The following is a 72,089-nucleotide window of genomic DNA, read 5'->3' as shown; positions in this document are numbered from 1 at the left end:
AAATTAGGACTGAACTGCTCTTGGTTTCTGTCCGTGCACAATGTGAATAGAAACTATGCAAATCATGGTTGGGCAACCTGTAGCCCTTGGCTATTGTTTAACAGAGGAGAAGATGAGAAAAACATGTTGAACCAAAGCAAATGGCTGACGAAGTTTCAACAGGAAATGTGTAAGCAACTCAAGTAACACAATGCTGACATATGTCTGTGGTTCTTTGTGGCATGCTATTCCTTAAAAAAATAACCCTTACAGACTAAATAGAAAACAAGCATGAAGTCATTCTTCTCTCAAAACAAACCTGGACACAAGCTTAACATTCACTCAGCAAGTTATAGTTTAACTGGTTTATAGATTTAAAGCACTTGTTCACAGAGATTCTGGTTTTGCTTTTGATCACGTTATTCTTCTCTGGATTGAACTTTGTCCCCTGAGCTTTCATCCTCTAGCTTAGTGACTGAGTCCTCCAGCAAATGGCAAAAGCGGAAAGGTTTCCTCTAACCGAGACACTTTGTGTTTTAAGACGAGGAAAAGTGAAGACATTTCGAGCAGCAGCCTGGTCCCACTTTAATCTATAATTAAAGAGAATTTAAAGTAGTGTAGCCATAAATGGAGTATGTTTTTTCCAGCCAAGTGCACATACTCTCTGTACTCGGTTTTAGCGTGCGCGTGTGTGTGTGTGTGTGTGTGTGTGTGTGTGTGTGTGTGTGTGTGTGTGTGTGTGTGTGTGTGTGTGTGTGTGTGTGTGTGTGTGCGCGTGTGTGCGCCAGATTCAGCTACTCAGATGAAGTTTCTTGATCCAGATGCTATTTTCTATGTATTGTATGGGTCGTAACTTAACTAAACTGCACACACTTCAATGGCTTTAAACCCCTGGCAGAGAGCCATGCAATAACAACAGAAAGGCATTAACAGTACATCTTAATGCTGACAAGCTTTAAAAAAAAAAAAAAAAAAGAAATCTGCATCTCAGCGTCAGCCCTACTGATGACATTATCTTTAATAATGTACCAAGCTACACTGGCTGTAATTGCTTTTCAATTAATTATCCAAAGACACTGCATAGGAGGCTAACGAGACTAATGACGAAAATCAATGTGGCTCTTTCCATCTTTTGCTCACAGAGGCTTGGTTGATTTGGGTTTCCTCACCAAGCGTTTCCTCCCACTGAACTGTGACCACTTTTAAGAGACTCATTTTTCTCCCCGTGACTGAGCAATGCCGCCTGCCTGGCTGAGATTTCACCGTGGAGATAATAATTGTAGGCTGATGCTTATCTGAGGTGTTCATAAGAGCATGTGTGGGAGAGGGCATGTTCGCTTGCCTTCAAGCACTCGTTAAATCCTCTCGGGGACTCTGCGGTTCCCCTCTCGATGTCAGCGAGTGCACTACCATCACTTCAGGTGACTATGGAAAAATGGGATGATGAAACGTCACAGATGCTACCATTCCTCTTTCTCCCTGCGTGCTCAGACACAGAGAGTGAGACATAGACACAGACCAAAATAAAAAAGAGAAAACACACACACACACACACACACACACACACACACACACACACACACACACACACACACACACACACACACACACACACACACACACACACACACACACACACACACACACACACACACACACACACACACACACACACACACACACACACACACACACACACACACACCTCAGCATTCCCTCCACATCTCACTGCGATGCTCTCTGAGCAATGCTAGAGCTGTAGCATAGCACAGAAAATCTCTGGATGAGCCTTTATACATATATGGATGATGAAGGATGCATTTTGAGTGCCGCTACACTGGCAAGGATACGTTGGGTCAGGAAAAGGGAGGAGCGATGTGAGGAGAATTCAAAATAAATGAAGCAACCTGAATTATTCAGAGATACAAACTGAGAATTCAACCTGGCTTTTAAAGGGAAGTGGAAAATTGCCACAAAAAGCCATCCGTGGTCCCCTTGTATCCAAGCAAACCTGCCCACTTCAATGTTAACCACTGCAGGAAACCCAAAAGAGCCTCATCCATTAGGTGGAGAAGGAGATGGAGAGGTGCAAAGAGGCTACAGGTCCACCTTCCCCCTCAGCTTCACTCCAGTTTCTCAGGTTTGAGTCACGCAGGGCTTTCCGTACTCCCCCACAATATTTCATCAGCCTGCTAACCCCACAGCCAGCCACTTATTCCTTCACACCACCTCCTTCCCTCCTCACACTAAATATATTTATTATCCTGCTGTGTGTTGCAGATGAGCTCCTTTGGCTGGGTTTCCATTACTGGGCAGAATGCATGAGACCAGACGGACAGAGAGGAAGGAAGAGAAAGAAAATCAGAGTAAGCAATTCTGTTGGCCAGCCTGTTCGCGATACAAGACTAATGGCGGCAAAACTGAGTACAGCCCTAATCAATACGCATCTCTCCTAATCAAAAAGGCCTGATAAATCACTGCCCTGCATGCTTATTGTGTGGTCTGTGGCCTTCAGATGTACTCTTACCCTAATTACTCACCCAAAAAGTGACAACTCTGTTCAAAGACTCTTGTATCTCGTCAGTTAATAAAAGCCCCTAATATTTTCCAACAGGTTCTACTTGCTGCTCACAGACATGATGAGTACATAGAAGAAAGACTGACCAAAATGCAAAACAGAAAACATATTCTAAGAAACACAGATGATGTAGTAAAACGGAAATACAGTACTGAAATAAGAATAATGTACATTTGAGTGTTTCAATGTGGGAAATTTGACTAATTAACCAGATAGATTACTGAACAAAACATTAGCTTCCCCTAGGGGAAATTATACCGGTTGGTTTCTCAGAAAGGGAACTATTATCTTGCGTGTGTAATAAAAAGATGTTTGGACAAAATCACCTTCAAGTGCTGCTGTGTGTGAATGTCAACATCTTTGAGTGTGCCCCAGAGCTGAGGGTGCTGCAGGCTGAGCGGAGAAATTACGGTTGTTTACAGAACCCTGGTGCTGACATGCAATCCTTCACACATAACTACATCTCCTGCCAGGGGAGGGTTTGCTTAGGTGCCCGGGTCACAGTCAAGTAGGGACACATCTGACAGTGGCAGACCTCAGTGCGTCCTTCACCCTGCAGTAGGGTAGAGAGTCCGAAGAGAGATGGAGAGGAGGGCAGAAAGGTGAGGGGGAAGCCCGACTGAGATAGAGGAGCACCAGAGAAGTGCTGCACCCTGAGCAGAGTCAGAACATATTTCATAATGCAGGCCTTAGAACATAACAGGATTAGCATTATAGAAAGGAACATGGAGAACCCCCTTAGACTTAGAATAAAATCCTCCTCCTCAAAAGATGCACTTCAAAGCTGTATCAAGCCACAAGAAAAAAGCACATAGCATCAAAGGTAGATGTTCTATGTTATGGAAATGACTTGTGCAATGCCATGACATCTCTGTAGTGCCTATGAATTGAAATCTAAACCAAAGGAAAAACCTGTTTGCTGGAATGTCTTTAGTGTTTGAAAATGCTTCTGAGACAGAACACATTGCAGCCTGCAAGCGGTCCAAAGTAACCCCAAGAGAGGCGGATATTAAAATGCAACCTAAGTCTTGGCACATGATGCCAAATTAAACCAACCTTGACAACTTCTACTCTACACAGGAAAGATAAATTACAACCATGAAACGGTTCATCTAGCATTATGTTTTACAATTAAATGTTTAAGTAGATTTAAGGGAGCTACCACCAACTGACATTATTTTAATGAGCAATTAATCTGCCAATTATTTACTTGATTAATCGTTCTGGAAATAAGATGTGTAAAAAAATAAAATAAAACCAAAAGATATTGAGTTGAATTTCATGTTCTACAAAAAAAATCACAAGAACATCCTCACAGTTGGGAAGCTAATTGGGACCAGAGAATGTTTGGCATTTTTGTTGGCCTAACAGAGAACTTTAAAGATTAGCTGATTATCAAAGAACTGAATAATTGTTGCATCACTGCGTTATTACAGAACCCAAACACAAAGCCCTTCTGTTGGTGTCAGTGTGGCTATATCCTGCCATTGTGTGCAGGATAAGAACACCTGTGGAGTTTCTAAGTGTGCGCAAGGCTGCTCAACTTTACTGCACGACTTCAATGCAGAGTAGGAAGAATAATACTACAACAGTCACATAACGCAGAAGCTTCACACGTGTCATTTCATCGAGTAGGAGGAGGCCTAAAAAAAAAAGACACTGCGAGATGCTGCTTGGCTGATGGTGTTTTCATGGGTCGGTGCTGTTCGCCATTCAGTCAAGGCAGGGGCTCCCACCATGAATACTATCACATTTCTGCCAGGCTCCACCTCTCACAGATCACACTGGTGCCTTCAAGGGCTTGAACGAACATCAAAAGGAAGAGTGTGATTTTGCATTCCTGTCAGAGTATTACAACCTCTGGAGCATCACCCCCCCCCCCCCCCCAATGAAAAAACCTGGTCTTGATCGTTCCCACAGCCATCTTTAATGGTTTCCAAAAGACACACTCAGGGTTTAGTGGCACAGTGCACCATAGTGAGAGAGTCAAGTGAGACACGTGGAGCTTCCTCTGTGCCTTCTGGCATGAGCAGGCAATCCCACATTTTCTCTTTGTCGTTCTCCCTCTTCATGATGCGCATGTACCTCCCGTGGGCAAGGGGAGGATGGTGTGAATCAGGAGGCAGGGAGCCAGAGCCCGAGATAACGGCACTGTGTGTGCATCCTGACAGTGTGGCTGGCTGCTCCGCACAAAATATTATTTACAGCTCACACTGAAGAGAAATTACAGCAGCAATCCTCTCCAGAAGCAGGAAAACCAGCTGACCTGGCAACACTTAGAGGGAGGCCAGGAGGAGGGTCAGGCACTATAATTATTATATTGCTTCCCTTTATTCACTGTCAGTATCTATACTGCTCACAGAGCCTTTGGGGGATTCAACCAAGCGGTGACAACAGGTTAGTGGTGCATAAGGCTGATAAAGCAGCACTAAAGGTGGTTCAGCATTTATAAACCTTCCATCGCAGAGACTTCCTCCACTCTTAACTAGCCAGCCCGTGATTGATTAACATGTGAGGAAGGCAATGAAACCAATGGAGGAAACTTTAAAAAGGGTAAGCATTAAATTGGCCAATCATGAAATAGGAGGTCAAAGCAGTTCAACCTGGCAGAATACTCACGTCTTATTTATACTTAGCTAATGCATAGAAGTAACACAAGAGCACGTGAAGATTGTTAGTGACAACTCCTGTGCATCTTCAGGAGGGCTATGATTAATATTGATTATTATTCTCCATAAAGTGATCAATGGTTAAGTCCACGAGTCTAAGTCAGACAAAAGAAACATTGTAATGACCTTCAATGCTTTTGTGTCAAGTGTTTGAAAAAAAATATTTAGACATGGACTGTAAATTTAAAAGTAGGCTATATGAATTAAACGAAAGCCAACAAATATTCAGCTTTAACAAGGTGCACAAACAAGAACAAGTGATCGCCTGTAGACTTTCAGATGGTTAAAAGGCTACAACAAATCTACTGACGAAATGTGTTGCTGATTTGATTTCCTGCGATTAATCGACACATGTAAACCATTAAAGTTGCACAGGGGGAAGGACATGTGGTTGGATGCGTGTCATTGTGCATTTAAAACGAGGGTATATTTTTAGCCTTTTGGGACCTTAGAGAAAAGCAGCCCAGGTCCCTGGAGAAAGGGTTGACGCGCTCTTAATATAGCTTCAGTTTCAAAGGCTGTTTTATATAATATACAAGTGAGAGGCTTTTTTTTTCTCTTTTTCTTATCACTTTACATTTGATGACAGGAGTTGTTAAGAAGGTGAGTTTCCATGGTGAAAAGCTAGCTCTCATATGTGTCCTGGACGAGTGTTTTAAGGGCTCTTCCTGTCAGCTTTACATCTGTCGTGACTTCCTGGCTCTTTCGGGAACTTAACCAGCAGTTATCTAAACAGGCTCACTAACGAAGTGAGACACCAGCTGCTTCGTGTTAGCAGGCAGTGTGAAGTAACAGTTTGTTTTATGCCCTGTAGTTTCTCATGAATTTCACAAGGAAGACAAGGGGAGGAGGAGGAGGAGGAGGGGGGGGGGGGGAATGAATGAAATTAACCAGGCTCACATTCTTCCACGGAAAAACCCCCCAGCAGTTAACACAACGCTAGCAGTGAGCAGCAGCAGGATGTAATAAGCTAACAATGTTTATTATATATGGGTGTGTGTGTTGTAGTGTTAAGACAAGGCAACACATACCAAACGGGTGAGTCCTCTCCGTAGCATCTTCTTGTTTTGTCTTCTTTTTTGGGGGGGGAAGATACTGATGAACTCTTGTGACTCAACAGACGCCTCCGGGCTCTGTTTCTCCGGGGAATAACTTTACATGTATGTTAGTTAACCTGCTAGCTCCTTAGCTATCTATCCTCTACTCTAACGTTAGTTCTATCTATATGAAATGCCGCAGCGACGCTACATCGTTTCCATTTTGTTTGATTTCGGTATCTTCGCACCATTCGCATTCTCACCCCCCTGAATATTTTTTTTTTCCGCGTTGCGGTGTACTAGTCGCGCTTCCCTTTGCTCGAGGCTGAAACAGTCCCTGACATTTCGCTCCGTGCCCTGTTGCTTACACTCGTACAAATCATTTGTCGCGCCCCCTAAGTCTGCCTCCAAGTTGACTGGGAAACTGTCACACACACACACACGCGCGCTAAAACTTCCCTTCTCTTGTGTAATCCCTTCTCGCAGGTCGCCTCACCTCCCTGTCAAACAATTTTTTTTTTTTTTTTTTTTTTTTTTTTTTACTCCAGCAGCAGCAGCAGCAGCAGCAACCCACAGAAACGTTCCCACGTTCACAAGCTCCACCCGGCGAAGGTGCGGCGACTTTCGCTCCCACACGGCATTCTGGGTAATGTGGTCTGACTGCAAACTACAAAATAAAAACTACAAACTCCTACTTTTCTTGCATGTTCTGAAAAGGAGATTGGCGTGCGAGGTAGCAGTAGGTGATTGCGCTCCAAGCGTCACACAGTAAGTGAGTCGAAGCCTCATCATGATGTGAATAAATTATGTGAATAAAGACGATGGTGCAGAGGAGACTTTCTGCAGTGACAGCTCATCTCGTATAACAGAATGACTAATAAGAAGCTTTATGTGGATATTATACAGATATCTGAGCACAACTCGAAGATGTAGCCGTGATTGGAAAACCACAGACAGCAGGTTACATCATTTTTTTTTCTGTAAATTACAAACAATGAAGTTATAAACCTACTGTACCTGATAAAAACACTTATTTATGTATTCCCCCTTACATTGATTTCCCATAGAAATAATTAAAAAAAAACAGACAGCTTTGAAACATCATTTTTTTTCAGGTCTTCAAGGGGGTGCTGTTAAAATATAGGTAAGATACAGACCAACAGGTAAACATTTAGAAATACAAATACTGAAAATATACATGGTTTCACAGTGGAAGTATTTTGTATTCAGTATTTTAAAGCTTGACAGCTGCAACGGTGTCATCTAAGTCTAACAGAAAATGGCAAAAAAAAGGAAGAAGAGTAGATCCATAAACCTGAGGCAGAAAGCAAGAAGGAAGTAAAACATTAGAGAGGCAATCTATAAATTATGTATTTTTTCATTCACATTTCATTTTAAGACTTTATGTAATCTTTATGAGCTGTAACAGTGATTGTTTCCACCTCTTGTATTGTTTAACCAGGAGACCCGCGACTGGCGAAGAAATCTAAGGTCAAACAGCTCAGTGCAAAAAGTGACAAAAGTCTAAAACAATGCAGTATAATCCTTTTGTTTGTGATAAAGTCTGAGCCTCTACTTAACCAGTGGGAGAAAGGCTGTTTAACAGGTGAAATTATTATTGTTACTTCACTGAAGATTAAAACCACATTTTTGATATTTTAGTCTGAATAGTTTGCATTTTTAATCTAATTGGGTTTGTAGAAAAACACTTCTCTATTAGTGTCTTGACTAATAGTGCCATATGTGCATGTGTAATGGAAATGTGTGCAAATGTGGCACAAGCTGAAGCAAAGACATGTAAGCTAAAAAGCCTTAAGAATAAGGAACAGAAAATACCTATATCCCCTTAACCTAAGAATGAAAAAGAACAATGTCTTCATTCTTGGTAAGCGTGTTTGAAGAGCATAATGAGATTACGTTCACTCTCACAAGATTTTGTTGTAAATTAGACAAAAAGGTCTAATAGAGATGTTTGGTCTCTTTAATGATGTGGTTGTGTTCTGTGACACCTTGAAAAACATTAAAAGTGTAATTTTAGTTATTCAAAACCACAATGACTAAATGTTTGCATAGAGATCATGTTTTAGCTTTTAAACCTTGAATTCAAAGGTTTACATTTAAAACTCCATGCACTGCAATTTCGATGACATTCACAACATGTAGGCTACAAAGAGAAATCTGACTGTCTTTTATTTGTACTGTTGTGTGTCGTAGCGCGACTGACCTTAGTTGCTATTTGCATGTGGCCCGAGGTTTGCATTTTTTGCTTCAGTGACTTCCTGGTTCAATGTGAAATGTGGTTCATTTGAAAAAGAAGAGTCAGAGACGAACTGTAGTCAAAGTTCATACGATATTAAAAACACAGATATGTGTACATAACTTTTAGATAGCATCCATGCTGTCAAGGATACCAGCTGACTTTTGTAGGTCTTTCTGTAAGAATGTGTATCGGCACTCTGAACCACGAAACCCTGGACGATTAGGTAGACATGTTGTTTCTGTGTTTTATGACCAGTGGAAACTATGACGAGTCAACCTGGACGGAAAACAAGCACACATTTTTTTGATTAGCAACTGAAATAGATATACCTTAAATTGTATGAGAATGAAAAGCAGCAGACCCCCGCCTACTCCAACCAAGCTGCCATGACATCAACTCCATTGTCGTCATTTAATAAGATTTTTCTGTTTTTATACAAACATACAACAATTGAAATACACAAATCCTACGAGTGATTAATGATTAACTTTTCTCAAGGCAAATAATTGAACCTTTTGTTTAAGATTTATTTTTGGACTTTTATACCTTTATTTCAGAGATAGGACAGTGGCTAGAGATATCCCAGCGGGTATGTCGGGCGCCCCATGTGCAGAGGCTATAGTCTTTGTCGCAGCAGCAGGGGGTTCGAATCTGATCTTGGCCCTTTGCTGCATGTCATCCCCCCACTCTCTCTCCTCAGCACATCTCCTATGTCTCTTCAGCTGTCCTATCTAATGAAGGCAAAAATGCCCCAAAAATATATTTCAAAAAGAGAGACAGGGGATGATGACATGTTGGAAAGAAGTCACAGGTCGGTTTTGAACCCAGGCCGCCTTTTTTTTTAGGACTATAGCGTCTATACATTGGGCGCAGCGCAGGCACTAACCACTAGGCAACTGGCACCGCCTTTATTCAACTTTTTAACCTTAAAGCTACAACATCTTATTTTAAAACTGTAACCTCCACCATAATTCATTATTTTTTAAAACTGCAATATAATAATAATGAATAATCTGTCCATGAACACAAAGTACAATATTGAAACAAACAGTGCAATAATCTTGAAAATATGTGTATATATTCCATATGGTCCTCACTCTGCGCTTTTGTACAGCACAAACTAATATTAAGATGCGCTTGGTACTTAGTTGTAGTCTTGCCTTTGTGTAAATATTTCTTGTACTTATTTCTTGATATCGTACTTACATTCCTATTCTATTTGATTAATATTTTCTTGTATATAACTATATTTCTACTGCTATATTGTGGTTTTAGAGCAACTGTAACAAACAAGTTTCCCTCAGGGATTAATAAAGTATTTCTGATTCTGTTTCTGATTCTGATTCTGAAGACCAATTAAGAGAGTTCAGCGTCAAAACATTTCAAGAAACATCATGTTCTCAAAATGTGTTAACAAACTAGGTTTCCTAAAAATGAGGAAGTAACAAGCTTGAAGAACACAGTATTTACCAGCAGATACAGCACACATTATATTAACATGATCAAAGTATTCAAATTATGATTCTACCATGACAGTATTTCTCTAGTTTGACAACACACTGGCCAAAAACCTGTGTAAATGCTTACATTTTGACTGGTATCTTAAATAACCAAGATAATTAGGCCTATATGCAAAATAAGTCACAACATTACTCAAACACACTGAACACAATGTCACCTTGTATACTGTACTGTGCTGCTGAAGTCTTTATGCAAATGAATGACTATAAAGTGTGTGCTAACTGCTCAGAATCTGTTCTTACCACCTGCTGATTAATCAGGCTTGTTGTAAATCGTGCAGCAGTTTTGCAGTCAAAATGCAAACCTGTTTCCTGACTGTTTTAGAGAATTTTGAGATTGCGTAATAAGGAAGTAGAAGTCACATCAAGCCATTGCCAATGAAACGCTACGTTTCTGTAAGTTGGACTCTAACTCCACCATGTGGCCAGATGGAGAATTTCTTCATTTTATTTGTACTTTTTGTTGATTATTGAGGATAACACTTGTCTCTGATGCTTTACAGCAAGGTCAAAGCGCTTGTTCAGAGCTAAGACGACAAGCTTCACACAAGATAGGAGAATTTTTAGTGTTCTTGAGCATAAATACATATAAACTGTGGGCTCATTAATACGTTACAGGTTTTAAAAAACACTACACGCTACATTTCTGTTGCTGCTCTGGACACATGATCTTCCATTGAATCCTCATCTACTATCTGATACAAGTGAAAACTCCAGAGCACCTACTGTATAGAGATTGTGATTATTTTAAGAAAACTGAAGAAAATGTGAGAGTGTCATGGATCCTGAGATAAAAGATAAAATAATCATAATCCTGGATTTAATTCCTTGGAAATTATAATTGGTAGGACCACTGATGAATATGAGGCTGCTCAAATGTCCTAAATTAAAGGGGAGGGAATGTAAAGGTAACTTTATTTGTACCTGTAGGTAGATTTGGATTACAATGAGTAAGTCAGCCCCCTTTACCATAAAATCAACAGAAAAGGACAAAACATGATCAAGTGACAACAGTACTCGACACTAAAGTGAATAGCCCTTAGAAAACAAGATAAAGTAACCCATCAGTAGGAAAAGTGAAAACAAGGTAAACAACATACTTTACCATCAATCAAGTATTAATCAATCAAATTAAAGGAAAGATATCTGAGCCATCAGTAAAAACAAGATAAAGGAAATTAAGATAAAATATACAGATATGCAGAGAAAGTATAGACAGAAGTTCTTGATAAATAAATGGGCATATTTCAACAGAAATCACTTACTGTCATTCAGTCCTATATGCGTATTTCGGGTGTAAACACGTTCTCATCAACTGGTTGCTGTAATTTAACTTGTGCCCACATGGTGGCAGCACAGTAACATTGATAAGAAGTAACTAACTTGTTGCACTGAGGAAAGAAGTTCAGAAAAGCTGCAGATCTCAGAACAGTTTGTTACCAAGAGAATTGTATTAGATAACTTTCAGTCAAAGATCTTGGATTATTTTTATTAATAATTTGTTAGGTATGTAAGTGTTGCTGAAGACTGACATTGAGGTCACACATCTGCACGATGTCAGAGCATCTCTGAAAGCTGTTTTTTCCAAATGTTGAGTTTGATGTTGTGTTTGAATTTTAAAAATTTTAAAAGTATTAAAATTTTACCTTTGAATACTAAAGTTAATGCAGAATAAATGTAGAGATGTGAGACAAGATAGCACATACACAGCAAAATTATAATTTAACTGAATATGTATATGCAATAAATGTATTGAAATGTTTCACTATTATGAGCTGTGTGCAAATAATAATAACAATTCAAATAAAAAATTGTGTGTGAAAATTCAGAAGCTATTTCAAATTGAAGGTAAAGCTTGAAGGAGAAGGAAATCAATAATTATCTGTTTATGGATATTTTTGCACTGAAATTTTTAAAACAGCAAATTAGTATTTTAAACATATCAAATGTATTTAATGATGTCATATAAGGTAGCTGTTTTAACATTTTAAAGGGTTGAAACATAATTTCAGAGAAAAATCAATTCTGAGTGTTCAAAATCATATCAGACAGCTGTTTCAAAGATGCAGAGGAGGCTGCTGGTTCTGTGTTCTGGGCCTTATTTAAATGTACAGTAGCTGCAGAATTTAGTGGGCATTCCTTCACTGGTTCTTCCTCCGTGTGTCTCATTCGTAGTCCTGAATCTAAACTGACAGCCCCTGTGGAGGAGTTGGTAGACTTCCCCAGCCATCTGTCTTAGAGCAGCCTCCCCCCACGACACCCCCTTCCCTCCCTCCACGCATCCCTCATTCCCACACTGGGCCTTTGTCAGCAGTTCCTGTCCCTGGACTAGGCGTGGCGTGCGCAGAGGCTGGGGCAACCGTGGGTGCTTTCAGAGGCACCTGCAGATGGGACAAAGGGCCAAGGGTGCTGGGGCTGAAGACAGATTGATGCTTTGTGCACTGGGGCTGGAGAGAGTGAGAGAGTGAGAGAGCAAGAGAGAGAGAGAGGGGGTGGTGGGGGATAGTTAGCTGGGAAGTTTTCAGGGAGAGGATTTTTTGGGGGAACACGGGTGGGTTGTTTGGAGGGGGGGGGGGGGGGGGGGGGGGGGGTTCTGTCACTCCAGTCTGTGTGAGTCCAAGCTTTGGAGGACCCAGAGAGATTGACAGCTTTTGTGGACTGCATCTCTTGCACAATGGTCGTGCTTTAATGGGCGGTGAAGCTAGAGGAGAGCTTTGGGGAAGGTTTTTTTTTGGAGGGGAGGTGATGCTTGGTGGTGGTTGCGATGGTGGCGGTGGGATGGGAGGGGGGCCAAAGGCTTTACTGCTTTGCTTGGTGGGGACCAATTCATGGGTATTCAGTCCAAGGCTCGTTATTCACTGAATGCATCCAGTGGAGGAATGCAGCAGCATCAATTAGAATGCGTTAGCAGATAGCAACGCAGGGAAGAAAAACCTTTCTCTCCCTTTTGCTCGCGGGACAACACAGTCCCACTATAGGAGGTGTCAGAGCCACAAAGCCTTTTTTGTGGTTCTCTCTCCATTACATTACCAGTGCAATATGTAAGGTGGGGACTCTTTTGATTTAAATTAAGTGGAAAAAACACTAAATCCTATTTTTATTCAGCAGGGATAATGGTGTTATACTCTATAAAGGTCTTTAACTACTTATGTGTGGCTTAAAATCTTCCCGGCTCCCTTTTCACTCCACCTCAGTGTCTTTACTCTCATTGGGGGCATTATATTTATTCAATGGTGGAGGGTCAAAGACAGACGGTTAAACAGAGTTGCTTGTAGCCTTAACTGCCGCATCACTTCTAATTGTGTATCAGTGGGTCAGTAGTGTGTTGTGTTGTCCCTCAGGAAGAAAGGACGAGCGGATATGAATTTAAACAGTATCTTGTAAGGCATTGTTTGGAGTGTGGCTCAGGCCACCACTTCACGCTCAGAGGGCCTTTTAGAAACTGAGCTTTTTTCTATAACTTTCCAGACAGTGATATAAAAGAAGAGGAAGGAGTGAAAAACACTTTGATGGTGATCACAAGACAGGGTTGACACACCATTCAGTTTTTTTGAAAGTAGAGAGACCAGCCGTGCATGCCCTTCGAACTAATTAGGATGCACTTAATTGAAAGCTTTTTCAGCAAACAAATTCTGTATTTGACAACAATGAAACCAGCTTTAAATTCAATCGGACATGTCTCTTATCTTCTCTCTCAACTTTTCCCACTGAATTTCCAGTTCATGAGAAATTTAGAAAACAGAATTCCGGCGTTTGGAAAAAAGGTTATTCTGCAATGACTTACGTGAACAAACTGACTGGAGGTTTCCATGCACTCAGCATCCATTTTGAGTCCAATTTCCTTGCTTTTAACACAAGATGATACAGATGGCATATGTGCTGAAATGGAATTGGGAATTTTTGTTCTCCGTAGGTTTAATGAGAACTAACTGGCAGGAACCTCTTGTAGAAAGGTGTAGATTTCAATATGAGCAATTATGCTTCATTTGAAGCCAAATGAGCCAAATTTGCATCCCCTGAAAAGGGAACCAGAGTTAAACTGTATGAAAAGTGCAGCAAATTGGGGCAAACATCGCAACGTGCAGAAATGCATCTCCGCTGTAATTGTGTAATTGTAGAAGAGCTCTAAATGCACGGCCCAATTAAACTTGCTTCTTCTGCAAGGGCAAAGAATTGGCAGGTTATTATGCAGGAAAGTATCGGCACATTGAAACAGTTGCCTCCCTCAGGGTGGGGATGGAGGGTGGGATCATTTGCAGCAAAATGGAATATCTGATCAAATATGGACAGATGTCTTCATACATGTGGAGCGGCTGTGAATTGGATGGGAAGAGGCAAGATGGATGGATGGCCTCCTTTAAGAGATGGAGCTTCCTGCCCTGAGTACCGAGGGGGCACAAGAGGAAGAGGGTGAGAGAGGGGGGAAGGTTAGGCTCTCAGTAGGGGGAAACATTTCCCTGAAACACCAGTTGATGGGTTTCTCCCACAAAGGGTGGAGTGACGCAGTCTGCACTGCTGCAGAACAGCCTGGTCTCTGTCTGGATTAGGCCCTGCAGCACACAAAGGGGAGCTCAAGTAAACGGTTCATGAATGTTGATTAATTGATGCCATTTTTTGCAGTGTGCCATGGAGATGTAGAGGCTAGGGGAAGCAGGGAGAACAGCGATCTGAGGCTGGTAATGTGTTTTTGTGATGCATTTTTAAGATATGCAAGTCTTAAATAGCTTCTATGGATGACAAAATAAGACAACTTTGATTCATAGCTCCTGCAGAGATCCTTTTATCTCTCTGACTTCAATAAGAGCGACAGTTTGCCAGTATAAAAGTTCTAAGAGATCATCAATCTGGCACTCTGTGACTATCTTAGTTAGACTCCCTGTGGGTAATGTCAGATGTGCCCAGCTGGCACAGTGATCCACTCAGGTGGCAGAGGCAGCGAGTAGGTTCCCACGATGGGGTTTAAGGGGTACAGGTGTGCCGGGAGAATGAGGGTGGCCCAGGGTGAGGAGGGGCGAAGCACTGGCCCATAGCCCACCTCAATGGAGGGATCCCAGGGGCCAACTCAATAGCCCGGGTTCCACTTGATGGCGAGAGAAAGGAACGTTTCAGCCGCTGCCCAGCAGGAAAGATCTGGTTGGGGGAGACCTCTTTCAGGACTCACTGTTTGTCTGAAGGCTGTCACAGCAGATGAGTACTCAGCAAACAGCGTGAACAAGGATTTGAACCAGAAAACCAACAGAGCCTTGACAATATTGTGATTGGGCCTTGTCTCTTTAGAGGGGGCTGAAAGCCGAATTGAGAGCAGTAACAAGTGCACATTCAGAGCGGGACAGGGATGCCTTTGGGTAGTGTTTTATGGTTTTGAGGCTTGCATGTGCTGGATAAAGCAAAATCATGGTAATCTCCCTTTTCTCTAGACTAAAAGCAGATTGTGAGTGAACCTGAGGCACTTTAATGCTATAACCAAAGTCTTACAAAGTCATTGTTCAGTCTTGTTAAGTCAAATGTGAATGAGACCTCAGCAGTGTCTGGGTCCAAAAACAGGAGAAGACTTTAAAGTGTCCTTTGAAAGCGTAAATATAGCCGCTGCAAAAGACAGTTAAATTAAGTGATTTTCTTCTCCTCTTGGGTGCATTGCCTGAAACCAAAGGACCCTATCAATGAGCCTCTATTTGTCTAATATATTTGTCTACTTGCAGCTTTCAGGCCTCCCACGTGTAATGATAGATCCTTAGTGCCTGAAGTGTCTTCAAACTTTGAAGTTCCAATAATAACTTTGCATTTGCTTTATCACAAACATACACATGCAGGCATGCATGTAATAACACAAGCCATGCGCACAGACATGCGTGCTTGCTTTCTCACTTAATGTGACTCATATAGACTTTGCTTTGCCACCTGGTTTCTGCAGAAAAAAAGGATCAGAAAGAAAGCCTCAGCTAATTCCAGTGAAAGGAGTCAGGAACCGTTTGCTATCACACCTGCTGCTGACAACAGATTCTTTTGCAAAACAGATCTTTATATTCACAAGGAAAAATACATCTTTAAATTATACGCAAAACAAATAAGGCTTGTTACTTTCTTATTTATGACATTGTCCTAAAATCCACTTTAATTTAGCTAACTTAACTTAATTTAGTTAAGTCTGATAATAACTTTCTATCAGCTTCCGACAAAAGACCGAATGATGAGTGGGAATCAGTGAAATCGGATCACACATAAAACGATCTGATTTTATGCTTCAGTTTAGTTTCCACTCTAACTCTGTATACATTTATGGAGCTATTTATCCATTTGATGGTGAGTGAGAGGGCACACAAAGAGCGATGTTGTCTTTTGGAGGAGTTGGGCTAACTTCGAAGGCTTCTGAAGAGAGAGGCTTGTGATGGAATGGGCCGGGAAGGACTGTGACTTCTCCATTGAGAGTGGAGGGGCACGCTGGATTAGCTTGATTTGCCTGTGAATGGGCGCATTCCATTATTCTTGTTAGGGAGCTGTCACATCAAATTGAGAAAGTGAAAACCTCCTTTTATCAACCTTTTCCAAGTGAAACTGAACGGGCAATCAATAACTGAATTCAGGCCCAGGGGAAAGTCAAGCAGAATGATATGGGGCTGTTATAAAGGGGGAGGGGGGTGTCAAATTTGCTAATGGGAAAAGGAGGATAACTGATGTAATTGTGGCTCCAAATGCTGGTAAGTAAAACAAAAGACAGAAAATAAAGAAATAAAGTCGTAGCGACACAAATCAGATTTCTTTCCCAGTGCTACATTTAATTTTGATAAAAACAGTTTAAAGGTAATTGTACGGTTATTACATTTCCTGGGTTCAATAAAGTATCTATCTATCCATCTATCTATCTATCTATCTATCCATCTATCTATCTATCTATCATCTATCTATCTATCTATCTATCCATCTATCTATCTATCTATCAAGGTAAGGCAAACTACTAAGCAACTATTAATGCTGCTATCTCTTATATTACAATGATTTTTATATTAAGTGGCAAAATTGTAGGAAATAAAAATAAATTATGTCAGCAAAAAAAGTTCAATAAAATATATAGCCATGTTTATTATACAAAACCTACTTAAAAAGTGTTTCAATGTTTAAAAAAAAAAAAAATTACAGCAACAAAAATGTAATTAACAATTCATTTTTAGAGTTTCAGAGTTTAATTTTTTGAAGTATAAAGACAATAAACCATCATGTTTGCACGACTATTGCTATTGTTAAGAAAACAGCATCCCACCATTTATGTCTCACATTAAGGTTGTGATGATTTTCTAATGACCTGAATAAAACACGGCCACTATAACAGCAACAAACAGACCGGGAGTGGCTCACTTTTTATTATACGAATGTCACCATATTGTTTTGGAGTTTCATTATATTGACCTTATTGTGCCATTGTGCCTGTTCTGACACCATGATAATGCCTGAATACAGAGGGAATTATGCTCTGTATAAATAGATCCCATAGTCAAGGATCGCTTCAATTATCCCTCTACACATTGACAACAAGCAAAGAATAAAAAGTAAAGCCTGAGTCCAAGCTGGTCTCAAGGCGCTCTTCAAACATTGTTCTCGCTATTGTTTGAGGGGCTGAGGAACATCATCAGCATCAATGGCAGGGGAGAAAAGAAATACAATCATCTGATACATTAACCTTTTTTATACAAATCAGAGAATTATGAGAGAAAAGGCTGAAGAAAAGTAAATAAAGCCTTATCTTTTGAAACTCTGAAACAAGCTATTTTAGTTGCTTTATAACCACAAATATAGAGTGTATTTTTACATGGCTCTGTAATACATCATCTTAATGTTTCAATCTCAGTGTTTTCTGCTCAAAATATCTTTTTTTAAAGTGTTTATAGCGGTTTCTGGTATACTAAATGGCATATAATATTATGGCCAAGGGCTTCCTGCACTTTCAAAATCATTAATCAACAAATTCTCTCTTATTGCTGCTCCCAGTTTTTTACGCCCAATGGAGAAAATGAATCGGATCATTTGGCCTCATCAATCAATTTGGTAATTGATGTCTTCATCATTATACAGTTAATTGAGCACCTTGATTGTTGCCTGTCATTGTTTAAAGTACTCAGATACATTACCCAGGACCATAATGTGCTGCAGTTTGGGAACATTAAAACAAAAGATATGAAGGTAGTTTCTTTAAAGTTTTTTTTTTTTTAATGACCACTTTTATAAATATTTAAAGAACACCTTGAAGGAAACAATGGTTGTGGGAAAAAAAATTATACACACAGCTATTTAGCTAAACTTACAGAATGCTATAATTATTTTTAGTTGAGTGCTATATTACAGTATGTGAGGATTGTATCTGTGTAATTGTCATCCATCCATCTTCAGTGCACAGTGAGTTGATAACAGTGGATGAAAAATGACTGCTGGCTGTAATGAGTGTCTCACCTCTTGAGCACTAACCACGTAAGCAGCCCCTCTGTGGAACAGCAATTCCCCATTTATTCCACTTCACTGTCTTTTCTCCACCTCATGTTCACTTTTACCTTCAAATGTTCATGTAACAAATCCCCCTTTTCTCAATGCAACCTGTCCTGACATAAGTTAAACAGTGAAGGCCCCAGGCCAGGCAGAGGCCACAGACTGGGATCTCCTCTTGCAGGGTAAAGGTGTAGGATAGCATTTTGTACTCAGGGGGGGGGGGGGGGGGGGGGGGGTGGAGGCTCCTTAATTGAGTTACGGAATACTTTAATTACGACTGTTTCCCACATTCCTGCTCTTAATGCTCCACACACACATACACACACACAATATGAGCCTGCACTAAAGGGGAAAAACACCAGTACAAGCCTGGGAGTGCAGCTGCAAGGCAATTATCATCAAGCTGCTCTGCATCTGTGTACAAACAATCCCACAGCTGCTGGCATTGATACTGTATGTGCAGAGAGGAGCAGAGAAAGCTCTGGTTGACCTCAGGGCTCCAGTATCGCCTCCAAGACTGTGACCTATTCATCCAGGAGGTGTTTGTGACACCTATGAACACTCGACCTGTTTACAATTACAAACGAGCTGTCACACACTGTTTACCACAGCGCGCACTCTTTGTTGACATAAAAGGTTTTAGTAATGTTGAAACAGAAATCATTAGGTGCCCACTGTAGAGCATGGCTCAAGTGTATTAATTCACACTCGGCCAAAATATTCCGTTCACACAGGTGTAGTTAGGAACATTTTAACGAAATGTGGTACAAGAGAAGGACATAAAGCCATCGTATAGACACAAAAGTTTCTAATTTCCATGTTTCTACTTCTTTAATTTAACCACTTAATGAATGGTTTCCTCTTCAGTAGATTCAAGGTTGCAAATAGTTTTACATCATTTTCCAGTATTGCATGTGTTTTATTTCTACTTTTTCTTTTTGAAGTTATGGTATTTCATTCACATATTGAAATAAGGTACATGAGAAAGATATATAGCCTACAGCTTAAGCATGAAACCCTCCCACCCTCACCCCCTTCTTCTTTAACCCCTTATTTTCTGGTTTTCCTCTCATAGCTTAAAGATTGATTGATAGATTCATAAATGTAATCTTATTTAAAATAATTTGACAGTCTCAGGTGTGTTCTGTTGCTGCTTCCTCTTTTGAAAGTCTGTTTTTTGTTGTTGATGGTTTTTTTTACACATTTTGTTATTTGTTACAAGAGGAGGTTATATAGCTATAGCTGAAAAAGCCCTCTTCCTCGTATCTCTTCTTTGGCTTTAAGGTTTGAACCATTTTTTCTTTTACATTTTCTTCCACATCTTTTTATATACTTGCTCTTTATTGAAACTCTGAGTTGTTTAATCATGGTGAAAATTCAAATGTGCTTTTTGTGGCTGTATCTTTGTAATTTGTTTGTTTTGTGCATCATTTTTTTTAACACATTTACAAGAATCTCTGCTTGACATTTTGTGAAAGTATAAAACTCTAAGAATTTGCCTTTGAATGAAAAGAAATGTTATTTTTTAAACATTTGCATTAAATAATGAAGTTTGCAGAGGCTGAACCACCTGCATGAAAAATGTTAGCATAATAAGTGTATAAACGCACCCACACATGCAGAGACATGCTGCAGTATCATTTAGTTTTTAACTACAATAAATTATTGCTTAAGGAATACATCTGTGTTTCGCAATCAGTGTTGGCACATATGTGTGGAAGAGAGCTTAATTGGGTGTGACAAAAAATGTGAGTGGGCTAGTGAGAGTGAGTGGGCCAGTGAGAGTGAGTGGGCCCAGTTTGAGAGAGTGGCATGACGGAGAGGGTCACTGTGGGATGGAGGGGGAGACAGAGGATGACTTTATGACACTGAAGGGACAGGATCAGGGGCACAAACAGAGAGGGGGCCCAGCGGAGATGGTGCTGGTGTAAGGGAGAGGGGGCAGCCCGAGCTGTCAGCTCTGAGGGGCTGCTGGAAGACTCAGCAGGAGCCCGGCTTGGCCCCCGGGTTGCCTTGTCACCACGGCGAGGCCCTGGAATGCAACGGCACACAAAGAGCTCCCGGGGCTCAGAGGGCACTCCGATTTGATAACCACATTAAAGTCCTAGCAACATCTGTTGGGGTGCGAGAGAAAGGGCCTACTGGCAGGCTTTAACCCCCCGAAACTGGGATCATTAACCCTCAGCCCTGTGAGAGAAGGGGGACAACAGCCCTCTATTTGTCAGCCGCCCGGCACAGGGCTGCGGGGGCTAATATTTTACCAAAAACAGCGTGAGAAGAGAAGCGGCCCTGGGCGCCATGGAGAGGGCTCCTTCACACTTAACTCACAGATTAACTGGGCAGTAAAGTCTGTTTTACTTTGAAGAACTTTAAAAATAACATTTGCATAGTCCTCAAAGTAGGTGTCATTGCTGTTTTACACAATATTAAAAAAAAAGAAGTGTTTTTATCACTTGCTTTGGTTTATATTTGTGCACAATCAGTAATTAAAGCTTATTCTTTTTGTTTCAATTGACAAACACCTTCGCAAAATGTATTCAAAAGACAGATGGACATCATCTGAGTGTCATATGTAATCCATTAATGTACACAAATAAATGGTGGTATTATTTTCACCTCAGATTTGTTAATGTGTAGTTAGAGGATGGAGAAATAACAGGTGTCCTGTCACAAAGACACGTCTCAGGCTCCAGGATGCTCGGCTGCTTCGTGGGTCAGCGCCAAGCCTCATCCACCTCCACAGGTTTCAAAGCGAAGGCCACCTCTCTGTAATGAATAATTAAGGAAACAAAAGAGCCCGAGGGGGTGAGAGGAGGGTGGGGTGGGGCTGTGGATGGAGGGCCTAATGCAACGAGGCCAGATGCAGCGAGGAGAGCTGAGGTTTTTGCCCCTGCGCTTCATAGAAAACATCATCCTAAATGTATTCCCTAAAGAGATGAGGGCCTGCAGGAGGTGCCCCCCAATGCACAAGGTCCTCAAGTGCCTCCACACAAGTAATCCCATTCACTGCAGCTCATTACATGGGCAATTAAGTGCTGGGGTGGAGGAGCGGGGAAGAAGTGTGTATGTGCGTATGGGTGTATGTGTGTATGGAGAGGAAACCGAGGCCCATCATTGAGTTTTTAAGGATCGAAAACCCCCACCAATCCAATTCCCCCTAACCCTCTGCAAGCCCACCCCCCTCCCGCTCCTTCACCTGGGCTGGGTCTCTGTGGACACCTGCCTCTCCCTAATGAAGATCCATGGCTTCATTTCCATTTCTGGAGTCATATCAGAGACTGCCAAGCACAAAACAGGCCTGTTTCCTCCGCGGCCCTGGAGAGCCGGATAGAATGACACGGCTAAGTGCTCTGGCAGAGCCCGGCAGCTGCGGAGCCTGAAAATGGGATTTGGTCGGGGGGCTTCTGAAGTGGAGGGGCTCGGGGATGGAGAGGTCCTGATGTTTGGATTGGCCACAATGGCAGCCGTGTGCTACCTCAGCAGCTCCTCAGCACTAATGAGGCTTTCTGCAGAGATGGAGGAGGAGAGGAGAGGGCATGAGGAGGTGGAGAAGAGAACAGAGGAGGAGTGAAGCACAGCGCAACTACCTCACACACCACTCTCACCTCCTTGGCTGATAGCAGCGATGCTAACTCTTGAAGGTACACACCAAAGATCTTGTACTGCAAGCTGAGTACTTATTCGTGTCTCCTTTTGAATGCACAAGCACAGGTGTCCAGATCTTTATGTTTTCATGACAATTAAAAGAAAACGTGTTTTAAAGCACAATGCTTCTGCTGTGCATTAAAGCTGGTTAAGCTGTTTTACTGGGTAGCTGCCAGGCTCTAAATGAATGTGATAAAGATGTAAATGCTTCCGGCCTCTATATTATTAAACCCTACAATGAACAGCTATGGTAGACATCTGTAGGGATTTAAAATTTGACCATCAGCCAACAAAAAAGCACCGCCTTTTGAAAACAGGCAGGTGTGAATGAAACTCTTTCAAGCTCAGCAAATCCCATGACATCACCAGCATTACCAAAAAATTCAGCTTGATATCCATTAGCAACAAGCTATGGCCTTATATAGCCCCGGTTTCCCCCCCCTACAACTATGCTGTCAGATGAAACCTACAAACAACAACAGAGGAAGATACATTAAGAGTCGATATGCTAGTTACCGTGTGGCTTACTTGTGCTAAAGTCAGTAAGCTAAAATGCTACAGATATCCAGCTACTATAGCCTACACTGACCATTGGTGTTTCACACATGCACAAAACAGGGGGAGCCGCATTTGTGAATGCAAACCGACGAATTTCCCCCACAGGCTTTATGTGGAATTGTTCCTGCCAGCCCCCTTGTAAAGTTTCCTCAAGAAGTTGGGATGAGCTGACCTGTAAACATGGTGGGTAATGTTCAGGATGATTCACAGCAGGAGAGCAGGAGGAGGGGGTGAAAATTGAGCGACTGATCGTCTAAATGAAGCAGCTCCATACTCTTTGGTACTAGTTGTGGATAAATCCAATAATATGTAGCATTGATTTTTGATGAAAAACTGTGATCACAGTGTGGGACTCTGACACTTTGTGTGCTATCTTAGATTTCCGCAGTATCTTTTTTTGTCATGTCCTGCTTCCGCCACATGTTTTTTAAATGAAGTTTACACTTATTTTATCCAACCCCTTAAGTTTCGATAACTGTGTATTATTTTATCTAATTTTAGTGTGTCAGCAATCATAAGAAAAAAAGTAATGGCAACACTCTATGATTTATTTCATTTTCAGTACTGAGAATAAGACATTTTGTTTCCCCATATTTGTGTTCATATTTACAGCATACTACAAGAAATTAAAATGCCAAACACATACAGTAATAGTGTATACTCTGCTTATATCATTAGAAATGTTAATAATCTGTTATATCTATTTATTTCTTGTTTGGAAGCAAAAGTTTAATTTTAGAAGAGTGTATATAGTTTTTAATGTAGTGCTTGGTCATTCAGGAACCGTGTTTATGCAATGGTGAAAAACTGTCCAGTCGGGTAGATTTTCTTATTTTTTATTGAAGTCTTAAACCATTGTAAAACTTTGCATAACCCATAATTTACTTAAATCAGGCTTAATAAAATAAAATTCAGCAATACCAGCCCTTAGCTCTCCCCGACCTGCCCTGTTACACTCCTGTGCAGCAAGCGTGTGTGTCTTTCAATACAGTGGTCGAGGCTGTGCTTGTTAACATGTTCTAGCTCACTGACTCCTCTCAGGGCCCAGGGGCCGGGAGGGCAGGGCATCAGAGCCGAGGCCAGGTGAGGAAGAGGAAGAGAGAAGAGAGAACGTAAACAAACAAGGTGACACCACAGCCGTATCACAGCTGCCTGACACAGAGACACACCTGAAAGAAAGAAGTCCCGCCCACTTACTGCGGCTCACTTTACTCAGTCAACAAACAAACTTGGAAGAAAAAAGAAAGTCTATGTTAATTCATACTTTGACAAAAGCTACAATGAATTTTATGTGTTTAGTATCAACAATAAATCCACTAGAGGCAGGTGAATGCACAAAATACATCTTTAAAAGCCCTCTAAATAAGAGCGTGTTAGTAGTAGCATGTTAAGAAAATAGGTCAAAGTGTGACACTTAAAGTAAGCCTGTCTTCTGTATGTGTTTGGGGAGGAGCCTGAAGGGGAAGGATGAGGGGGAGTTAAGGTTAAGATTGTATATGGTGTCATTTTGCGGGCCCCTCTGCACTCACCTGGAACAGAGCACTTCCCCTCCCTGAGTCTTATCAGTTCCCAGAGGAAATACCTGCTGCAGGTAAACACGACCCCCGACCCCTCGGCCATCCACATTCAGCAGACCCCGTCCCAGTCCCTGCAGCTTGTCTCGGTCTAAATCCACAGATTAGCTCCATCACGAGCCTTAACACCTATAGCTCCAAGTCTCACCTTTGTGCACACCTCACAGTCTGCATCAGACGAGGTCTTCAGACAACCTCATGGCTCCTGCCCCGACCACCTTAGATGTTGTTCTTCATGCACCAGTGAGGAAACCTTTATCCCCTCCTCCACCCTCCTCCTACCTCACCTCATCCCTCTGTCTCCAATTTAATCTTATCAATAATCGCCAGGTGTAACCAAATCTCTCTCTTATCAACCAAAGTGTCTTCTGTGCTGTTTTGCATTGTCACAGGGGTGATTTATCCTGGGGGTTGGGGGGGTTGAATATAAATAATGTCACATGTCAAACAGATTGCCTAATATTACCAATTGGAAACTGACTTCATTTGAGTTTGAGAAAAATGATGAATTTTCAAAATGATCATATTAAAGAATGGTTGTAATTAAAACCAGAGTCTACTTTTAATGACTTTGGAGTGTCATTAATTCCTCCTCAGTATCTATAACAGAGTTTCTAATAAATGTGGGGGTGGTGATTTATTTTTAATTACTTCCGTAACAATTTTGAAATAAGAGTTTTTCTATGAAATATGACACAGTCAGTGATCATAGAGTGAGAGCCACACCCTGCTCGTTTTACAGATGACATATGTGCATGCCCAATTGCCCAATTGTTAAGCACCTATGTAAATATGGATGACACAGTCACTGTCATGGAAATGTTATACAGCTTCTGGTTTATGAAGAATATAAAAAAGAAAGAATTCCTGAAAATGTTTCTCTTCATTTTACCCTTACAAAATAGAAATGCAGCTAGTACAATGTGTTATATTTACTCCACAAGAGAGAGGAAGTCTTACTTGTGTGTGTGTGTGTGTGTGTGTGTGTGTGTGTGTGTGTGTGTGTGTGTGAACTTGTTCTCCCAGTCCTGGTGGAGGGTGGGGAGAGGCACCACTGATACATGCGGAAAGGGGACTGTCTACCAAGGGACAGGTGGCCTGGTTAGAGAGAGGCAAAGTTCCCACAATTGCCTGTCTGGCTCCAGGACAGAGGGCGCTGCCGGGCCTGACCCATCCGAGCAGCCCCTCCCTCCCTCCCTCCCTGACAACCCCTCCCACCTTCTCACCCCTACCTCCACAGGGTCAGGGTTACTCTCTCACCCCTGGCCCACCGACAACCCCCCACCCCTCCTCCACTGTCACCTGAGCCACACAGGTAAATGCTTGACTTTATTTGATGGATGCGGTTTCCCACGGCGACAGTGATGTACGCAGGGCCAGAACCTTCCCCCACCCCCTCTTATACTGGTTGAGACTGGACCTGGAGTGGTGGTGATTTTTTGCTGATAACCTCCTCGGTGCACCCCATCTTGGCCAGGGCGAGGGAAACTGGAGAGGACAAGACATCCTGTGTGACGCTCCTGAGTGTATGCCTCATCAGGCTAAAACAAAGAGGGATCCATTCAGAAAGCTCCAATTAAGGCACATCAAAATAACAGACTTAGTGCTCTAATATCATAAGACTGCATAATGACTCGGTTTTTATTTGAAGGCATGTGTAAAAGTGTTTCTGTGCGAAATCAGTTAAAACTTTAGCATAGATAAACTAAATTAAATGAACTGTTAACTAACAACCCTATTATACATTATAGGTCGGCTCTCCAAATCACACGTTAATAAACAACATAAAGGATGTTCTGTTCTTTATCAATGACAACCCCTCCCTCCATCTCCTCCTCTCTCCTCCCAGTATTAGCAGATAGTGATACATTACAGATAAGCAGAACAATGGCCGGGATGAAGGCCTGGATCACAGTTGTTTCTTATCTCTCACCTCATCTGCAGCCTGTGGATTCTCTGTCAGAGGATGTTGTTAAACCAAGTCAAACACTCAAACATCCTGTGGCATCACCCTGCCTATAGCCCACAGCCTGTCACCCCTGCCACACACACACACACACACACACACACACACACACACACAAACTCACACACACAACGACACACACACACACACACACACACACACACACACACCTCCTTTATGGCAGTTCACACTTGGATGGGGCCTAGTAACTGTGGATAATTCACTGGCCTGAGGACCCTGGATTAAAAATATTCTTTTCAATAGGCCACTATAGCATATTAGACAAATGTTTTGCGAACCATATCACAGTAAGCAGTTAGCTTACACATGTAAGTTAGCTGAGATGCCCCTGATTTGTTTCCAAGCTATTGCACTAATGTAAAGGTACATGTAGCATTCATGAAGCTAAACTTCCCCTCTCCATGCCAAACAACCCCACTGTTTAAAATGAGACTACACGTTAATTTAAGAAAACTTTAGTTTTCAGCAACAACCTGTTGGTTTATGCCATTGAATAGTAACATCTTTGCCATTAAACATTTGGAACCATCAAGAAAGAAGTCTTCCTCAGAAAAATATAAGCACCAAACATTTATTTCCCCTAAATCTGAAAAAAACACCAAATTTATATATATATTATAAAGATCTTGTCTTGTTTTCTATTTTGTGTCTTTTTTCGGTTTTAATCTATTGTGGTGTTATATAGGCACATTTTCACATGAATGAAAAATACATACATTTCTTTACATTTAATGTTGACTTCAATAGTTTTGCACAGGAGCTGTACTAGGCTGTATGAATGCATTCTATGTATTCTATATTTTTTTTGGAACAAGTTCTTGGATTTACTTCAGTTATGCATTTGTCTTTGGATCAAGCTTTGAATTTAGCCTGACCTGGGTGACTGAGAACCTACACATTTGATTTTTGTGTATATACAAATTTCAATATATTCCACAGTGTGATTTATGTGACACATGGTCAGCGTTCACTGTTTCTCTACACAGTGTGCATTCACGGAGCCGTACATATGTGAATTGTCAGACAGAGACACCAATATTATGTCGTTGCGGAATCAGTATGAAAAGGGCTATACGACCTTACTCAGGCCTGTGTGAGCACTGATTCAGAGGAGAGACGGAAAGCCGTTGACTGGGATCACTCTGAGCAGCAGGCATGGTAATCAATGACACCGTCCTGGTTATACTGTAAAAAAAGAACAACATTTTTTAAAATCAAAACAGGGTGGGGGGGGGGGCAACACCTCATTGACATCATTGCCTCCCTCTGTTTCCCTTTGCCTTTGAATATCTTTATCTGCAGTATGTTTTATAAAGTTGCCCAAACAACACAACTCCTGTTTAAAGAAATGTCACTCTCCATTCCATTATAATTACTGGTGACATAGCAGCAAGACTAAGATAATGCAGACTCACATCGGCTAAACCAGCTGCACAAAGCGTTTAGAGAACAGCATAAGAAGGCATTTTCAGAGCCCTCAGACCCTACTTGTGTATATGAGAGTATAAGAGGAGTACAGAGCGACAGGAGATTGTCCACTAGTTTATTGAAACTAGGTTAACAGATTTAAAAAAGAGACAGAAAAAAAAGAAAAAAAAGAAAAATGGTGGGCAAATTCTTAGGTGGCTGTAAATATACGTGGGCAGCCTGCCCAGGTGGCTGTTCATAGTTACCTACGGCTACCTGTACCTGGCTAGCTAACGGATGATGCTAGCTAAATAGTTGTAAGTGTGATATTTTCTCGTATTGGATCACATAATTTATTAATATATAAATATCATGGTATAACTGCCCAATTCAACTCAAATTCAAGACAATTTCAGAAACTTAGATTACAATACCTCCATTTTCGGTTTTATTTGCTTCCTCTTACTAACAAAACAACCAAAGTACAAAGTTAGAAGGCTTTTGTGGATTTTGGTTTCCATTGGCTTATTAAAGTTATCTAACCTCAGAGTAAACTTCTGAGGGTGTTTCTTTTGCCAAACTTTAATCAGCTGTAGCCCTCAAAATGCTTACACGATAGCAACCCACACACACACACACACACACTCAAACATATACACACACACACACACACACTCAAACATACACACACACACACATATCTCCTCTGTAAAGAGAGGTGGCCCTGGTGCAGGCAGGTTAATATTAGGAGCACTTGACAACAATGGTGTGTTATGAGGTGCTGCAGCGGTAATAAGGTCTTTGTTGGGACTTTAGAGCACAACCACATCACATCATTACTCATCCTGGGAGACCAGTTGCCAGTCGGCATGGCAACCGGGACTTGGCTGAAGCCAGATGCAAGACCAGAATCTCAATGTGCCGAGGGTGAACTAACACACAAAGACTGCTCCAGAGGAAGGAAAAAGTTTACAAGTGGCCAGGTCAACCCCCGACCACTGCCTCCAAGACAGGGTAGAGCTTATAAAATACCCCCAAAAATTCTAAATGTTATTTGAAGAGGAAAATCAAACTTGATATGAGAAGATAGGAATAAATTGCAAATGAAGTGCACACCACAATAGCATTATTTCATTTAAATCTGCTTCCATCAATATTCAACAATACTATTTTCCAACATTTTATCATGCACAAAAAACTTCCTATCCGATAATGTAAAAGTCTCAATGGATTATCCAATCAAACAGGAAATGGATTCCTCTTTCATATCCCTCTTCACAAACTGTGTGAATGGATAGATTAGGGCTGGACAGAGCAGTCAGTGGAGGTATGCAGCAGGGTGACAGTCTCATCCTGCAGGTTGTTGGGTGTGTTGGGTCAGTGTGGAGCGGTCAGCAGCTGCTGCCTGGCCTAGGTCCCACAGTTCCCAGGCTGGGGGGATTGACAGGCCAGTAATAAAATCAGGTGCCCTGGTTGGGCTGTGTGCAGCCCATTGTTCCCCCAGCAAGGCCCGCGGCTGCTGTTTACTTTCTCCCATATGCATTATTCAACGGCACAGGAGCTCCCGGAGAAAGGGGCCCCATTCAGGGATCCTCTTGCCCTTGTTTTGTTTTGCTAATTTTCAATTAAAATAAACCATCTCTTGCCAGTGCCATGGCTGAGTGGGGAAAGAGAGAGGGACACTGTCCCTGCCATTCAGGCCGTCTGAGGAGATTAGACCACATGTATAAATGAGAATAAAGTGGGATGTATCATTTTTACAGTCAGTGATATGTTTTTCTATAGTGGGATTTAAATTCAGACAATGAATGGGGTTGGTGTTTCAGTAAAGAGCATACGCTGGCCTCTTATTTATGTCATTGTTGTTGAACATGTCCCCCAGCATGACCTCATTTCTTTTTCAAATAAGAGGATTAGAAATGTAAACAAAATCAAATATCTTCAGATTTATTCTCAACAAGTGCGTTTCTGTTCTGCCAATGCACATTACGATTCGCACCCTTGAGGTTGCAACTGGAGGATTCCCATATGGCAAAGGAAAGTGTAAAACTAATCACAAAGACAATGACTCTTCAATAATGACTCCCAGAGGTCATTAAACGAAGTCAGACAGGACAGCCTGGACTAATCAATAAGTGCAGTGATAGCTCTCTTTTTAAGTCGCCTCTTTCACACAGGAGGGGGCCGAGCCAACCTTGTGGAGCGCAGGGACAGATGCGGCGACAGTGGGGAACTAGCAGAGCTAAAGATTCACCACACATCTGTCACTCCAGCAGGGGCGGCAGCTCTTAGGCTGCCCCCACTGACAGCCTGCCTGCCTGCCTGACGCCATGCCTACCTGTGGCTGTGGTTGGGGTCTTTGGTAGGCTTTACCATCTGCTTCTTCTTTGGGGTCTGTTTGACTGATGTCCGAAATGTCTCTCTATTTCCTTCTCTTAAACTTTCCCAAAAATGTCCTTTTATGTAAACCCAACTCTCAGCCCGACAACATAATACAGATTTCCTAAACGATATATTTTCCTCTGGAATACCATATACAATATATCCAAGGATGATTAAAAAAAATGAGCATCTAATCCTGTATGGCAACACATCTTGAAACTGATCCCTTGAATACTTTACAGATGGCTGTTGGAATTTATCCAAGTTAAAATACTGAAAAAATGCTTCCTTTTGGCCAACACTGAGTTGTGCGCTGCTGCTGCTGCCCTCTTGGCCAGGCCACTCTTGTGAAAGAGATCTTGATCTCAATGGGTTGATTACATGGTTAGATGAATAAAAATTTGAAAAAAGTATTACATCCCCTGCTAGCACCAAGCTGTTGTTGTTTGCTGTCATGTGATAAATGACCTGAAATCAGTTTTTCTTTGACCCTCAAAATGGTTATTGCTGTATGCAGCAAGAAGAAAATACATGGTGGTAAAAAGTACTGGAAGAAAAAAAAAGATTTTTGGTGAAGTAAGTTTTTTCCCAAGGGTAATGAATTAGATTATTGGCTTGGGGTTTGACTTGTCAGCATGTCCGTTGCTGGTTTTGGAACAACTTTAAACGCACACACAAACACCTGATATCTTACATCCTACTCTAAAATGACCTTTGTGAAAAATACTGGCAGGCAGTCTTATTTGGCTCATGTCCAAACTCTCTCTACCTGTCAAACTCTGATAATTACAGAGTTTAGTGGCAGCCTGTCGAAGCCTGTTATGGGTCTCACAACAGCCAACATTCATTCAACAAATAATTTATTATACAACATATATGTCATCATTTACACTGTCAAATTCAGATCTGATTCTGTCTTTGAAGAGAAATTGTTTCTCTCGGTGGCAGCGCACCCACGCTTGCCTGTTAGAGGGTGGTGAGTGGGGCTGTGAATGTGGAGGGCCTCTTGGCTCGGCTGGACACAGTCTGTTCCCCTGCTGGGTGCAGGTGAGCTCTCATTGAGCCCCCAGCACCTGCCCTCTTTGTTCCCTTGTTGATGGCTTTATGGCGTGAAGGGGATCCGTCTGTCTGGCTCTCGTAAAGCCAGCGGCGCGAGGCCTAGTAAAAAGCCACACTGCTGCCAGGGCATTGTGTGGGGGCCCCGTGGCTCCCAGAGTGACCCCACCAGCCAGCGAGAGGGACCAATGTTTAGCACCCAACATAACTGATGCATATAATTACAGTGCACATGCACACGGGAATTTACATCAGCGTGAAAAAATAACCCCAAAAACATGTATGCACATAATGTCATACATGAAGTTATACAGTCCCCAGAACTTTATAGTGAGCACTGTAAGTGCTACTTTAAAAAAAAAAACTCTTTACTGATGTTGGCAATTTTTTATTTTATTTCTTTTTTAATTCCCTCAAAATAAAACTTCAGTTTGAACTGATGTGGATAAAATAGATACTTTCTAGACCAGAGATAAAAAAGACTACACAACAACAAAGTGATAGAGGGTGTAAAGAGACAAAGTACATTTACAAAAGCACTCAACTTGAGTACAAATTAGACATCCTAGTTTATTTTATGCCACATTTATACTCCATAAATTGGATTGAACCTATTAATACTTACTACATTGCTTTAAGAACATACGCTATTATATTTGCAAGTTACTCCACAGATTAAAACATTACATATCCAATCTAAGGTCTACAAACCTCCTATAAAATACAGCATGACACAATGTAACATAAGAAACTACTAAAAAGCATTTAAAGTGAATGGAATTTTCTTCACCTTGGTCAGTTGCAGCATTCAAATCCTAACAAAAGCGTTCAAGATTTTGACTACAATAAAGTGAACTTTCAACAGCAGAAGAGGAGCAGCTTTACAATTGTGACGACTTCAATCTTTGATACCTACATATATTTAGATGAAAAGAAAACATTTATTTAATTTTACTTGACTTAAAAAGTTTCATATTCTGGACTTTATGCAGTATTTCTTCTACATTGTGAAATCGAGAGTCTAAAGGACAAGTACTTCTGCCCTCTCTTATAATTTAAGAACATTTGAACAACTTCCACTTCTCTTTTTTTATTTTTTCATCAACTACTTGGGTGCAAGAAGACCCATTTAAGAGCACAACAGAGTCTTAGAGTCACGTTGGCCCTGACTCAGGAACTTCTCAGCTCATCCTTTCTTCTTCAGAATAAAAACATTTTCTTTAAATTGATAAACTCTCTATACAAAAAAAAACACACAAGGAAAACTTGCTTTACAAGTCTTTTAAAACAAAATATATCCAAAGACACATCAGAACTTTTTACGTGTAAGGCTACAGTCTGTGTCTAAGAGGGTTTGTTGAAACCGTCACATCAGTTTGAGGGGATCTCAAGCCTGATAGAACAGCTCAATGGCTGTGGGAGGTCAATGATGGCAGAGAAATAAGCGCTACATTAATGTTTAATTTATATGATTTTCCTGGATATGAAATCTTACAGATAAGCTCAAGCAAATTAAGTGTTTGAAAAGAGGGCCATAAGCTGTTCGGTATTTGAGATCAGGGTCTTTGAGTAGGAGCATCTTAGAAACCAATTACCAGACAAGAAATAGATCATTATTTTTTCTTAGAGGATTGGGTTGCGGGGATGTGGGGTTGGGGGGGGGGGGCAAAGGTGGTTGCTAAAAGGAAGGGAGGGTTTTTGAGATTGAGGAGGGAGGGCACAATAAAGACATAATCATCTACCCTCAACTTTTCCTATCCAACTTTTAGATTTTAATTTGCCGTCTGTGAAGTGGTACCTAATTTACTTTCGCCTCATCCCTTCAATGCACCATTGTTGCCTCGGCTGCGATTCAGAGCTTCCTCTCTTAGCTCACCTCGGCGTGAAATTGGTTTAATGAAGCTGAAAGGTATGGGGCTCTCACAACACTGTGGATTCCAGTGACACTGCTTGATCCTCCTCTCCTCTCCTCCCCCCTCCAAATCAACCCAAACTCCCTGCGCACTCGCATTACGGTGACAATTTATAACACACCCCACAAAAGATCCCTATCTCACACATTACATCAGTGCATATTACTGTCCCTTTGACAGCGCCAACCCTCAGCCTGCAGGGGGAGAATAGTGACGGGCCTATCAGAATCAGGCACTTCAAATTATCAGCCAATAACTATTATAACGGATCAGCTTTGAAACCAGAAAGAAATACAGACAGTTTTAAAGTAAGAGGTAAATACGGAAATAAGAAGAAGAAAAAAAAAAGATTAAAGAGGTGAAAGTAATTAGAGAGATCAACCTCTCCTCTTTTTCCCACCTCGTCCAATCTGACCCTGTGAAATGTGTTCTCCTGTTACCTGTCCTCTTGGGTGTGGTTTCTAATGGGAATGGGAAGGAAGTCCTGTGGGATTATTGTGTATGTGAGCGTGTGTGTGTGTGTTGTGTGTGTCACACTAATATGATCCCCTTAAGTCATATCATTTACATCTTCTCGTCCCCTTTTAGGACAATCGAATGGAAATCCATCCGTAACCAAATATTCCAGCCTATCTTTTCACTCATTTGAGGCCCAGTTTGGAGCTGAGACGGAGGAAAAGAAAGTAGGGTATATGTGAGTGTATGGAGACGGCCGGATAGGGAAGGTTTCCCATGCAAGCAGGGAGTATGATGAGCAGCTGTTTGGATCAAGGGTATAGGCTCACAATGTTTCAAGTATGTCTTTAAACAAACCTAAAGGGCCTGCAGAAGTGTTGAAACAGGTTTGCGTGCGGTAATTTTTCAAAATTTCAAATGCTCAAAATGCTCCGGTATAATTTAAGTGCTCAAGGACAAAAAAATGCCAAATAAGTTTATCTGAAGCAGATATAGTAAGTAACACAGATCTCTCAAAGTTACAGACTTTTTAGTACAAAGTTCCATGTCTGTGTAAACATACAACTGAAAAAAAGAACTGAAAAAAAAACAGTCCCTTGAGAAAGAAAGTAGTTCCTTAAAAAAACAACTCTTGCTTGAGAAGATATTCACTAGATTTGAGGAGAGGAAACTCAAAGCATCATGTATTTCCTTTCTTTTAGGTCTATAGGCTTGGTAAAAATGAAAATGATTAATTATCAAAACAATTCAATGTGACTAAACAACTAACTCAAAAAAATATTTTGGCCAGGTGACAAAAAAAGATTGAAATCCCACTCAGACTTTTACCTTGATGAATAAAGGATCGAAATCTTGGCCTTTAGATTTGGCATAACAAAAAGTAACATGTCTGATCTCTGATTACGTACGGTGTCCAAATCTGTTTCAAAATTCTTCTTTTTTGCTTTGCTATCTGTCCTTTAATGCCGAGAGGAAGACACAATATTTGTCAAGAGAAAAAAGAGGAAAACAATAGAGAGAAGAAGGTTCAACAATCTTTCAGAGAAAAGAGAATAGAACAAGAAAGCGACAGGGCTGACTCACAAAGCTTTCTTTACACTGTAATGACACGGACATTATGCTGAACTTTGCCTGCCGTAACTCTAAAAGAACGACCACTTTCACTGCTGTGGCGCTCCGGCCAGCCTGCACCACGCACTGCTGTTTGTCTTTCAAATGCCATTGTGGGTGAGGCCACTAGTGTACGCACAAAGTGCCTGTTACAACTTTCTATTCACTGTGGGATTGTGAAACTAACAAAGGAATGTCAAATTACCCGCGTATGATTTTGTGCAATTTGGAATAACCGACCATCATCATTTTATTGAAGGTGGTAAATGAGTTTTAAACACTTCCTTGTTCCCTGGAATTTCAGTCCCTGAACCTAGTTCAGTGGCAGCATTAGAGTAAGTTATGTATATACAGTATTTGGCTCACATGCACATTCACAGAGAAAGTACAGCTAAACTGTTGTATTTAGCTTCTTCCCAAGGTAAAACCTGATCCGCATTGAACCCAGACTGGGAAGATTACTGCTGAACAGAACCACAGGAGTGCTATCTTTTACAGGTAATTACTCAATTATCAGTAAACACTGTCGCTGGAGACACAATGGCAGCGAGGGGATCACACAGGCCGCTGAATGATTCACTTCAACACCACAACAGCATGCATTCACAAGGAGGACAGCCATGTGAAGAGGAGAAAAATTCACTACACCTGCTTGGTGTTGCATCCTTGTTCCAAGATACAAGATAAGAAGAGAGGCTGGCACTAAAATAAAACAGGGAAATGTTTTTTTTACTTCAACATGTGAATTCATGTTTTAGCAATAAAAGTGTTTTTTATTTCGGGTTCATGTAAATGCCTAATTACTCTGCTTGTTTTGTAGTTAAATTAAGAGCCATAAACATCTCATTAATCAGTCGTCAAATGCACCACGCAGAGATGTGAATCACACCACAGGCTGCCTTCATTTAACATGACTGCTTTTCACCACTAGTGGGTGCTAGTTAACAGATGACATGAGGCTCCCAGGATCCCCTGCAGGCTCCAACTTAGGGAAAAAAGTTCTTGTTTGAACAGTGTTAGGAACCAACATTGATTTCAGAGGTTTGTTTAAAGACACAGGTTAAGACAGAGACAGCCAGGTAGGTAAACGGATAGAGGAGTTTTTTTTTGTTTTTTTTTAAAGGCTTGGTGTTCGGTTACACTGAAGATGAATAAACCCAGAGTCTTTTCATTAGGCTGTAAACGTTTAGGAAGAATTAACAGGATCAATAAGATGTGACACTTGTCCTGACATACTGAGCGATGAATGAAGAGTAGAGCACATGTAGAGTTTCTACATCTCTTCAGTTTTATTTCAGGCTGTGGTTTGTTGTAAAGATTAGTCAGAGTGTTGCATTTTTTCACCTGAAGCGTGAAAACAAACACACACTTACACATGCCCAAGGATGGAAACTCCACAAGGCTGTTCCTGCCTGTGGTCAATGGTCACACACCTGTCCTAAAGCCACGACCCACAGTCCTTCACTGCGGTCCCACACACGCTCACCACATGGGTCAACACACACACACACTCCTCTGCACTGAAGCAGCCCTGCAGGCTTTCTAAATCTCTCCTGAGACAACCTGCCGTGAGGTAATGAGGAATTAGGGGGAAGAAGGAGGTCTACTGAAGATTTACAGGTTTTAACTCCTGTTACTGTCACCCAGGAAGAGCTACAGGCCTGTGGCTATCAATAACAACAACAACAACAAGCAGCTTCCTTACAACACAAATCCACCACACAGCTACTGCTGGGAGATTTCTGAAAGGGAGGGGTGGGTAGTGGTTTTGAGTGTATCTTAATTTGCAAGTCTGTCATAAACTCCATAAATAGCCCATAGGTGCTTTTTTAAAACTCTTAAACCTAATCCTGTTGGGTCGAACATTTAAATAAACAGAATATTTGTATATTTTGAACAACTCCATACTGACAAAACTCAAGATGTGTTATTAAATGATACAATCAATTTACATAGAATTTCAACAAAGGCACTGATTAAGATTTTCTAGTACGAGAGGGCAAACAGGGATTGCGGGATTATTCTGTTAATTTAAAATGTTCTTATTATGTCTGTGTGTTTCATTAAATAGTTTTAAAAGTGGTTAGATTTGAGGATCATACATACATGTCTGTCATATATCTTAAGGCATGTATGCACTGGGTCTACATGTTTTGTAAATAAATAAATGAATCTATATATATATATATATATTGCAAATGTAACAGTAAAATTTTAAAAAGCAATTAACAACACAGATAAATATATGTTGTTGACCTGCATTTCTAGCATGATGGGATAGGCATGTTGTCCTGGTTTGACTTTAAATGTATTGTATGAATGTTCACATGGTTGAATTTGTCCGCAATGTACTCTGTGTGTTCTCAGACGGAGCTTGTGTGACAAACTTCTGTGGACACTCCTCATTCCAGTTTGCTACTACCAGGAGCGAACCAGTAAATAATGCAAAACAAGAGAGTTAGATCTCTGTTGAATAATCTTATTTTCCTACTTCTTCCTGTTAAAACACAGTCTGAGTTTGTCTTTGTGAATTTGCTCATAATGGTTACATAAAAGTCAAATACTTAATTCGGTGATAAACTGACGACGATGTGTGGGAGTTTTAAAAATGATTTGCAGCTATTTGACGATCAAAGGAGACATAAATGCTTCCTGATTCAATCTTAAAGTGATAAGAGATGTCTCTGATTTCAAGTTAAGATCCAGCCTATCATTGGCAAAACAACCTGATTGTAAGAACTACAAAATGATCCTCTGATGCGATATTGGCTGTGTTTTTGTGGCTACACACTACAAACTGTGCTACAACAATCGTCACCCTGAACCAAACATGCACACGGAGTGTGACTCATTCAGATGCTATGAAAATAACCATAGGATTAAGCACTAAGCACTGATTCATATACCAGATGACTGTAGAAAAACCATAATGACTTAACTTTTGAAGGGGTGATTCTCTTCTGTGTGTTTCATTTTGAACGTCTGGCGTTCATTTTTGATTGAACCTTTTCATAATGAAACAGTTAAACTATGAACTGGTACACCTTTCTACAAATTGACCTTCATGACTGTGGGAAATATGCATCACAGAGTGTGGATTCATGCTGAAAATGATTGATACTGAATGACAGACAGGAGGCTCCCTCTCTCTCAGTTACGACAATACCGTGAGCAGATCTAGCAGAGGGGCCCCGTGTTCAGCGGATGGGCTTACACCCTGGACAGGTATGTACTGTGCAATTACCCGACTAGTTCAGAACATGCAATAATCAGTAGGTGCCGTACCATTTAGTATGGAGGCGGTGGTGCAAACAAGTTTAAAGAGAGCCCACTAGTGTCAGGTGTCGAGATTTACTCCACCTGACTAATTTCCTCCCTTCTTACCACTGCAGAGAAGGTTGTTCTGTGAGACAAGGACAGCAAGACACGGGCCTCAGTGGGTGTGCCCAAGCCTGGGAGAATGTGTGTAGGTGTGTGCACTGTTTTAAAAATAGGGCATGCTTGACAGACAACTGACAAACCATACGCATGTGTGTGTTTATGTTTTCGTGAGGTAGAGCGTGTGAACACGGCTCGATTGTGTCTAGGTCTGACACGAGGAATGAAGAGTGTGTGACACAGGTGGAGATGTAGAGTGTAGAGATGGCAAGAATGTGTGTGAACAGGAGAGGGTCTCGGGCACAAGTGCATGGTGGATATTTGGAAATATAAGCAAATAAAAAGTATGCTCACATGCTTGATAACATGTATGGAGGATGCACTTTGTTAGTGTGTGTGTGTGTGTGTGTGTGTGTGTGTGTGTGTGTGTGTGTGTATGCATGCGTGTGTGTGTGTTTTCAGCCATGTCTGCAGGGTGAGGTGGAGGCTGAAGCTTTGGCAGCAGGTCTGGCACGTCTTTCAGGCCCAAACCTGCAGAGGGGAGAGTGAGAGAGAAGGGAGGAAGAAAGCAGAGGTGAGAGTCTGCCTGTATTCATGGGATATGCTACACTTCAACCTCACCATCACTCAAAACACTTTAAAAGTAGTATAAGTCATAATGAAGTAGGCAGCCAAAAAGTACATCACTGAATTCATGCTAAAAGGGATTTCCTATATATCTCTACCCACATCTACTTGTTTTCTTTTCATCTTGCTGGGTGGTAGCCGTTCTCTCTTGATAAGGTCTTGTTCAGATTCATATTTGCACATTTATCTTCTCTCTTATCCATGGGGCAAAAAGCGAGCATGTGGGGTAACTTTGTTTTGCTCCGACATCTCGGCCAGGCGCATCGCTGTTGATTAACACATTGTGTTTTAGCGGTCAAGCATTTCAGGAATGTGTACAAAATGTATTTGTGCCACTGTTTTCTAAAGGGAAAACGGAGTTAGCGTACCCTCTAATTGTGCAAACACTTCCTCTTTAGTTTCATGTAAGTTGCTGGAGGTGTTTCGTGTCAGTATATCAGACATGTTGTGATCCACGTCAACAGCTGGACTCCTCACTCACCAAGTCGGTTTAGCGCAGTTTGATCAAGATTATGTGTTACATTTCCAAATTAAGTCAAACCTCTGCTGCGGATATTGCGAGATAAAAGGATTTCCTGAATAATATCCAGATAATACCTACACCTACACAGGAACACTTCTAAAGAGCGTATGTGTTCCCCAAGGCAGTAAATCACTCCACATTGTGACCACGGCAACAAAAGTGATGTTGGAGAGTGTATCAACTCCATAACCTCAAAGGAAATCTCTATTCAGGGACCATAAAAGAAAGCCTTGGCCTGCTATCGCTGTGGGGCCGCTTACAGAAAGAGAGAATGGATTAAGAGAGAAAACAGAGAGAAGAGTGTACAGGTGAAGTCCTATGGCTATGGAGGTTTGCTCAGCTGTGCGGTATTCTTTTCTGTGCCCCACCCAGTAACCAAAGGCTGGGATATCTTTCCATTTCACTCTTTTTTTTTCCACCCTCCCTCTCTTTCTGCATCTCTCTCTCTCTCTCTATCATATTTGCACAGGTGAGAGGACAACAGTCCAATAGATGTGGGTGGGAGACTTGAAAGTCAGGTTTGCCTGGCTGCTGGGAGAAGGAGCTCACCTGTGGACTGTGGATGGATGGAGAACCGATGGCAGGGGGGCCCAGCCAGCCTTTTGTCTGGAGAGACAGACAGCAAACACACAAACAGAGAAAAAATGGAAGAATTTAGTCGATGAGCTCTTCACTCAGAAGATCATTAGTCATAATGACGTGTAACACAGTGAGAAAGAGGAGCAGAGGGCAAAACTGAAAAGAGGAGTTGCAGCATGTGAGACGCAAACCTGTCTGACATAAACGATTCAAGAACACTCGAGGTAAAGGGAGTTTCCGAATGAAGACTGGACAGAGAGCAGGGAGGCAGGTGGAGCGGTGCAGGAGTCATAAGGGTGGGGAGGCTTTGCTCCAAGGGCCAAAAGTTCAGAGCGAGGAGGCAGAGCGAGCAGGTAACCCTAGCCACCATGTGCCAGAGTCTCACGTGTTCCCCCTCATTGTCTTAACAGGCTGAAGCTCGGGTTTCTGGAGCACACAGAGCTTCCTGGGAGATGAGGTCCAAGTACCACCACCCACCTCCTCGCCCTAGGACCCCCTTGCCCCACCTTCCGAAGGTAAACACACGCACACAATAAGCACACACATGCATAATATGTCAACACATGTGAGCATTAAGCAAACACTTGAGTACTCGATGGAGTTGGAGAAACTCACCTTTATCATGCAAACTCACACACAAGCAGCACACAAAAATCTTTGTGAAGAATGACTTATTAATGAACTATAAAGAGCTACTTGGAGCCTTTACTTGAACAAAACAAAACATACAGCTCATGTCATTTAATATTAGCAACTGGGGGAACAAGTCATAAATCATCATAATTAGCATTACGCCCATATCAAGGAACAGACGTGGGGCGGGGTTATCAGACGTGAGGACATGTACACCAGAGGCTATTTCCTTTGCCCTCTCTCTCTCTCTCACACTCTCACACACACACACAGACACACACACACACACACACACACACACACACACACACACACACACAGATATTGTCTGATTCATAACTTAGTCAGTGTTAAATGTTAGTCTCAGACATCCTCTGTTGATGTTCACTTGGGAACCAAATTTGCAACAAAAAAAAAATGACAGTGTCTAGAATCCTGCTACCTATGTACAACAAATAGCAATTTTACATTTTAAGTGTAGCATAGATTATTAAGGTTTAATTTATCAGGAAACCTTTCCTCAAAGAAACTGAAAATGAAATCTGTCTAGTAAGTTCATTTTATCTCTGACTGAGCTCTTGTTTTTTTTCTTCTAATGTCCAATGGCAAAACTGGCCACACATTCAGTTCCTTTAAATTCCAATAGAAATCAACCTCATTCCAAGAAAAATTGTGTTTTATTCTGATCCCAAAACTGTAGCAAAATAATCTTAGTTTTGGAAAACTTTTTGTGAAAATTAAGATTTCTACAGGAATTAATCTGATTGCACTGATTTATATTTTTTAACTTTTCTAGGAAATACATGCTCAGAAAATAGGACTACGGGAACATTAGGATTTCAGTGAGGTTGCCTTTTAATTAGCTCTGAGTAGTAACAGTCACAAGACCTTCATAAGGATTTTGTTCTGACTTTGCTTTTGCTGAACCAGTAGATCAATCTCAGTCTGTCCAATAGTTTGGTGCACCAAAGTTAATGAGCTTTTATCAGCAACAGCTGTACATATTAATCTAATTTTAATTTTTAATTTAATATACTTTATTAATCCTCAAGGGGAAATTCTGGTTTTACACTCTGTTATTGAGAGACATGCTTCTCACACACATAGACCCGAATCACACACATGCACACAAGACCCGTGGACATGTATTAGCGGAGAGATTTAAGAGCTGCTACGCAGAATGCGCACCAGAGCGGTTGGGGGTTCGAAACCTTGACTTGCTCAAGGGCAACCCCGGCAGTGCTCAGGAGTTACCCTGGCACCTCTCCAGCTACCAAACCAACTTTCATATTATGGTCGGCATCGGGACTGAAACTGGCGACCCTCCGGTTCCCATCCCAAGTCCCTACAGACTGAGCTACTGCCGCCCCGCAAGTGTAAGAGCTTAGCTAATTAGCAAATGTTTGCATGCTAACACACTAAACAAAGACGAGGGGGAATGGTAGACTCCTTTTTTCTCTTGTTCATAGTATGTTTTGAGAAAGTAAGTAACAGAGAACATGCTCACTTGTGATTTGTATGAACTCACCGATATCAGTTCACTGATATGCAATTGTTTAGATCAGGTGTTATAATCGGTTACTGTCCATTAGAGCAACTTAAGTAGCCCCCCTTGTACCTGGTATTAAGGTCTAAACATCAACCACATCCTGCAAAAGGCAGATTTGGTTTTCCAAGATGAGTGGATGAAGCTTTGAGTTTGTCATTTGCCTCCTGTATTAAAATGTGTTCACACATCATCATACAGCACAGCATCACATTTTCTTTCACTCTTATACCAGTCATTAACATATTTCATGAGGCCATCTGATGTTGAAACTCGCCAGTTTTTGCTGAAATGTCAGACTTTAAGGCAGATCTGCTTGTGCAAATGGTTAAATGAACTCCCCACAAACCTCTGTTAAGAACTGATGACTTTTTTTCTGTCTCGGCCCCTCTTCAGTCACTAAATTCTCTCACGCACCGCCTGAGGCCTGTGATCCCCATGATCACTGTACACACACAGCCTGGAATACCTGTGATGTCATCAGGATTCCATGAGGCCCACACAATGACTCTCTCCACGACAACCAACTGTGTTCCAGAAGTGGAAGAAAAAAAAAAAAACATTCATCTTTTCCACTGACATTTAAATGTTGTGCGTTGAAAATCAGAACGCTTGAAACATGTCTGGTTGATAATTAATCCAACATATATCAACTATTTTAGAAAATATCTGGTGCATGATGAGCAAAAACAATCAATCTCAGCACTTCATAGAATATCATTTACACCATGTAAACACTAAAAATGAAACTGAAAACAGGTTTTAGACTCTGAATTCAAAATGTCAGGTTATACATTTTTTGGGGTTAACCCTGCTTAGATTTAGCCAATGTGTGATTATTTTTCATGGATTCCTTTCTACAAAAAAAAAAAGTAAGCTTACGGTTGATCCATCCATCTAGTTAAAGAATGGATTCAACATGATTTTAAAAAAAGTTGAGGATATTGAAATTGGGGGTCTGAATGTCCAAATTGCTGAAACTACTACCGTGTTTAAAATAAAACATGCAAAATGAGAAAACTCGTTTTTTAATCTGCAACTCTTTAAGTTTGAGTGCATATGTGATGAAGAGACCCTCACACCCTGACATAAAATCCCATCGCAGAATAGAGTTCTAAAATATAACTTTGAGATCTTTACCATAATTACGAGCTACACCTCTGACTTCCAAACTGCTCCCGGTATCACAGATTGCTGTCATTCCCATAATGATTGCATAGCTAGAGATAGATAAGATAGTCTCTCTCTGTGGGGGATGATGGGCCTTGCCACTCCGACCATTGGTCACTCCCTGATTACTGTCGACGAGGTGCTCAGACCAATCGTCCCCCACAGGGAGAACAAATGACCCAAGAAGTTAGAACCATATCAGCTACTGTAGGTGGGAACCCCTGCAGGAACAGCAAAGTCTCACCTGATCAGGTCAGGATCAGTATCCGATCACTTGTATCATAGTGAAGGAAACACTATCATGAAGAGAATATGATGTATCTTTTATTTACACATTGTCACCAGCTAAAGCCTCACTGCATTGGTTTCCAGTTTATTTTAGAATCTATAAAAGTAACTCCTTGATGTGTAGAAAAAGCCACTTAGACCTGGTGGTTGAGGCATGCTAGCTGTTCTACGGTTCAGGTTTAAGACACAGCTGATGGAGCGTTTGCTGTACTGGCAGGGAAGCTTTGGAACAGACTCCAAGTTAGTATTCAATCTGTTGACACAGTTCCTGCTTTGAAATCTTGTCATAAGACACATTTTACTGATGTGTCTTCCTATTCTGACTACTACTGTGACTTGACTCTGTACTCCAGCTCTGTAATGCAACCACCCGATTTTAGGTTGGTTTTAATTTTATGCTGTTTTTCAAAAATCATGTATATGGAAAGCATTTTGTTCTCCTTGCTTGAAAGTGGCAAACAAATTAGTTATTATTATTCATATCAATATACCTTAAATGTGCTTTTATTTTTTTTTCTCCATGTATGGACATATGTCTCCTTTAAAAGCAGTGATGATACTAGTGTGCAATCAGAAGTTCAATGATGTGAAGCACAATTATAAGTGACTTCAAAATACCTGTTGGATATAATATTAAATACATTTTAATATATTTACAAGGACAGCAGAGTTTGAAATACCCTGGTGTTATTGATATAGCAAAGAAAATACAAATAAAACAGTACTGAGGAATATACTGCTTCATAAAGTTCTCTAGGATTTATCATAGAAAGGTTTAGAGACAGCTGTCGGTGTAACTTCAGTTCTTCTAAAAGTTCTCAAAAGTCTGAGCGAAGTTTACTTGTTCTCTGCCTCTCTCTGCTGTGGAGCTGTGTGGAGGTGTGAATGCTAACATGGCCCAATCTGTATGCCACAGAGAAAAAACAATCCATGCTAATCTGCCTCCGCAGACAGGAGTCCAGTTAGGCCAATCAGGAGGGGAATCATCTGGAGTGGAGAAGCCCAGATCAGGCCCTGATTGCAGCAGGGTGATTTACAGCCTGAGAACAATGATGGCTGCTGGGGTCAGCACTGATGGAGAGGCTCTGACTGCACCAGCACAACTCACCTGACATTCATACGCTGATGTGCATACATGCATGAGCACACATGCGCACACACACACACACACACACACACACGCACACAGTTACCTAAACACTCCCACGTTGAGTTAGTCACAAAGTCGAAGGAATCGACCTTGCCGGGTTTACTCTGTGACCTAAACTCGCCCCTGAGGCTTGCATTTGACCCTTCCTGTTTCACTAACAACACACAAACCAAAACAACTCAGCAAGCTACTTCCTATGAAGTCAGCACAGATAAAACGGGAAACCAGCTTCGCCCTGGAGCAGCATATGTAAATACGACGGGAAAAGCTGAGGTTTGCATGAATGAGAGAAGAAGGGAGTTCAGATGTTAAGTGTGCTTATGAGGGGAGTGAGAGAAAGAAGCAGAGAGTAGGGGGGGGGAGGGGGAAGGGGGGGGGGGGGAGAAGTGGGGGTCACCATAAAGAGTTTCTTTAGAGCATCTCCTTTGATCTGACCGGTCATCATTTTGGGAAAGAGGAAGGCCCAGAAGAAGGGACGAAAAGGTCTCTTCAAAGTGACCCTGTGGCCTCATGGGTAGCATCCGCACCTGGGTGGTGCATCAAGTCAATTAAATTCACAAAAATGTAATCCTCATGAGAGAAACCCATCTAAGATTATTGGGGAACATTTTGAATGTGAGTACTTTATTTAAAAAAATGCTCTTATTAACACAATATAACAGAAGCCAAAAGCAAAACAAAGTTGATAGACTCAGCCTTTCAAATAAACTGTTTTATCTTATTCCTGCCAGACTCTGCTATCATTAGCTATTGACTATTGAATAAGATAATTAAGTCTGTTTAAACACATTCATTAAGGAAATGGAGGAAAGGGAATGATACAATAATAAGGTAGAGAATTTGGAATAGACAAAAAAAAATTGCATCACAAGAATTTTTAGCCCCTCAAAGTTCTGGATCCAGAAATGGCTTGAAATAAAGATTTAAGGCAGATTTTAAGCCGAATCAACCGATCTCATTGCTATTAAAACCTAGGTCCCACAGCTGAAGTGGATCTGCTTGTACTTGCATCTGCAGGAGAAATATCGGTATTAAGACAGAGTTAATTCAGGGTTTGTCTCGTACATTTCAAAGTGGCCGCACTGTTGCCCCAGGTCCTGTGTGGGAGTTGGGAGGATGGCTTTGTGCGTCAATACTACACAAGCGAGGTTGCTCTCTGCTTCTAGAATAGGCAGGTGAGTACATGCACATGTGGCCCCTAATTCACACACAAACAGTTACAAAGTCACATCTGGTTAAATCATACAGGTTGCTTTAATAGAAGGAGAGAATATTCTGTATTTGATAATTTACCTAAAGAAACTAAAACTGAACATGTAAAAAAAAAAAAAAAAAGAGTTTTTGAGTTGCTAACATGAGGCAAAGAATTCACAGTGTGTTTTGTAAACAGCTGACAGTGATCCATGGGGCTTTTAGGACATCCCTGACCGATGACAGAGATTGGAAACCATGGTGACTGCTGGCAGATACGTCCAGTTTCTGACCTCAGGGCCATTAGTCATCACACCAAAAGCAATAGTTAATAGTTTGTGGGAGAAGATGTTGTGGCTTCTTTTCTTTCTAACTTCTGGGAATTGAGCGCACTGTACACCCTAAAGCCCAGGGGCGGGCGGGGGGTGGGGGTGCTGGGTGCTGGGTGAGGGTGAGAGAAGATTTTAGGGTGCCTATAGTTTTTGGGGGGTGATTTCATCTATTTAGCCCCCAGCAGATTGCTACCCCCCTCCTCCTCTTCTCCTCTCCTTCCCTCCACCTCCGCCTCCGCCAAACCTCTCCTCCCCTTGGCTTTGTGTGCCCCAGAGCCCACTCCTCCCCCTTTTGTCACCCGGGCATTCCGCTTTGGTTAGCACACACAATGGGCGCTCAGTGCTCACCCTCCTGACACTGCATTCTGCCTGTGCACCAGGGAGTGGGCACGGGGAGGGGGAGGGAAATTGGGGTCCGGGGGGGAGGGTTAAAAGATGACAGCAACTCGCCCCATGTGACCAAAATGCCATCAAGTATCGCTGCCCCCCCCCCCACACACACACACACCATAGACGATGGTCTAACTTCTCCCTTCCATACAGATGAGCAGTTAAACGAGTGCCAGCGGGCCGGTTTGGCACGGTGCAAAACAAAAATGTCGAGTTTGCTCGCCAAACAAATGAACAGGTGTCTCTTATGGCTGACTGGTGATGTGGAGCCCTGCCTTCCTCTGGGAGTCTGCGAGCCCAGCTACATGTGTGTTCCCTTCATCTTTATTTTCTGCTGGGCACACATCCTACACGGAATTTTAAGACCTGACCAAAGAACATTTTTGTCTGAAAATTAATCCCCTACAACGACAACGCTAAGAGTGGAATTGGCATGATTACAAGTCCGGGCATTACTGCTTTGACATGTTTATCAAATATTTGGAACTCTTCCTGGCTTCAAGCAGTTCTGCCCCTGCTGATATAAGGGACAAGGTTTGATGTGTCATGGATTTTTTATCTTTTAAACACATGCACAGCTGACAAACAGATGATTTAATGTCTTTTAAAGTTAGACTTTAAGAAATAAATTCTAATAGACACAAACATAAAAACATAGCGATACACTCACTGTTACAGGACTGTTGCTTTCTAATCTACTGTATACAGATATGACTCTTAATGGGACCTCAACCAGACAGTACAGCACACCATGATCAGGTGTCACAGTAGCAAAAAGTTGAGTCTAAAGTTGCAGAACAAATAACAACAGACTGAAATTGAATTCCTATTTAAGGGAAGCAACCAGTCGAAGGCAACAGACAACTGGGTGTGTATGTGTGTGTGTGGCAGCAGCGCAGAGGCTAGTGGGGGGGTTAGTTTGAGTTTCAAAGACCCTGCTTGTTCGCCCATATTTCACACCACGGTGACATCTTAAAGCCTAGACAGGCCTGGTTGCTTCGCCCTCTCTTTCACTTTCTGAGAAAAAAAAAGGGAATTGGGATGTGAGGGAGGGGGCACCGAAATATATGCAAATGGTCCCCCAGAGGGGATACGAATTTTATGGGTTTAGAATTTAGTTCAGCCAACCTGAATAATCAAATGTGGGAACAAAAAAAAAAAAAAAAAAAAAACAGCCCCCCCACAACAACTCCACAACTATGGTACCTCCAGCTTCAATCCCCCCCCCCCCCACCTCAGGCCTCATCTCTGCTCCCTCCTGCCAGGTCCACACATAAGAGGAGCTCAGTACGTCCAAACTCTTATTAGGATCTCCTTACGGAGCAAGGGGGAGAGGAAGATAAATGAGGCAGGGGAGGGGGGGAGGGGGAAGAGGTGGAGGAGGGGTCTGAGGGAGTGGAGGAGAGGGGCTAGTGTACCTGATCAGGCAGAACTGCCGGCTCCTGATTACGACACCATTTTCTCAGCAGGCCTCCCAGCCGCATCCTGCTTCTGTGAATATGGAGCACAGGGCCAGCCAATCCCCCCAGCGCTGCTCCTCATCTAATGGCAGAATTAAGACCGTTTAGAGTGATTTCCTCTGCCTTCATGCTCGCACTCTGAAAAGACCTGAATCTTTTTCCCTTTGCACCGATTTACAATGTGGGGGGTCTGGCATGCAGCGGGTGAGAGAAAAGTTCTACATGACTGAACATAACATTACAACAGGTGGGGAATTGAGCGGGGAGTCTGCAGGACATTGATGGGAACTATTTTGCATCACCTATACATCCAAGTTACATTAAAGCACTATTTCAGGTCAAAAGTTTAAATGTTGTACCTTCATGTAGGTTTAAGAGTAGATTTGCTGTGAAGCAACAACCTCCTCTCTGCCTTATTACTACACATCTCCATCTCTGTGCTTCATTTAGACACCTACATTAGGAAGAGAAACATAGAAAGTCATGATTTGTAATGTCATTTTGAGTCACTATAGATGCTCTATATACCATATGTGTGGTCATAAGAAACAACGGGTTAAGTTTCACTGTATTTTGGCTTAACCCAACCTACATGTAAATTTGCACATCATCCTTCCACTGCTTTTTTCTTGAGAATTACATTTTGTTAGTCCGGCAAGAAATCTTCAGTCGACACTATTGAAAGAGTTTGTGGTTGAATGACTCTGAGGCGTCTGCTCAGTTCTGACTTCGACTGAAAACGAGTCTCCTGTAAAGATGACAGAGAGCATTCTGCAATACTTTAAATGGAAGGTCGAGCATGAACCTTTTGAAAAGTTTGCACTAAAGTATTCACTATGACATGAAGTGGCTGCTGTTATTCCGAGGTGGAGGAACTCATAACCCTTACTTCAGTATGAGTTGCAAAAGCTTTGTGTCGAGTTATTCATTCAAAGATCATATAAGTAGAACTACAATGAATTTAAAAGCAAAACGTTTTTAACGTGTTAACAAAGTGGAACTAGAGGAAAAGCACTCTTACAGTATGAGGATTATAAAACGAGGCTTTCTTTCATTTATTTGGATAAAAACGATCAATGCATTTCATTTTGCTACATAAGCCTCTGTGACTTTTCCTAAACTCGAAATTAAATAAACTAAACAAATGATTAAGTTTTTATCTGTTTTTTGTGTTTTAAATTTTCTAAAATGTGATTTTTATTGGATTCTTATGACGGTTTTGTCTTCAATGCATCCTATTAAAGTGGTTTTGTATCCCACGTATCACTTCTTAGACTTAAGAAATCACTTGATTATTCATTATGTTGTTTTTCTCACCTCACAAAACCTTCGACCTCCTCTAGATGTGGGTTTCTCTCATTTTACATACATGTAATCCCTATGTGGAAGTAAAGCATGCCAAAGGTTGAAAGCTGATCATGTGTCAGATCAAACTGATTCATAATGACACTAACCCATGCAGGGTGTAATTCTGGAGGCAAATCTGCTTAAACTCACTCCTTCTATGTCAAACTGCATTACATCAAGGCCATCACTCTGCAATATGGCATAGCACCATATCAAACAGTCACAGTTTGAACCTGTTGCTTTGTGTTTCCCATGCTTAATGACTCCCCCACTTTGCCTCCAACCTCCAGCAGACAAATCCTTCAGCTTTATTGCTCAGACTCAAGGGCTGCAGGTGCACAGGCCACAAAAGGGAGAGGAGGTGGGGGGTTAGAGGAGGGGATGGTGGAAGAGAATGGTCAGTCGGGAGATAAGAGAGGAAGGAAAAGAGCCCCCTCCTCTACCCTGGTTTAACCCCTACACCCCTGCCATGCCTCCACCCTGGCCGTGTCCCTACCCCGCTACACCTCTCTGTTTTGCTCGGCTGCCCCCAGCCACACGTGACGGGTGTGCAAACTGTGAGTGGTGCCGCCTGGCACTACCAGGGCCATCCTGTGTGTGTGGCAGGGGGACAGGGGGCAGGCGTGGCAGAGCGGCCATGTGGCGGGAGCAGCCCTTTTCTTCTGAACCAGTAGAGGAGCAGTAATAACTGCGAGCTACAGCTGTGCCCACTCAGGCTTGCCTTACCTTGCCCTGCAGTGGCCCCTCAACCCTCATCACTCTATAACGCCCTCCGATTCTCAACTCTGCTGCTGTCAATCTAAAGATGTTTCTCTTCTTAAACCCTACAGGGACATATAAGAACGATGATCCTCTTCTAATCAAGATGACAGTTCTCACATTAAAGGAATCAAATGCTGACAGAATATAGCAAGAATCGACAGGATATTATTATTCTAAGCCAAAGTTTTGTGAACTTCACCCTCTGACACAGAACTTCTCAAATGTTAAATATATTAACTCCTCATTTCAAAAACACAGTTGTGTTCTTATGAGCAGAATCAATGATGCTATTTGATTTGAAATATGCCTTAAAACTTATAACTTCTATTATCCATGAATCCATTTATAACTATCTCAATTAATCTATTCTTCGTTTGTTCTTGACTGTGAAATCACAGTTTTGTTTGCCTGTGTATCTTTAAATGATGTTTTTCTAGAGAGCACTTTTTTAACCATTTGTTGGACTTGGGGAATCTCCTGTTTGTATTATGAAACTTTTGTATTATGTACTCTTACTCCTTTTCTTTTCCTTTTTCACTCTTTTTTTTTTTTTTTACTGTTTCTGAACTTTGAGTGTTTTTATTAAATTAATCTAATTTTCAAAAGTGATTTTATTCTTGATGTTTGGTGTTAGCTGAAGAGAGAGAGAGGACATGCTGGGAGGAGAGAGTGGGGGGATAACATGCAGCATGATGAGCACAATCACCTCTGTACATCGGCATCACAAAATAACCACTGGGCTTTCTGATGTTGTTGCATTTCCATTGCTTTTTTTTTTTTTTAATAATTGGGCTGTTTGTCTTTAAATGTTCAGTCCTATTCCTAGCATTTTCTTTAACTTTGTGAAGCAAAAGTAATCCACTCTGTGTTTGGTGTTTGCATTATACATAAAGCTACTGTTCATTCCCTCGAAAATGACCGTCTTAAAGGAGACATCTTCAATAAATCAGAGAGAAGGAAGTAGATGGAAAAAGTCATTGTGCTTACAATTATTATTTTCTGTAACCAGAGATGAAACTATTGACAAACCATTTCAGCTCCACTTTAAAGGGTTTGGAGGGGAAGGTTAAAATAGGTTGAAGGCTAGCAAAGGTATTGTGATCCTGGTGAAAATTATTTTACTGCTACATTGTTTCTTTAACCACAGTAAGTGTGGGCAATTGAACAAATTGGTTAAGTGATGGATATAATGAAATAGTCAGACGAAATTAGGCTCACAGAAAGAAAACGAAATTCGGTATTGTGGCTTTAAAAGCCTTTATCTACTGAGAAGGCCTAAAATGTAGGAGTGTTGACACTTTGAGTGATACAAAGCTCTAATCAGTTCACTGAGCTGCCATGATGTACATCATTTGGTTGATGTGTGAATGAACTGACATGTATAGTATGTGTGTATTTAAAGTGAATCTCCTGTACCTGTTGTTCAGAGGGTGTCCGAGTCCTCTTGGGGTGTGTCATCCTTTTTGACGAGACACAAAAACAGATGTCATTCATTCAGTCACTCACTTCTTGTTCTCTCTTTAATTATTGCTGCCACTTTGTGTCAAAATATTTTTGTTGGCTTTTTTATTACATCCTATGCTACTCTATGATGAAGTTATTTAACATTAACTTCTATTTCTTAGTAAAACATTCAGTATGTTGCCTTCAACTAGTTGAGATGAAAATGGGAACTTTAGGAGGGCTGGATTCTGATAATGTAAACAATAAGGGGGGAAAACAACATTGTCATTAAAGTGGCTATTAGATAGAAGGGCTTGTTTGTGGTTTCAATGACTCAGATTGAGGAAAAAAAATACAGTGAATCTGGCCCAAATTTTCCCTGTGAGTCTCCATCTTTCCACCTGTAGACAAAAGCCATATGAGCTATATTCTACACACACACATAAACATACAATATGTTAGCATAACACTCCAGTCTGCTCTCTGTCACACATATACTTAGAAGCACACGAACCCTCCCTATGTTACTGGAGCTGCCGTGCTGGGAACACACCCTCGGGGACAGGAATAACAGGCCACTCCAGCGCTATGAGGACATCTTAGACACAGTGGCACCACGCAAGCATGATGACTCTTTAACGTGTCCTTATCTCCATCCCTAATCCTCGGCCGCTTCTCCGTCAGCTACTGTTTACACCAAGCACAAGTCAAGAGCTAAAGCAGAAACTGGACTTTCTTAATTCTGAGTGACTGAAGTCCACTAGAAAGCCTTTGAGGAAGGACTCTAGTGTGGAGGGAGTCTCGGATTGAATACGGATTGAAATTTACATGACAACTTAAGAAAAATGCTTTTTTATTACTCATTCATCCCCTAAATCACTTAGCTCCCCCGCTCCTTTCCTCTGCCGGAGCTATTAAATCACCATCTTGACCCTGCGACCTGGGGCCGCAGCCATAAAGAGCCCCCTGTGGGTCAGAGGCCTGATTGTAACATTTGAATATGAAATGGACTTGGTCGGGCCTGGAAACAGCCCCATGCGCTTAGACACAGGCTGACCCCCAGGAGAGAGGCCTGCTTCAACGGCCCCCAGGGCCCCAAGGCTCCAACTTCTTCTCTCAGCGAGGATTTACTTGGACTTGAGAAGTCGGGAGAGGCAGAGAGAGAGAGAGAGGGCTGAAGTCGGGGGTGGAGGGGTGAGGAAAGCGGGGTGTAGGGGTTGAGAGAGAGTGAGGGAGAAGAGAAAGAGAGAGGGCAGACATTTGAATAAGACAAGAAGCGATTGGTGTTTGCATGACAAAGGAGCCCGCCATCTCCCCTGATTGGTGTCACAGCGCAGCACTAAAGCCATGCAGCCCCCCGGGGTGGGGTGATGTGAGGAGCACAGGCATGTTTATGCATCCAAGGTGTGATATTAGGGAGGGAGAGCGTGGGCCCATCATCAAGTTTTGGGTTAAGAAGTTTGGGCGCATATTCTTAAAGAAGAAGTTTGCATTATTCGGGGGAAAAAACTGGCATGCAACTTTTTCTTTTTGAAGACTGTGTTTTTAACTTGAGCAACTTTTTCACGAACAAACCAGTTCATTTATATGTAGGTCTGACTTCACAGGATTCGGCAGATATGATCAAAACCACTGGGGTTTTGAGATTATAAAACAGTAGTATTGTTACCATTTCCAGCAGGGAAAGGTAGATAAGAATTCAGTGATTTAGACAGGCTGTAAACACGCTGTCAGCTTAGCTTAATTATGAGAAACACTGAGAGGGGAAAACAAAAGTGAAAGAGCAAAGTGCACACAAAGTTGAATGAAGAGTTTCGTTATAACTTTTTTGGACAATTTAAGTTTTAATTTGAATGTTCCAACTAATTGTTTGTTCAAAATTAGTTTAGAATTGAAATATTATACATTTGTTTTATCTGGCTTTATGTCTCATACCTGCATTGACATTAATTTACTGCTCTGTGCGCCTTTGAATTGCCCTTTTTAATTAATTGCCTTTTTAATTGAACTGAATATCTTTGAATTTAATGACTGACAACAGACATGGCCAAAGCTTTAGTTAAAAATCAACTCCAGTTTAGTAAAGTAGAAAGCTTTGCCAGATTGCTGCATTATGTTGGTGCATCAGACTCCACCTCGTCTCTGAAAGCAAATACTGCTATGCGTCCTCCTTCCCTACCTGATCTCCTGTCCTTCTTATTATTCAGATCAGGTGTTAAGACCATCACCCTCAACGGCACCCTGCTGGGCTGTCAGTCGGGTCGTCAGCTACTGCAGGTGACCCTCTGGCACCAACAAGTCCGGACCATCCACCTCCCCTCCTGCACCCACTCCCTCCTTAAGTTTTGGAGGAAACATTGACAAGAGCAGAGACGAGAGAGGATCATATGAGGAGGCAAATCCAGGGAGCTTTTGAAGGGGATTTCACAGCTCAACAACTTTGGACAATTTGTTTACGATCCCCATTATTACAAGCCCCATGGGAGGAGGTGTATGCATAAACATTGATGCAGTTTAGATATTGCAGATTAGCTCAAACAAAGTTTGTGATGCAGGCGTGTGAAGTTCAAGAAAAAGTATCACAGGGGGTCATAGCAAGGAGGGATGTAGGAAGAGCAAGTGAGAGTTAGCGAGGTCACTCAAAATCTCTCTCACACACACACACACACACACACACACACACACACACACACACACACACACACACACAACCCCTGCAGACAAAGCCTCCACAGGCTCATCTTGGCAGAGCTGCGGGCCCTCGGGGACACACCTCCAAGAGAGATGGCCTGACTAACTCTCCATGGCAACTAATCAATAAGTGACAGAGTCAGTCAGGACTGACCCGGAGCTGAGGGTGTCCGACCCCCCCCCACCCCCCCCAGTTCCCAGGGTTACACTCCCGTAAACCACACGCACACAGACGGGGCTACAATAAAATTCAAAGTATACCTAAATTGACCAGTCCCCATAGGACAGTAAATCTTTGCTCTTAATTAGTCTGCATTTTGCAACCTTCTTCCCAGTGGTTCCATATTTTGTTTTGTGTAAAGCATGTGTGTGGTCATATAGCGGGAGGGGGGGCACATGTTGGCACAGGTTACTGAATGAACAAAGCTCCTGACAATAGCAATATGATCAGAGGGTCTCCAGCATTGTTTGTCTGTCAATCCGTGTTCCTTCTCACTGTCCTCGACAAACACTAATCAATATCTGTGCCCTACATGAGAAGCCTAATCTTCACCCTTAAGTCCTCACACCCCTCCTCCCTTAACTCTGCATTGTCTTGCAGCAGTGCCATACGTACTCTGCTGTCCCAAGGCGTAGTATATACATCAGCACTCGCACACTTGCCCCCATTTTTTTTTTTTTTTTTTAAAGGCTTCCAGGATGGGTCAAGAAGTGGGGTCAGAACCCGAATTTGGCAAAATTAGAAGCAGTGCTACATGCTCCAGTGTTCTTAGACAAAGTGATGAGTGCTAAAGAAAGGGACCATCTGCAGCACACACTCTTTTACTCACTGGAGTGTTGGAGCTCAGCGCCTGAGCTTTCCTTAACACACATTAGAAGCAACCGTTTGTATGTAATTGCCCTTACAGGTTATTCAGGAAGAGGCCTCTTGATCCAGTTTCATTCTTTCTTGTGTGTGTGTGTGTGTGTGTGTGTGTGTGTGGTTTTACTCATTTTCCTCCAACCACAATTACAGGCGAAAACAAGTCCAAGTAAACCTCAGTAGCGCTTAGTTGAACAAAAACACCAAAAGGATCCTCCATTAGAAAAAACTCTCTAAACAAACAGACCCAGAACAGAACAGAATTCAGCTGTTCGTGTGATTTGTATTTGTTTTGTTTGGGACAAAAGAGGCGGTAATCCTGTCTCATATTTGACACGTCTCATATTCACACACACCTGCTGGGGCAGAGTAAACACAGCGTCAGAGGCAGACACCTTAATGGATGACCCTCGCATTAAAACCATAAGTCAGGGTAATGCCTAAAGCAGGCATGTTGACACGAGATGTGAAAGAGACGAGCCCATTCCGGATATGAGTGATGAGAAGTCGCCACATCACAGCTAACTCGCGTGTGTACAGAATTTATAGTCTGTACACAGGTCGAACAACATCAAGGACTCAGTTCTCAGCAAAATCTCGTCCCCAAATGTTGAATCATTTCAGTTTTAAGGACTCATTTTCATTAGGCTTTCTTTTTTTTTTTTTTACACTTACACTTGCACCATATTATTATTATTACTTGTGACAAATGCTTCTTTTATATGTATCTGCAGAAATCGTCTGTATCAAATCAGAGCACATGTTTTAGTAAATGCCAGAAAAAACAAACCTTTCAGCAGACGTGGGAGGCCACAGAGTTCTTGGTTGTATCAAAGTAAAGTTTTGCTGTTATCTGTTCTTATTTGTTATCATTCCTTTAAACATCGTTTTACCTTTAGCTCTTTTACTTGAACACAAATATCGGAACTTACGACACCTTTTTTATTTAGAAACAGATTGTTTACTTCAGTTTTAATGCACATGAGAAATATCATCTTTGGACATTTATATAATAAGAGAGATGAATCCAGTGCATATCAAGCACAGCAGTCGTAATATAAAGAAAACAATGCATAAGACGCATTCAGACTTCACAAACAACATGAATATTCAAGACTGGAGAAGTTTCCCTTGTTGTTGTTTACATTTTATATTTGGGTTTTTAATGTCTTTACTAGAGAGGACGGTAGATATAGTATTAAAATGGGGAGAGAGATTGGGGAATGACATGCAGGAAAGGAGCCACAGGTCAGACTTGAAACCATGTTTACCGCTTGGAGGATTACAGTCTTCATACATGGGGTGCAACCTAACCACTGGGCCACTGGCACCCCTCAACACCAGAGGAGTGGTGAAGTTAATTTTGTTAATCTCAGATTTTTTTTAAATTCATCCAAAGTTATAATCATCATATGTTTATTATATGAACCTATGCTCAGTTAGCTTTGCACAACAGATGCCCTTCAGATGACTTTGACATTACGAGTACATTGAGTACTTTATTTTACCCTTTATGTATAAAATATTTCTATCTTTACATGGGTATTTTCTAACACAAGTATCTGTGCTTCAGCTTGGGTAAAGTGTATTTTTGCTAACTCTGCCAATCAGACATACTTTTTTTTCCTTCACTTCTCATGCACTTTTGCACCCTCAATTACCCTATAGCAGCTTGGCGCCTGAAAGTCTATAAGGCCTTAAATTCAACTCATTTACCTTCCATCTACATGAGCACAAGTAACTTGCTACTGGGCGGATGCAGTTTGTTGAGTGGCGGTATGCTCGTCTTTGAAGCATTTCCCACTCAGCATTCTTTGTGGTTGTGTAAGGCATGACTATCCAACCACAGCTATCATTAATGAGACATTTGCATCACGCAACAAGTCCGCCGGCGCTGTGTTCAAGAGAGGAGAGGGAAAATTGGGGATGTGCTCAGAAGAAAAAAAAATGGTCAAATGTGAGTTTTCTAGTGTCCCCTTTGAGTGGAGGGGTGGGTGAGTGGAGAAGGGATTGAGAGGAGAGGACGGTGCAGTGGAGAGGGATGGCTCTCATTGGGTCAGCCCAGAAGCCCTGACCCCAGGAGGATTTGATGCAACTTTCCCACGCAGGGAGTCGACCTGAGAGGAGCTCGTTAACAACATCTGCCCCAGTTCAGGGAGATTAACCCCCACCCCAACCCCCGCACCTCCACACACACACACACACACACACACACACACACACACACACACACACACATACACACACATGACCACCGCACTGACTCTGCTGTCAGTCTCACTACCTCACACGAGTCCCTTTACTCTCTGGACAGGGCCCGACCAAGCCGGAAGGGCCACTCCAGGTCCCCTAAGGGCTGGCCTCAGAGGGCCTCCTGGAGATCCCAGCCACAGCAGATCAATACAGTCTGCCTCTGTCATAGGTGCATTCCCTATGCACTCATTCATCCGCTTACACTCAAACTATGCTGCTGGGTGACGTCTGCTCTGCACAGGCTACAGATAACATGAGAAGTGTTGAGAATAGAATCAGGTGTGTCCTCCTGCAGGAGGCCACCCAGCCAGTCGAGCAGGTGACTTAGTGATGTCACCAACGTCATGTTTGGGTAATGAGTTTTCCACTCATCATGCTGACGTAAAAAAGGAGACACTCCAAAATAAGAAACACCTCTTTTTTTTTTTTTTTTTTTTTTTTTTTACCACCTCATTCTCATGTACTTAAGATAACATGCAACTGGCAGGGCATGTTGTGACATAGAGGAGAGTAAAATGTGAAAAACAGGATGGGCTGAAACACGGTGCCGTGCTTATGCTGCACGTATGTGTAGGTGTGCACACGGTGGCAGAACCCAGTCGGAATCCGCTGAATCCATGTTCTACAGGGCTATAATTAGGTTAGTTTTTGGAGAGGGGGTTAAACAAACAGGGGCTGTGAGGTCATAGGCAGATGGAAGTGGGATATGCCTGCACTTGCTGAGTGGGCACAGAGCTGCACATGACAGCAGAGAGAGCGAGAGAGAGAGAGGCCCTCGGGTGCTCAGCAGGGGGAGAGTAAGGGGGGGATGGGAGCAGAGGGGGGGGGGAGGCAGTGGTGGTTAGGGGGAGCCTGAGTCGGATGGCCTCACTGCCAGAACATTCAAACACAATCAATAGCCGTGCATGGCTCGGACATACACCTTTCCACAAATGAGGGGTGACATTGCTGTGCCAAATCACAGAAACAGGAAGTAAAAGATGCATTACAATAAACTAACTTTTTCTAATGTCATACAAGTTTCACATGGCTTGTTTAGCAAAAAACTCAGCTGTTATCAAATCTATTTTTTACAACATTTTATCCTTTTATCAAGACTGATTCTTTATTGTGGTATTTAGTCTGTTCATATTACAGTCTACTTAATTATCAGTATTCATTTCATTCATTATCCATATGTGGCTGTTTTGGGGTTTTGTTTTTTATGTATGTGAAGCGTCCCTTCCAACTGATCAAACAGAGTGCTTTATCAAGTTGTTTTGGACTGATTGATGGGTGGAAAGTTAACCTACAGGTAGGTGTATTTGAGCAGGTGAGGTTACATCTTTTTTTTTGTTAGAGTTTGATGCTTTACTCCATCCAGTCCACAGCAAACCCTCTGACAAAGAGAAGCAGGAAAAAGAAAAGCTGCTTAATTACAAAAAAATGAGTTGGAGAGTGTGATTAGGTGACGGGTGGCTGCTGGCACGCTAGAATGACTTAAGACCCTGTCAGTGAATGCAGGGAGGTCTGGATAAGCTTTCCCTCCACAAAGGTGCGTGGGGCTAATCCAGGCCGCTGTGCTGAGCCGTGGATCAGGTCCTGCAGGGAGTGTGGGAAGGCCAGCGGGACCGCCACTGCCTCGGCCCCTCTTGGTGGCCACAGCTTATTTATGCTGAGGTGCATTGCTGCTCCATTTACACACACCTACACACAAACACATCCACCTTTGCAATTTCAGCCACTTTGTGAGTGATGAGGAAGTTTATGAAAGTGGTGCAATTTTTTGTGTTAATTCAAAAAAAGATCCACTATGTTGGTCTCAGTTTCTCTAGTCATTAATGCATTTAAACAGAAAGAACTTAGTGAAGAGAAGTCGCTGTGGGGCTCATCCATTTAAATACCCTCATGGTTACCGTGTAAGGGTTTGTCTGTGCATGTAAGTAAATTAAATATCTGGATGTTGAAATTCCTTTCAAAATGCCAAATATGGAATAGGGAAAACTTAATTACATTCTTAATATTAATTCATTAGAGTGTTTTCCAAATATAGAGTCTCACATATGAAATCCTACAGCACTGAAAAGTACAGAAAAAATGCCAAAAGATAAGTTTGGGGGTATAATGAAGAAGTCTTTTTTAAAATATTATTTTAACATCTCATTTTTATAAATCAGAGATGTTTCTCTCTTCTTTGTTCGATTTATTATTTGTATTCTTGAATGTGTTTTTTTTTTCAGATATTTATCACATAAATCTTGTGATCAATCAGTGATTCAACCTTTAATTGGTTTACCACCAATTCAGAACAAATGTTTTCTTTCAAAGTGACAAAAGTCACTTTACAAAAATGAGGTCTAGACCGCACTCTTGGTGATAAACGTGAACACACTTTTGAGGCTGACCGGTGGCACACAGTGATGAAAACTTGTGATTAAAACGTGTAAGTCTGTCTTCAGCTGGTTAATAATGAAATGAAGGAGAGAACTGGACTTTTTTAGAGAAAAAGGTATAACAACTTAACACAATTAACTAAAGTTTTCTTTTTCTCAGAAGCAATTAAAAACTAATTCTAATAGCAAAAAGGAAATCTTTATTCTTGCTATTGCCAAACTAAATCGCCTGTAAATACATTTATTTGAGAACTTTTTCATAATATTCTTGATTTTAAGATGTTGAAATATTCATAGATATTTTTTTAAACACAGGAACAGTAAATTATAGTAGTCTCTTATTTATTTCAGACATGTGAAACTAAAAAACAAGACTTTTTAAAATCACTTTAGTGCCCTCTCCATGAAGATAAATCTGATGTTTTGAAGATGTTAGTATCAAATTAAGAGTCCTAAAATAACAGAGAGTGATTCAGTGTTTTGGAGATCTATACAGATTAAACAACAAAAGCATCACTTTTCAGTTCTTGTGCTCCCTTGGGATTAAAACTGCACTCCAGAGATTTTAAACAACCTGATTTCAAAGCAGCTAATTATGTAACAATCAAAGCACAGAGTCAACAATCATGTTTTGTACAAATTTATTCAGCATTTAAGAATAGAGGATGGTCTTAAAATATGTAGAAACGTCAGTTTAAATAAACCTTTTTTTTCGTTCAGGAGAATGAGTAAACATGACACTGTCAGAACCATCACAGAAAATAACATTTTACAAAACAAAAATTGAACATTTTTCACGTGACAAAACATCGGGCTCACAAGCTAAAAAGAAAACAATCTTACTATAAATAAAACTTGCGTTTGCGACCCGCACAGTCTTAACGTTCCATTGTAACCTAAATGTCATGAGGAAGAGGAGGAGGAGGAGGAGAAAAAAAAACCGAGAAGACTACAGAAATTTGGACAAAGTCAAGACAACTGACATTCTAAAAATTAAGTGTAAACATTTATGAAGCAACTTTTTTTCCATCCAGCTTTTCTGAAATACGCCAGCCTCTCTGAACGAGGCCACATGCCTTTTCATGGAGAGAAAATATGGCATTCATTAAAATATAGAAGTCAAATTCTTCTACATATGTCTGATTGCTTTATACTTATGATAAAACGCCTCTTTACTCTGACGGGCTCAACGCTCACTCTCTGGTCCATTTCTACGTCATTTTTTTCAAAATGGACAACAAAGATTAAACTGTTTCTGAACAAAACAAACTGTTGAACGTTGTATCTACAGCAACCAAAAAAGTTCAAGTATCCGAAGTACTTTTTTTTTTAAAGTTTTTAAGAGTCTGTTTTTTGTCTCTCAGATGTGTGTAAGGGGTAGCGTGCCGTTGACGCCCGTCCCTGCGCTCTGGTAGTGCGGGTGGACGCTGTGTAACCGGCTGCTCTGCAGGGAGGAGTGCTCCGCGCTGTCCCCGCCGGGAGGCAGGTACATGCTTATCATATCCCTCAGGTCCCCCAAACACGCCCGCTGAGAGTGGGACGTGATGGCCGGCGGGGGGGAACTGGGCTCGGTCTTGCAAACAGACGCCATGGAGCTGAGTCCCATGGCACTGGAGGTCTGCTGTGTGTACGCCGGGGACATGCTGTACGTGGAGGCTGCGTTCATGTAGGTCTGCGCTGAGGACATCATGGGGTACTGGAGCCCAGCCATCTCGTACCGGTGCATCTGCTGGATCTGCGGGCTGTTCATGCTGTGATGCTGCGGGTAAGCCAACTGGTCCTGCATGAGGGAGTACGCGCTGTTCGTCCAGCCGTTCATGTGCGCGTAACCGTCCATCCTCTGCCCCACAGACACTGAGTTGTTGACGACGTTGGATCCAGGCGCAAGCAGACCCCCCGGCAAAGAGTACTTGTCTTTCTTGAGCAAGGTCTTGGTCTTCCTGCGGGGACGGTACTTATAATCCGGGTGCTCCTTCATGTGCATGGCACGCAGACGCTTGGCCTCGTCGATAAACGGTCTCTTCTCAGCGTCGGTCAGAAGTTTCCAGTCCGCACCGAGCCGCTTGCTGATCTCAGAGTTGTGCATTTTGGGGTTTTCTTGCGCCATCTTCCTCCGCTGTCCCCTGGACCACACCATGAAGGCATTCATCGGACGCTTTACGCGCTCTGCGTCGTTGGCACTGTTGTTCTTTGCGCCCGGCGCCGAGCCCGAATTGGACTGCGGGAGCGGGGTCTTGAGCTCGGTTTCCATCATGTTATACATTCTCTCAAAAGTGTTCACTCACAGGCACAGAAAAAAAAAAGTTAAAGTTCACTAAGCAGCGCCAGAAGTCAAAGAGGTAGAGATACTGACCAGTCTCATACGATTGGGAAAAAAAAAAGTTGTTCCCAAAGAGGCAACAGAGTGCAGGTGCTTCAGGTTTCTCTAGGCTCAGTACAGCTCTGTCCCGCACGGCTCCCAACAGAAGTCTAAACTTGTTCGCCAAGCTCATCTGTTAATAGGCCTGGTGGTCGGACCATGTGATGTGGATTGACAGCATGACAATGAGGAGAGTACGACCAATCAGAGCGCAGCTCCACAGATCCACCAGAGCGCACAGGGCTGTGTTTTGGTGGGAGGAGGAGGGAGAGCTCAAGTTTTTAAAACAGATACCTGAACGCAAAATGTGAGAGATTTCCTTTAGCTATATATGATGTGAGAAGATGAAAAGGCAGTTGATTACATTGATAATGAACACACATTCCCTGACTGCATAAAAAAATATTTTAGGAATGAATTGTAACCAAAAATATGTTGTTTAAAATGTTCCTGTCCATTTACAATCTGAGTGAACTATTATGAGCCAACCATGCAAACAAAGTTGTGAAGTCCGTGTTAAACCATGATCTACATTTAATGCTGCAGAGAAACAAAAGTCTCAGGGATGGATGACAATAAATAATTTACAGAGGGAAAACAGACATGAAAAAAACAGACTTTAAAACGAGCGTAAATGCTTCAGGTTAGAAGAGGAATAGTGGAGTAAACGGTGCCTTTTGCTGAGGGAAAAAATATGTGATTCGTAAATGCTGTAAAACTGATGTTTAGTAGCCTGCTCACACTTTGATCAAATACATTTTCCATGATGTAAAAAATTACCAATCCTATGGTGAACAGCCGTTAGGATACATATTTCATAAAATGAGATTTATTTTTATTTTTATACCTGCTCGGAAGTTTGGATTGCAAATGTTCTGATCAGAGTTTTTAACTTGTGGCGAAATCAAATCAGTCCAACAATTTAAATGAGCTCCACTGAAGGAATATTCTCACAAAGTAAACGTGAGAAAATATCTGAAATCAAAACCGAAGACTCCACTTAAATTCATTAAATGACATTCAGATTTCTGATAAATATATTGATGTTAATCTCATTATCTATAAAGTTACCTAAATGTGATTCAATTTAAAAAATAAGACAGTGATGGTCAGGTTTGAGATTGAACTACTTTTGGTTTCCTGAGTGTTTCTGTCGTGTCGTTGAGGTTCCCACAAAGCAAAACTCTAATGCATCAACGACCTCTTGTGGAGGGGACAGAACATCTCTTTAATCCCGGAGGAGCAGGAGAGTCTCGACTCCAGCAGCTCCCTGTGGGTCAAACACTTCACGATCAAACCTCGAGCTCCTGTTTGCGGACTTGTTTTCTCTCGGTGCTGTTAATGGTTATTAAAATGATCACCGTGGAGTGGTCTGTATTTTGCATGTGTCTCTTTACAAACGACCTGAAACTCGGTAAAGAGCCCAACAGGGTAAAAACTCACACCTGCTAATGACCACGAGCGGATCGCCCACCGAAAGCCACCATTAACACCTCAGCATATACATGAGCTCTGCGGGGAACACTTTGAGATATGTGCATTTTAAAGTGTCTCAGCTCCCACAGCGCCAAGACCTGACATGCAGCTACTGCGTCCACCTGAGGGACGTTCACATTCTTATTTAGCGATTTCACCTTTAAAACAACTGAGAAAGAAAAGCTTTAAATGAAAAAGCCAATTTTAAAAAGAAGAAAAAAACAACAACTTAAAAACACAGAGTCAGGACAGGCTAATTCTAGTGCTTGATGAGTGTCTTGAGTTATTTTTTCTATTTGTTTTAATGAGTCACAAAATCAGTCATTGTTGCTCTTCTTTGCAGCTAAGCATTAATAAGAGTTTCCATTTTCATTTTAGAATATGAACGTCCAACACTAAAAATAAAGCGTATTGTATTTTGGGATTAAAGTGTATTTTTGTAGACATTATTTATGGCTGAAAGTCGACCTAAGAGAGATTCTATGTATTACTTGTAAAGCTGCCTTTATCTTAAATTGATAGAGCCAATCGGCCATATAGTTGCAGTAGATCATATGAAAAGAGACATCATGAATTTAATTTTCACGTTCAATGGGGCGTCGCACATCGAGCAGGAGCAATAAAACTAACGTCCAATTAGCAGCCATCCATTCTCAGGGAGCAGTTATTTGTTTATCTGGCCACATCTCAATACTGATCCGCTTGTAATCTTCTTATGGAAATGGACCGGTAGCAGAGAGAGAGAGAAAGAGAGAAAAAAAAAACGTCACCAGGAGTAACCCGGAGTTGGGTAATGAGGGCCTCTGTGCAGCTAATTTCCTAATTAAGGAGCGAGGGACCACCAGCGCAGTCTGCTCGGATTCAGCTTCAGCAAACCCCACAGACCTTATAGGAGGCTCCCTGTGCGCGCGGAGGGAGGACAACACTGATGAATGTTGGGACATATGTGGACGTCCTGATGGGAGGATAGAACCTGCGTGCAATCAGCTCAATCGTGGATAATTCAGTGGGTTAAAATAGATTAATTGCGCATGTGCATGAAGCCTGAAAGCAGACATTTCACCCCAAACGTCTTGAGGAAAAAATACATATTGTTAGGACATTTCGTTAGAATAAAGATTTCATTTATAATAAACTGTATTTTTTTGTTTAAATTAAACTTTGTGGTCGACAGAGCATGATAGGCTACTTGCTGACTAGGTGAGTTAAGAATCAAAGACTATGTGTTTTGATTTAATAAAAGGCCTCTGGGCCTTGAATAAAACATACAGAAAAGTACGTTTTGCAGAAACTGTATGGGAATTGTAGTCTAATTTAACTGACACCACAAAGAGATATTTTTTAATCAGTTCCGTTCTTTACATGTCCAAATACAGCTTCAGCTTTGTGAAGCACAACTTTGATATTACACGTCCAGACTCTGCGATTCTGCAGTAAATAAAGAACCAATAATTGTTTGTGATTTATTGCTTCTTCGTGTTCGTTTTTATGGTAACTGCCTGCCTGTACAAGTGTTTTTTTTCTTTTTCTTGTAGGCTATATTATTTCATTTTCACGGCACCAAACAGGACAGAGATATTTCCGACAATCGAAAGTGGCATCTCAAAGCCACAATAAACAACATTATTCCTCTGTGTCCGTTTTTAAACCCCGCGACCTCCAGAATCAATAACTTTTTTTGTTTCAGCTCAGTGACTGCGGACAAGGCCTTTGAGAAACAGTAATTAACAAAGAATGGCTTTTCAATTACAGCCACAATGGAGAGCGTCTCATTAAGATTTGCATGATTTTTGGACGAGGAATGCAAATGAAGATGCAATTTACGCACGGTCTGCTGTTCCCATTGTGCCGGCGTGAATGGTCGCGTCCTCCCAGTTCAACACAGGTAAAATAATATTCACGGGTCATTTAGAGGAATAAAAGTGCTGCTATTATCACCTCTTTATTCCACAAAGCATAGAGAGGATTCCTCATGGTAATGAGACTTATTTGACCCGGAGGAGTTGTTAGAAATATTTCACAAAAAAATAGCTTAATGTGTGAAATCTCTGAGTGTAATGCAGTCATGGCTGAGGAAACATCCAGACTTTTTTCTGTATCATTTACAAAATTATTACATGTTTTATATTATCTCTCATGAACATGTGATTTATTATTATTAATTATTGCTTAACTTTTATGTCAGAGAATAATCACAAAAGCTTCTAAAAATCTAAATACATTATTCTGCAAAATGCATATTATACACAGATAAATAAATATATTTATAACATTATGAGGTATAGCAACAGGTATCATTTCATGATAGTCTCTTGGAGTGTCTGCTTTGAGGATCTGTGCAGGGAGCTTCTGTTTTCACATTTAGATCAGTTTGAAACAAAATAAAATAAACTGTTTTATTTGTATATTTTTTTAATTCTGCTGCAAAACAAAAGTTTTAAGTCACCGAAATCTTCTTGAGACCCTCCAATTTTTTTTTGAAAAGCCAACAAAAAGTTTACAAAAACAATTTTCCACTCATATAAAGTCTCATTATTTATTTTGAAAGCCTTTAATTATTTACAGTTATCAAATATCTGTGCAATTTTTGAAAAGTGAAAAGATGTCCAAAACCATGAGCCAATGAAATAATAATTGAAGATATTCATGTGAGATGCTTTCTTATCTCCTGACAGAGAAGAGTGATTATAAACTGTACTATATATATGTGCATCATGATGAGGGAATAAAGGCCAGGTAGGGATATTGAAGGGAAATTATTTATTTTTAAGTGCTTCTTTCACTTTCCTTGATAATCCCCTCTCAGGATGGTTATACATGTTGCTTTCTATGTTGCCATGAGAGACAGAGAGGAGGAAGCAGACACATTAGTAAACTCACCACATGATGATCAAGTCTTACAGTGGCTCCTTCGGAGGCAGTGAAGATGTCCGTGTTGTGTTCTTATAGGTGAAGGGACCGTCACTCAAACCTTCAAAAGAAGCAGAAACACACAGAGTCAGAGAGGAAAGATCTCAGGAGAGATTTAGTGGAGTGTTTCCAGTCTGACGGGAGGACTCATGGCTAATGGAAAGTGCTGCATTCTTGTCTCCCCTGTAGTCATGTGGCGATGTCTTCCACCCTCCTCGTACTAACTTTTTTGACCTCAACTTGTAAAACAACATACTCAAAATCTGTTTTTCCTTACCCTGTGCTTCAAACTTTAGCTGCTTTTTTTTCTCCTCAGCAGGCCAAGCATGTCCCTCCTCATTATTTCCTTGTGTGTGGAAGGCGAAGGCTGCTGAAAACAGACCGGTGTAATCTCTTTAACCCGCCACTGTCATAAGCAGACAAGGCGTGACCACCCAACGCTCTGCTCCATCTCACTCAGCCAGGGGAGCATTTTCTCACTCCATCAGGTCTCTTTGGGATGGAGCTGCTTATCATTTAGGGACGCAATGTTTCATCAAGTATGCTCAACACATAAGTGCATGCTAAATTGTTACACACAGAGGCCTGGGGTTAATCACAGTTACAACCTCTCCATATAATCATGTGCGTCGTGTGCAGTTAAAAAATCATAAACTCACTGACCCTTGGAGTTCTCGTAATTGACACTGGCAATTTTTTTTTTCTAGCGGTGGTTATTGGCTAATGAAGCTAAAAGCAAATTAAATTCTATCACAGGAGAGGACATCACTGGGAGCATTTATGAAATGAATACACAATGATTATTGGCTCCTTCAGGTCATTTCTTAGACAAAGACTCGTAACATTTACTTAGCAGATTAGAAGAAACGTTCATATTAAAACATTTGGTATATGACGCGTTAAATGAAAAATAAAATACTTAATTACAGTGATTTATAACACTGCTATCCACTGAAAGCTAATTTCAATTCATCTGAAATTAGGCAGAAAATTCCCATAAATATGGCTTTGCTTCTGAGCCGCTGCGTGTTTGAGGCTGGATTAAGCGACATATTACTTGTGTGTTTGTGCAGAGACAAAGTCTGCAGCCTAAACTTCCTCACACTTGAACCTCTAATCTGTGCAATCTCCATTCCTCCCACAGAGACATCATGTCACGTCTCATTAGCTGGATTCAAGGATTTGTTAGGCACACAAACGGCGTACACATGCAACAAAAGAGAACACACTGGAAACGAGATGCTTTTTTTCCCCCCACCAGTGTTAAAGTTATGATAGTAACTGCTGGTTGTGAATGGCATTATCAGGAACCTCTATATGATGATCATTTTAAATAGTGTTATTGGCTGCCTGTCTAATTACAGCCCTCATTATTTCCCATGTATCTTTTGAATCATTGCCATGTTCAGTTTTTGGCAAAACAAAGGAAACTTTCTGCGCTTTTTGTTTGCAGGAAAGTGCTGAATGGTCACTTTTTGCTTTGCGCCGTGCCCGAGCAAGCAGCCCTCTTTTGTTTTAGCCATAATTGAGATCCCACTAATCTAACCGCCTTTAAAAAATGAAACAGTCTCTTTGTCGAGCCTTCATTAGCTTAAGATAATATTGTGAGGATGCACAATTAATTTGCAGTGTAACTTTAATTAATTAAATACACCCAATTTTGTAATATGATTAATGCGGCCAAGTTTGTTATCTGTATTCTGCACCGAAATGGAAATGTAACTGTGATACAGCGCTGAGCATTAATTGGGGGCTTTTAAGAACCCAAAAGTAGGTGAGGGTAATTAAAATGGGTAATTTATTAAGCCTTAAATAAAGAAACAAACAAGCATAAATTGTCATATAAATCATGAGTGCCATTCAGTGGAATCTATCGGTGATTTGGAAGAAAATGACAAATTTTTGTTGTGTGCAGAGCACTTGATAAAACAGATAGTGCTCATAAATTTAGTCCCAGTCAAGGTCTCATTAAAAAGGGGCATAATTTAATTAAGAGTTAGCCATCGCCCTCTAAATATATTAATTACCTTGTGCATGACGAGATGAGCGGGGCGATTGTAACGTATTTCATTAGAGGAAGTCTTGTGGGAGAAGAGCAAACTAAGGTGGTGGAGCTGACTGTTGACAAGGTAATGGATGAGCCGGTCTGAGATGAGTTTGGTCACCTTGCTTTAGTACGGGCTCAGAGAGGTGAGACAGAGGACAACACGGGTCTGCACGCTGTTTACAGGGACTGTAACAATTACAGTGCTCAGGTAGGTGTTTCAGGGACTGACCAAACCTTTTTTCAGATACTGAAATCATTTTTTTTTCTTTATCAACCAAATATTCAAAGACAAAAATGAGACTAATGAGAGCATATTGAACATTTTAGAGCAATTACAGGTTAAAGAATCAAACTGAAAAACCTTATATTTATTATTTTTAAAAATCTAATTCAAAATGGAATTAAATAACACATTTATTTTAAGCGATGAAACATGAAAAACACTTTTTTTTTTTAGGTGTTTTTTAGTTTTCTTTTTAATTAACTTAAAAACTTTAGTGAAAAAATGGATGTTGGTGTTTGTAAGATATTTTATATTGCCTCTCTTGTTGTTGTTGTTTTTTTTTTCAGATTGGGTTTAAAATAAATCAGAAAAAAACTCCAAAAAAGTGTAAAAGCATAAATGTTAACAGTGAAATTAATTTCTGTGCCCACTTAATAGTACAGCACACTTTACTTTTCTAATTGGCTTGAATCAACTTTGGCTTTTCGCTAACACAGCTAAAAAAAGAACTATACCTAAGTGTGCCTCCGATTTGTCTCCCCCCAACCATATACACCCCTCCCCCCCTTTCCCCAGCGAAAGAGGAGTGCAGAGGTGACGGCTCATTGCTCCTCAGACTGATATGTCAATGAAACATACAAGATTGCCACTGAATCACAGTGACTTCCACTCGCTACTCTCCTGGCTGACAGCCCTTACAAAGACTTTGAGTTACAATGATCTGGAAGCACACACTCATCTTTCTCTGCGCTTACACATACAGTACATAGATGTACGTGTTTGTGCAAACACACGAAGCTGCAAATAAAATGCTCCCAGCGTACACATCAGATGGGAGCAAAGGGTTGCACACTGTTAAAGTGTCAGAAGTGGGTTTTAGACTGCACAGTTTTTACGTTAGTGTCTGATCTGAATGACTTTGGGCCCAACAGGTGACATGATGTGTCTTTAGAAACAAATAACTTTAAGGTGTAAAAATGTTAATGAAATCTTACACATTTGCACGGTCTGCGTCTGTAAATGCAACACATGAGGACACAAAGCTCCCTACATCATCTTCCTCAACGCCCCCTCCCTCTCCTCTCCTCTCCTTCCTTCTAACCTCCTCCCACTCTGGCCACTGAATTGAGGACACTCACCATCTGACTGGTCCTGCGGCTGCTTCCAGATCCCCCTCTGTGAGACACACCCTCAACAGCTGGCTTTCAGCAGGCCCAGGAGCAGCACCATGCGCTGGAAGATAGCAGAGACATCCACAGCCCAGAGCCTGGGCCCGAACACGGCCATTCAGACAGGAGAAGCAGCAGCTCCCAGTGCTGCAGAGAAATATATAATAGAGCCAAAAGAGCCAGGCAGTCAGTGGTGTGGCGGTGCACACTGCAGCTGAGCTCTCCCTGCTCTGGGACCCATCTCATTCAGCCAAGATTGCTTCATACAAAAGTTGACAATGCACCAGTGAAAGCCATTGTTGATATTCAACATTTTTTAAATAGCTGAGCAGAATAGACAACATGGCAGCCTGCAAAACTTGGCAAGGGAAACTGACCTGGAGCTTCCCCGTTTGAAAGCGTTGCCACGCTGGGTGAGAGGAGAGAGGGCCATTGTGTTAAAATAAAAAAAAATAAAAAGGAAAGAGAAAAGAGGGAGAGTTTGTGTGAAAGAGCTCCAAAAACAAAAAACATCTCCCATCCCAGGAGAGAGGGGCACAATGGTTTGTGTGCAGCAGGAAGAGGACAATCACCTTGCACTGTCTCAAGCATATAAGCATTACCAAGAAGGAACAGGACAATGAAATCAATGCAATCGGATACATGTTTAAAACAGGATATTATATTTCTGGCTCAAACCCTGCATAACACTCTGGAGGAGTTGGAAAAAAAATTAACCAAGATTGCATGAACCAAACATTCAGATGTGAAACAGTGAAACACCTGAAAAACATACCAAACGAATATTCCCTCTCAGTGCGTTGGTTTGGCTGAAGTCCAGAGGAATGTCGTGCACACAGCCATTCATTTCTCTAATGTTGCAACGATGAGGATCACACCGCCTAACGCTGCTAATGGTGTTCTGTTTCCGTCATTGTCAGGCTGACAAGTGTGCAGATTGATATGGACATTTAAGAAGCCTTTAAGCTTCCATATGTCAGAGCATCACTGTGTCGCTCGCGCCTCAGAAGATATCAAAACACCTTGTGTGTGTGTGTGTGTGTGTGTGTGTGTGTGTGTGTGTGTGTGTGTGTGTGTGTGTGTGTGTGTAGACCCTGAGGCAGGTCCCAGTGTTGTGTTTCATGCATCCTCGTGTCTCCTCAGTAGATAGTGGGGTGTGGGGTGTGCTGGGGTGATTAATTCCCCCTGGAGGAAACAGCTGCAGTACCTGAGACCCTTCCCACACAACACAACACAAATCCCTCCACTCGTTAAGTCATCTAACAAAACACTGTAGCCCCAAATTACTCACTTAAATATTGGATCATATCAATTGTCGGATTATCCTCCTCTTATTTATTGTTTATTTCTTTAAGTCAATTTTCACACATAACTCAATATCATATATGTTAGTTAAACTTAAAATGGCAAAACCAACATTTCCCCTACAATATACATATATAGGTATTTTCAATTTATTCCAAACATCTAAAAACCCATTTAGCATCAAAACATTTAAGTTGTGGCTCAAACTGCTCCCACAACCTGAACTTACGCGTTTGATGATTAAGATGACGACATATGTGTGCATTAAGCCAGTTTGCGAAATTTGTTTCATGCATTCACCGACAAGTATTTGATGAGTGTTAGGGGTGAATAAGATGCCAGACGTTTTTACAGATGGGCTTCCTGCCCCCCAACAAACAGAAGTTATGTTCACATTTTCTGTACCATGACACGAGCTGAAAATCGAGCTTAGCTACGGATATATTTTCAGACTTGACCTGGTTTTATAATGTTGCTGTACAGGATTGTTGCCAAAAACAGTTAGCCGTGTTCTTTTAGGAAATGACAATAAAGTGCGTATTCTTTATAAGTAACTCCATAAAATAAGTCAGGTATTAAACTAAATGTTATTGAACTCTGAAAGAAGTTTTCAAACAGAACATGAGGGTCAAATGTTCAATCATTTCAGCACTACAGTGTAAAATCTTTGTGTCACATCCTGCAGTGTCTTTGGACGCTAAACGGTTGATATGTTTATGTGTGTTGCATCTGTGTGTGAGAGAGAAACAGGAGAGGGCTGGTCTTTTAACTTGGACAGGTTTGGAGTAGCAGCTGTATAATTACACCGATCAGGTAGAAATAACAGCTCTGAGAGAAGGCCCGGCCAGTATAATCTTATAGGTGTGTCACTGCTTGGCTTAGAGGCCCAGAGAGAGAGAGAGAGGAACAGAGAGAGAGAGAGAGAGAGCGAGAGAGAGGAAACCTGTGGCGTCTTTACTGGAAATCCGCGTCAGCGCCACCCATCACACACTATTAGCAG

The 72,089-nt window shown here is 41.5% G+C and overlaps 2 protein-coding genes and 1 long non-coding RNA gene across 11 annotated transcripts in view; all 3 read right to left on the bottom strand.

The window, feature by feature from the left end:
• atp11c (ATPase phospholipid transporting 11C) overlaps window positions 1-6,823 on the bottom strand; it is a 43,658-nt gene extending 36,835 nt beyond the window's left edge. For 5 of the 9 annotated variants that reach the window (XM_020635711.3, XM_020635709.3, XM_020635710.3 and 2 more), the window contains exon 1: window positions 6,258-6,822. In XM_020635711.3, the coding sequence (XP_020491367.1) occupies window positions 6,258-6,284 (27 nt within the window). In that variant the 5' untranslated portion in view covers window positions 6,285-6,822. Of the gene's footprint in view, window positions 1,583-6,257 lie in introns of those variants that run through there. The other 4 variants (XM_065958460.1, XM_020635716.3, XM_020635715.3 and 1 more) reach the window with 4 other exon arrangements.
• Window positions 6,824-30,909: 24,086 nt separating this feature from the next.
• On the bottom strand, window positions 30,910-71,477 carry LOC136179967 (uncharacterized). Its single transcript, XR_010666878.1, has 4 exons — window positions 69,755-71,477; window positions 66,316-66,406; window positions 39,681-39,737; window positions 30,910-38,512 (listed from the first exon to the last, which is right to left on the bottom strand). It is a non-coding gene; the product is annotated as an uncharacterized lncRNA (long non-coding RNA).
• Window positions 60,225-62,161, bottom strand: sox3 (SRY-box transcription factor 3). Its single transcript, XM_020635728.3, has one exon. It carries the CDS (start codon window positions 61,861-61,863, stop codon window positions 60,961-60,963), a length of 903 nt encoding a protein of 300 aa, XP_020491384.1. The 5' UTR covers window positions 61,864-62,161; the 3' UTR covers window positions 60,225-60,960.
• Window positions 71,478-72,089: the final 612 nt, after the last annotated feature.

Source organism: Labrus bergylta, chromosome 9 (assembly GCF_963930695.1).
Source record: "Labrus bergylta chromosome 9, fLabBer1.1, whole genome shotgun sequence".
Lineage (NCBI taxonomy): Eukaryota > Metazoa > Chordata > Actinopteri > Labriformes > Labridae > Labrus > Labrus bergylta.
This window is presented reverse-complemented; position numbering and strand designations above follow the sequence as displayed.

Excerpts from the sequence above, each read along its gene's own strand:
- sox3 (XM_020635728.3), bottom strand. The coding sequence starts at position 61,863 with ATGTATAACATGATGGAAACCGAGCTCAAGACCCCGCTCCCGCAGTCC.